General features: G+C 44.5%; 3 protein-coding genes across 3 annotated transcripts; all 3 read left to right on the forward strand.

Annotated features, from left to right (window-relative positions):
• Positions 1 to 4,348: 4,348 nt before the first annotated feature.
• Positions 4,349 to 8,909, forward strand: LOC308326263 (diacylglycerol kinase gamma-like; the record flags this gene model as incomplete). The annotated part of the gene is made up of 3 exons (XM_080779070.1): positions 4,349 to 4,472; positions 7,576 to 7,965; positions 8,830 to 8,909. Exons 1-3 carry the CDS (start codon positions 4,400 to 4,402, stop codon positions 8,907 to 8,909), a joined length of 543 nt encoding a protein of 180 aa, XP_080635196.1. The 5' UTR covers positions 4,349 to 4,399.
• Positions 8,830 to 30,250, forward strand: dgkab (diacylglycerol kinase, alpha b). Its single transcript, XM_080783819.1, has 20 exons — positions 8,830 to 8,904; positions 9,130 to 9,179; positions 10,142 to 10,216; positions 10,792 to 10,908; positions 11,232 to 11,349; positions 13,100 to 13,188; positions 14,507 to 14,617; positions 15,087 to 15,185; positions 17,231 to 17,302; positions 18,682 to 18,755; positions 19,347 to 19,421; positions 19,810 to 19,895; positions 21,619 to 21,708; positions 22,024 to 22,184; positions 23,337 to 23,401; positions 23,533 to 23,623; positions 24,475 to 24,676; positions 26,421 to 26,541; positions 29,219 to 29,279; positions 29,988 to 30,250. The coding sequence occupies exons 3-20, from the start codon at positions 10,166 to 10,168 to the stop codon at positions 30,075 to 30,077; spliced, it is 1,773 nt and encodes a 590-aa protein (XP_080639945.1). The 5' UTR covers positions 8,830 to 8,904; positions 9,130 to 9,179; positions 10,142 to 10,165; the 3' UTR covers positions 30,078 to 30,250.
• A 9,346-nt stretch (positions 30,251 to 39,596) lies between these two features.
• On the forward strand, positions 39,597 to 53,345 carry LOC308329294 (putative nuclear hormone receptor HR38). Its single transcript, XM_080783535.1, has 7 exons — positions 39,597 to 39,747; positions 43,057 to 43,970; positions 45,462 to 45,591; positions 48,263 to 48,435; positions 49,827 to 50,029; positions 52,205 to 52,383; positions 53,069 to 53,345. The coding sequence occupies exons 2-7, from the start codon at positions 43,059 to 43,061 to the stop codon at positions 53,335 to 53,337; spliced, it is 1,866 nt and encodes a 621-aa protein (XP_080639661.1). The 5' UTR covers positions 39,597 to 39,747; positions 43,057 to 43,058; the 3' UTR covers positions 53,338 to 53,345.
• The last annotated feature ends 18,744 nt before the right edge of the window (positions 53,346 to 72,089 follow it).

Below are 72,089 nucleotides of genomic sequence, written 5' to 3' on the forward strand. Positions count from 1 at the left end.
TTAAGGGAAGTTAAGTATAGTTAAGTAGTTGGTTAGACCAGGCAGAAACCGGAAACCCACCTCAAAGTTTGCACTTTGCTAGAATAATCGGCAATAAAAAATAACTTTGTTCCTAAGAATTAATGGTACGTTATATTAGTCTTCCTATAATGTAGCTATATTTCACGTTGCGTTACTAACACCATATTTCACAATGAAAGCTAAAGCAGGTGATATTTAGTTTGTTGTTTCACTTCCTTTTTCCGTAAGAACTAAAACAAATAATTAGTGTGTCGAAAGTTGAAACATGTTCCAACTATAACTGGTTATGTGTTTAATGAGTCTTTGAAGCTAAACTTCCTCTAAAATAGGATGTAAATATGCTGTGCATTATGTACAGTAGCCAGTTACTGATGACATCCTAATGATGGAACTACCTTTCCTTTGTGTGTGTAAAGTATAAAGTCTATATGGGTATTTTAGCTGATGTTTGTTTTAGCAACACTAGTCTCGACAAACCTGTTGATGATGACCTATATTACATCAGTATCATTGTATGATGACATTTGTTTTGGTGACACATTATGACATTATTGTTTGATGATGATTTATGACGTTTCTCATAACATATATAGGCCTGCCTACCAGGCCTATAGGGTCTGCCAAAATCTCCCGGAGGGGGCGTTAACATATGTGTCACGTGGTAGCGGCCGCCATTTTCGCTGGTTTGTTTACACTCGGCGACCATCCGTGTGCGTTCTAATTTTTAAACACCAGAGGGAGTTCAACAGCTCGTTCCTGGCGACAACACAGTGAAGCCAACACCAGGATGGGAAGAAAAAACATCGGCCTCGACATACCTTACAAGGACAAGCATTAAATGTAGTCGCATTAGTGGTGATAGAAGATCGAATCCTCTGTTCAGTCAGTGCGTCAATATCCTTGATTTTGTTCAGGTAACGCTCCTTTTCCTCAAAGTTAAGATTGTCCTTGTAAGCAAGGTATGTCGAGGCCGACGTTTTTTTCATTCCATCCTGGTGTTGGCTCACTGTGTTGTCGCCAGGAACTTCCTCTGGTGTTTAAAAATTAGAACGCACACGGATGGTCGCTGAGTGTAAACAAACCAGAAAAGCCTGCCATCATGGCGGCCGCTACCACGTGACACATATGTTAACGCCCCCTCCGGGAGATTTTGGCAGACCCTATAGTCACTATTAGTCAGTGCCCTGAGTTACCAGAAGTTTTATTATCCGCCACTAGGGCGGCGATAATGTGACACACCTTTTGATATTTCACAAGTTTCAAAAACGGAGCTGCCTATACAGTCTAGCTACTGTATTTTATCGCGACTGTAGGTCGTGTTTACAGTCTAGCTACTGTATTTTATTGCGACTGTAGGTCGTGTTTACAGTCTAGCTACTGTATTTTATCGCGACTGTAGGTCGTGTTTACAGTCTAGCTACGGTACTGTATTTCATTGCGACTGTAGGTCGTTTTTTACTATGACAACCAGCATTTCCCGTCAGTCTGTATGTAAGTCAGTGTGTCGGGTCACGCCTCCGTATATGGTCATGCCCCGCCGTGACATGTCACGCCACCATATATGGCATTCAAACGTCACCTCAAAACCCTTAGATCTCCATATATGGAGATCTGACATTCCATAATCCCCACCACCCATCCTTCCTCTTCCTTGACGTCTCTCTGTTGACTGATACCTCCTGTCCGTTCAAACTCTCTAGACGGGCCCGCCCCCCAAAGTTATTTATAGTGGAGTTCTCAGCAACAGGCCCGAGAATTAAGGTCCGCCCCTACTAGGGGCCAAAGCGCCAGCGCTCGCCCAGCGGTCTGCCGTCACCCAGACGGATGCTTGCATCTCCCCCTGGGGCCCTTTTTAGGGCAGCATATATGAGCATATATGAGTATAGCCTATAGGGGAGTGACACAAAGTTTAACCTTGTCAAAATGTGTGTGTGTGTGTGTGTGTGTGTGTGTGTGTGTGTGTGTGTGTGTGTGTGTGTGTGTGTGTGTGTGTGTGTGTGTGTGTGTGTGTGTGTGTGTGTGTGTGTGTGTGTGTGTGTGTGAGTGTGAGTGTGAGTGTGTGCGTGCGTGCGCGACTGTGCGCGTTACCACTAGCTGTAATTATATTGTAAAAGCTCCTCCTCCACCCATCCGTAATCCTCTGGGCTCTGGCGCTAATACTCAGACAGACAGGCATTAGTTCACAGCAGGCTCCTCCAGGCCTTCCGTCCTCCAATACCAGCTGGTAACTGACGAGGCGACGGCAACATTTTACAACAGATGCCGTACAGATCGCACTTTAGAGATCAGGCTCTGCTTCAAATAATTGAGCGACTGACTCCCTTCTCCCCAATCCAATCCAATCCAATCCCCACTCAAGGTAAGGTGTTTTAATTCAGCTCATGGACAGTAGATGGACTCAGTTTTTCTCCCTGCCTTGTGTTGTCTTCTGAGCGTCTGCTGTTCATTGTAAATTGTAACCAACCATGCATGGGTTTCCTCTTGCACGAGTTCTGTTAGAGTTCTGCTAGAGTTCTGCTGCTGTAGCATATGGTTCTGTAGCATATGGTTTTATGCTGTCTGGTGGATGTCACATTATGTTTTGAGGGCCTATGTCCAGCTTTGAGGGTTTGTGTAAAACACAAACATTGTCCTAACACAAACATTATATAATATGCCATTGACCATGAATGGCCAGTTTTGAGTGTTAAGATAATAGTGCACCCCTCACTTGAGTCACTTCACATTGTGTGAATGTGTGATTTATTAATGTGTGATTATTAATTTAAAAGGCAACTTAGTTAGGCAAGCTTTAATTAATTGTTGATTGTTTCTATTCCTCTGCTCATTGCTCAACCGTGTTAATTATAAGATTAGGCTACATAATGAATTAAACAACAGCTAGGTACGTACTCCCAACAAACATGCACGTCTTTGGCGTTATAGATTTTTGACAGAGGGCCAAATGCCAGGGAAAAAAATGTAAGGCCATCAAATAAAACAACCACTGAAACGATTAACATGCAGGGTCTCATTTGATTGATTGTTATTTAATATAATAATAATAATAATAATAATAATAATACATAAATATCTGTGAAATACATAGACAAGTGTATTTCACAAAAAAAATACTATTTATTTGTAGAAACATATATCTGAGCCAAAAGCTCACATGTCAGTGATGTCACACAGGGCTGTTTGAAGTGAGGGCGTGGTGTTAAGGTCAAACGTGACCTCGGGGCATGTGGTTTAGTTGAAGGCCTGCCATCCATCCATCCATCCATCCCTCCCTCCCTCCCTCCATCCATCCATCCATCCATCCATCCATCCATCCAGAGTCAATAGAGCCTACAGGGCTGTCATGATTATGTCATTTTGCTACACAATTGAATTGTGTTGCTTTTAGGCCTTGGAAACAAAAAGTTGCAACAACGCAGATATGACACAGATATGCTGTAACTTCAATACATATAAAGAAATGACTGACAAACAATGACCGATACCAATAACCAAAGTCAATAATGTACAAAAATATCAACAAAATGTCCTCGTATTATGGCCAAAATATTTAACATTTTATACACTCAAAATCTGTTATGCAAAACAGTGGCAATTATCACTATTTCTGAAAATATTTCACTCCTCAAATCAACACGGAAACGATTACTAATACTATGCAGCGATTAATTATGCGGTTGTGTAAATAATCCTGTCCTATTTGTGAAGCAACTAAACCGTGTGGGAATATAGGTCGGTGGTATAGGTAGGTATGTGCAACTCGGAATGGAGTCAGACCTGTTTTTACTTGACTCACAGACAGTCAATGGATGAAAATAGAGGTGACGTCATAGTCAGTTTGTGAAGCAACCTGTTATTGTTTACTTCCTCCTCCTTTCGAGTTATATCTTTAACTTAACTTTAAAAAAGACATATTATCATCATCTTCTTGGCCTGCTCTCTTTTTGCACCCCTGCCCTCAGGTAAGAGACTCCGGTCTCTAAAGTGCAACACCTCCCGCTTCAAGAACAGCACTTATCCCGAGGCTGTTCACCTCTTGAATGCTGACCCTCTTTTCACTCTCACTTTACAGCGTGAAGCTGCTTTGTAAAACGATGAACTGTGATGAATTTGCTATTTATTTATTCAACATGAATTGTAACGTTTTGCATTCTTCTTATTTATTGGTCCCCCTCATATGATGTCTGTACTTTTGTATCGTGTTCTGTCTGATTATGTGATGTGAATATGTGTATGTATCGTATGTATGTTTTTAGTGCACTGAAACAAATTCCAATCAACTCTGTTGACATGGCAATAAAGTCTTGAATCTTGAATCTTAGCGTCACACACCTCTCTGCCTTCCTCTCCTGACCGAGGGAGGAGGATCTCCACCACCATGTCGTCGTCTGGGGATGCCGATGGCTCTCTGACGCCCGTGGACTTCATCCAGCTGCAGCGCTACATGGACTGTAAGTCTTACTGTATCCTTGTTGTTGACGTTGCTGCTGCCGGGTGATATTCTTGTTTCCTATATGACTGTGTGATATATGTCCACGCCCCACCATCTGGTGATGTTGTCATCAATTAGTAATTAGCAATTCTCAGCGCCTGAGCTGTATTGTTTTGGAGCTCCCGTTCTGACCTGAGATCAGATTCTAAAAATGTTCTTCTACACATCCTGACAGTTTTTTGGAAAAAGCTATGTTTCCGTGTCAGACGTCGTTCTTCGATTCTTTTCAAAAATAGCAGCTCGTAGCGCGCCACTCGGTGGCGCGCTATGAGCTTGTAGATCTGCTATTTTTAAATAGCTAAAGCATTACATAATGCTAACACCGCCCAGAATGGGTTAAGAGCAAGTTCTTTGTCTGTGAAAATCATACAGCACTGACGAAGAAGGTCTTATAGGACCGAAACGTTTTGCCTTTTAATTGCACTTTGAGCACAGAGCACTTTATTATGAGCATGATAAAATAACAGAAAAAATATTTTCTTAAGTCTCAGTCTAAGGAGTTTTACTTCTATTTTCTATACGGTGAGCGAGTCTTCTTCTGTCAAAGTCTCCAATCGGTATAGCAATTATTGTGAACCGTTGCCTCTATTACGAATCATTGAAAAAAAATGGAAAATAGCAGATCTACAAGCTCACAATGCATTGCATCACAGATCGTCACATCATGTTGTGACGTTGTGTACATAAAAGCTATTTTTATGCGACACTAATGCACACCATACAGTGAAGTATAATACAATTTACAATTTAGGCATTTAGCAGACGCTCTTAATCCAGAGCGATTTACATTAAGCAAGAACAAAAAAGCATGGGGAATACATCACATAAAAAAGATTGGGAGTGATGCTGCAGTTCTGACTGCAATGGGAAGTGCACATTCCACAGTTTTGGAGCCAGAAGGGAGAAGAGTTTGGGACGTGTGGAGCGTTGTTGTCCCGGCGTTTTTAGTGAGGGTACTTCCAGCTTCCCTGCGTTGGCTGATCTGAGTGCGCGGGAGGGTTTGTATAGGGTTCAATCATACAGGGTTAACTTATAGTAATTTACTCAGATCAGCAGACCAGATGCTCCGAAAGATCGCCCTCACATAACAACTGAAACTAAAATGCGGCCGTGCTTTCATCCTGATTGAAGGCACATATGTTGGCCTATTAGAAAAGCAGACGCTGCACAGCTGCCTCCATATGGAGCAAGTGCCTGTTTTTTTTAAACGTTTTTAAAACCAATATGCGCTCCTTTCATTGTTCTGCTCATAAAATGTTTTTTCTGTAAATTCTACTATTTTGAAAAGTTTTCTATGTTTCATATATCATATACGTTTGGTTTGATGCAGCACTTTGGTCAACCCTGGTTGTTTTTAAAATGTGCTTTATAAATAAAATAGTACTTATAAATAAATATATAATAAACGTTATATACTTTTTCAGTGCTTTACAGAGGTATAGTCTGGAACAAACTCCCACTATACATCGACACCAAGCTAGACAGGAACGCCCACAAATGTCACATCCGGTTTTAGCCCGGTGGTAAGAATTTTCTATGGCTGCCAATGCAACTTGGTCCAATCCTTAATCACATACGGACAAACATCTATGCCGATAATATCTAACTTGCGGAGGTAGCGTGCCTTATTGTCCACGGGGCAACAGATCTTTCAACGTATGGCATTGCAAATACGTTTGATAATTATCGCTACTCTGCGCAATATTGTTTTGGAAATGCCGCAAATTGCATCGCAGTGAACGAGAGCAAATCACAACTTCCGGAGTCACAGCTTGACACTTTGAATACGCGCCGTGGTGTCAGTGTATGCTATAGTGTCCCATGCCGTCGGCCTGTGGAAGTAGAAAGCTGCTTCACCGTGTTTTTTAGTTGCCATTTATTTAGGCATATCGAGCAGGCCATCAGTGGAGGACCTGAGGGGGGACGGTTTGGGACATGTAGGAAGGTGCGAGACCAAGTAAAAAATATATATACCGGTATATATTTTTTAAATCAATCCAGTCTAATTCAGTTAAAACTCTGGCTGCCGCCTGTTGGACAAGTTGTAATCTGTCAGTTGTTTTCTTTGGCAGGCCAGAACAAAGTGCATTGCAGTAATATAATCAAGCCGAGAGAAAACAAAGGCGTGGAGTGGATCAGCCTACTTGACTCGACTATGCGGCTGGCCACTGAGCACTGAGCAGCACCTTGAGCATGAGTGCCTTGCTCAGGGGCACTTTACAATTTAGGCATTTAGCAGACACGCTCTTAATCCAGAGCCATTTACATTAAGCAAGAACAAAAGCTTGGTAATACAAAGTAGTTATGAAACATGCGTATAAACTAAGAACGTAACAGTGGAATATCTATATAATGAAACTAATTATGCATATAAATATTAAATGATATACTACTATACATTACATATACTGTATACTATAAAGCGCTATGACTACATAAAATGCAATTCTAGTGCTGCTATAAGTTTATATAAAATGCTATCTTAAGTCTATACAAAAAGTGCTATCTAAGGGTCAAGCGCTACGGGCCACGATGGAGTCTGAAAAGGTGGGGTTTTCAGACTATACGGCGATGTTATCACCATCATGACATCAACAGTGTGAGCCATGTAGCCTGGATGGGTCAGGCACGTTGACAGGATTCATCTCTGCACTCCATTTGCAACTTTTGCGTGGTCAATATTATTGAATCGTCATTGTGCTCATTGGATGTAATAACAACACAGTGAATGTTGTCGTCTGCAGACAGCAGCCTGAGAGTGAAGGACGTGATGAAGGAGTTTAACCCATTCTGATCGGGAACCCGTTTTGGTGTTAGCACTATGTTATGCTTTAGCTATTGAAAAATAGCAGATCTACAAGCTCATAGCGCGCCACCGAGTGGCGCGCTACGAGCTTGTAGGTCTGCTATTTTTGAAAAATCGAAGAACGACTGACATTTTTTTAAATCTGATCTCAGGTCAGAATGGGTTAATCAGACCAGTGTGTGTGTCCAGTGGAAACCTCGTATGAATCTGATCTCAGGTCAGAATGGGTTAACACAGTGAATGTTGTCGTCTGCAGACAGCAGCCTGAGAGTGAAAGACGTGATGAAGGAGTTCAACACAGGCGGTCGGCTCCAGCGCATCGACGCAGAGGGCTTCCGTCTCTTCCTGAAGACCTACCTCGGGGTGGACGACTTCCCCGACGATTTCTGTCAGCGTCTGTATCGCTACTTCCAGAGCATGGAGCAGGAGGGGCCTGCCCGCAGTGCCCGTGCCACCCAGGAGGGACCTACCCACGCCACCTGGGAGGGAACTGCCCGCGCCACCCAGGAGGGCCCTGCCCGCTCCACCCAGGAGGGACCTGCCCGCGCCACCCAGGAGGGCCCTACCCGCTCCACCCAGGAGGGCCCTGCTCGGCCCACCCAGGAGGGCCATGCCCGCACCACCCAGGAGAAAGGTGGACTAGATGGCAAGTCCACGTTCTTTTTGCAAAAAAGGAAAAAAAGCCTAGTCCTTCCATGCGCCAGAAGCGTACCTCCCAGCCCTGGCAGAGTAGTTCTGGAGTAGTTCCAACGGATTGTGTGGCCCTGGTCTTGCCCTAGTGGGACTGATTGAGGGTATAGCTACTGGGACGTAAGTCGGGACTTGATCACTCAGGCTGGGTCACCTGAGTGAGGGGTATGATGTTGAGAGAGCCGAAACCCCGTTGACCTCAGGATACATCACTGAGGATACGTCCCAGGTGCATCCATCCATGTGATGCATTTTTTTTAGTTGTAGTGGTAGTAAGTAACATCTTCAATTTCTTTATTTTCATCATGCTACATAGCCTAGTAGCCAAAAAATGAACCCGGACATGTTGAGTACACCAACGTTTTATGTTAGAAATGTTTAGTATGGGTCCCCAGCATGTAGAAACTGCCAGATTCTAACTTGCATAATTATGTTGAGCAATTTTCATAATTGGCATAATATGTGACCATACCATTAATAACAACCTATAGAAGGCAAAATATTCAAAATGTCATCAACCTGCTTTATCTAGCATGTGACGTGTCAAACTAGGGGGTTTTCATGATGCTTAAAACGGCCATGCCCACTTGCCCAAATGTGCTTACATCATTACATCATCATCAATTTGTGATGACGGCATTGGTCGTTTGTAGCCCAATAAGTGTTTTATTTTGGTGTACTGCTACTGCTTTAAGTCGAAAGGGTCCACACATAGCTGCAATTTAAAATTCCTGCAAACGGTAATATATACTGTATACTGTTGGTACTGTATGTGTATAGTTATGGTTTGGTAAGTAATCTAAATGTTTTCTTCTTTCAGGTGGGATTGTTCTCTGTGATGTGAGCTGTTACTTCTCTGTGCTGGAGGAAGGCCAGCCGCAGGACAAGCTAGAGTGTTAGTCTCATCTGTTATCTATACGTCAGTGTTGTTTTTGGCAGCAAAATTTGATTTTAGTTTTAGTCATAGTCTTAATGAATAGTTTTCATTTAGTTTTAGTCACATCTTAAGTCACCTGGAATGTTTTAGTGTTTAGTCTAGTTTTAGTCGACTAAAATGTCATGCGATGTCGACTGAAATGTATTTAATAATGTAAAAATAATGATTATTTTGTGATTTCAGTTACTTTCAAGCTTTACGACAAAGATGGCAATGGACTCCTCGACAGCACTGTAAGTGAATCGTGGCCATTGTGGCTAAATACATTTATGTTTCTGACTGGTGTGTACTGTACACGGACTGTACACGTACACAATGGTGTTCATACCCTACTTTTCAAAGCTGTTGTCAGGGACAATGTACAGAATGGAGCATGTATTATTATGATCACATAATGATAATCACAGTATGTACTGCTTATTACCAGTAAGACGCGCAAACGCGGGAAGCGAACGCTAAGTTTTTAACTTAGCCATAACCATATAAGGAGTCCCCAAAGCAGCTATACGTCCAAATATGGAGTGTGTTGCATCAGCTCCATATATGGGCACAAAGGGGGGGGACACGGACAGACACACACACACACACACACACACACACACACACACACAGACACACAGACAGACAGACATGATCTGCCTAGGTCTCATAGTAAGTGCTCACTGCTTTCGCAAATACTGGATTCAATATTTTTTTGTCCATGAACACAGAGACAGAACAGTGGTGTGTGTAGAACGCCTCAAATGGCCAATCCGAAATCAAAGTATTTGTCACGAGTCATGATACAAGTTATAAAACAAATCCCGACTTCCCGTTCACATCAGCTCATTAGCACCGGGAAGGCATCCGTGTCATTTTAGATTCAGACCCGACTGCGGATAAGTGGTTGAAGATGGATGGATGGATGGATGGATGGTAGAATCGGCCTCGATCTACAAGCTGAGCTTGTAGATCGTCTATTATCACCAGTTTGGGTCTTTTGGGTCTCGAGCTACACCGTTTGGGAACCGGTGCCAGTATGTAATATGTATATACTAGTAATTATACAGAGATGTTCATAAAGGCGATATGAAGATGGACTAATTATTGTGTATCCCAAATATGACCTTAAACTAGTTAATTATAACTGTTACGTGGAATGCTCTATGAACGTAAGGTCGTATCCATGTTCCTTGTCTTTGTCTTGGTCCTATAGGAGGTGGATCGCATCATCAACCAGATGATGCGCGCTGCAGACTATCTGGGTTGGGATGACACTGAACTCAGACCGGTATGAACCAGTCTTTTGTTACGCCTCGTTAAAACATTCTGACCTGAGATCAGATTCTAAAAATCAGATTCTTCAAACATAATCATTTTTGTCTCACGTCATTTTAAAAGAATCGTGAAAATGTGGCACAAATTTGGAATATATATTCTTTCAGAGCGAACGTTTTTAACTAAAATCTTGCTTCTGGGGGGTCCCTGGAACTACATGTTTTCAGATGGGGGTCGGTGGCCAAATACATATATATTTGGGGGTCCTTGACATGAACATGTTTGAGAACCACTGATTTTTTTAAAAGGTCTAAATGTGTTAATTAGTTTGTTGTTGTGTTTTAACTGGACCAGGTGCTGAAGGACATGATGTTTGTGTTTTAACTGGACCAGGTGCTGAAGGACATGATGTTTGTGTTTTAACTGGACCAGGTGCTGAAGGTCATGATGTTTGTGTTTTAACTGGACCAGGTGCTGAAGGTCATGATGTTTGTGTTTTAACTGGACCAGGTGCTGAAGGTCATGATGTTTGTGTTTTAACTGGACCAGGTGCTGAAGGACATGATGTTTGTGTTTTAACTGGACCAGGTGCTGAAGGACATGATGGCCCAGATCGACGTGGACGGCAGTGGGAACGTCACCCTGGAGGAGTGGCTGAAGGGAGGGATGACCAACGTCCCTCTGCTGGTGCTGCTCGGACTCAAGGTCAGAGAACTCCCCCTTTATTCTGCTGGTGCTGCTCGGACTCAAGGTCAGAGAACTCCCCCTTTAGACGACTAGTTTGTGAGGACGCACACACTACGCGACGGAGCCGCAGAGATTTTTGGCACATTTTGTTGCCCCCTCGCCCTCGGCGTGTTGCCCTACTCGCAGCGCGTACTGCGCGTATAGGTTTGCGACGGCACTGCTAAAACTAGATGGAATTCTTATAAGACTCACTCGGGCTAAAAACGACATCAAAATGTTGCTGTCCGTCCAAATCGACGCTGCATGTTTTCCTTTGCCGACCTCCTTCCTCCTTCATACAGATGACAGAGAGGCACCAGCAGCACATCTGGAGGATGAAGCATTTCAACAGGCCCACCTACTGCAGCGTCTGTCAGGGCATGCTGTTGGGCCTGGGCAAGCAAGGCCTCTGCTGCACCTGTAAGAGCCACTAGGGGGCGCCCATGCACTTCACACACACACACACACACACACAGTCCACGGTGGTCAACCTGTGCCCATGAATGAATATCTCTTTGATTGTGATTGATTGATTGATTGATTGAAATATTTATTAACAGTTTGCAGAATTACAGTACATTTCAAGCACAAACTCAATACAAAGACTGTTAGTGGACGACCCAATTAAGCATTACACTTGTTTACAACAGGGTCCACCATGTTCAATTCATCAAAACATTTAGAGACGTACAAATAGACACTTCAATATAGTCAAAGAACAGAACAGGAATTCATCTGTGTACAGTACAGTACAGTACAGTACAGTACAGTACAGTACAGTACAGTACAGTACAGTACAGTACAGTACAGTACAGTACAGTACAGTACATGCCCCAGCCCAGACTGATTGTCAAATTATGTGACCCAACTTGATTGAGGGACTTCTGTTTTGTCATTTTCGTTTTTTTCATGTCATAATTTATGAATAGAAAGCAGTGATGTTTTTGGCAGCACATTTCTATTTTAGTATTAGTCATTGTCTTTGGACTGAAACTTTTTGTCATATTTTAGTCACCTGGAATAAGATTTTAGTCGACTAAATCTACAGTTGATTTAGTCGACTAAAATGTATTTTGACGGGTCTTGATGCCGTCGTAATGAGTGTTTTTACACTTGCTGAAAATAGCCGATCTACTTGTAGCTACTTGTGAGCTTGTAGATCGGCTATTTTCAGCATGCAACCAAAGTGTAAAATGACTTATACTGGATCTCTTGTCCACTAGTCCCTTCCTAACATTTTAGTCTAGTTTTTATTTGTCGACGAAATTGTCAGTATATTTAGTCATTTAGTCATCGTAGCTTAGTTTTCATTTAGTTTCCACTCGTTTTTGTCAGTGAAAAAAGGTAGTCGACGAACATTTTTCGTCTTAGTTTTAGTCGACGAAAATAACACTGTATGGAAGCAGAGAATCATAGCTTCAAATTGACATATTGGTTGTTCAGTTTGAACCACCAGTTTTGGAGATATGGCTTATAGAGTAATGTCTTGCAGAGAAACAGCGAGTTAAGAAAAGGTTAACTTCTGTGGACATTAATACGCCTACATCTACATGTTAAGCAGTTATTTCATATTTACATGTCGATTTCAGCTCTGACCTTTATTTCAGACATGCTCTAGTATGTTAAGAGTCTGCCTGTGCTATTAACTCATTTTGGATAAAAAATTTAATTAAATGCAGTTTTTCTCCTCTGGAAAAAATCAGGAGGTTGCATGATATCTGCTGTTACTTCACAAACCATGAAAAAAGACAGACAGACAGACACCTGTATGTGTTGTTTTTATGGGTCTCGAGTAAATTATAGGAAAAGTAAAACGTGTGTTAAGCCCAAAACCACACCAAAGGGTGGAGACGGTTTTAGCGTTGTCCCAGCGGTGTGATATGTCTTGTTGTCCCTGCGGTGTGATATGTCTTGTTGTCCCAGCGGTGTGATATGTCTTGTTGTCCCTGGGGTGTGATATGTCTTGTTGTCCCTGGGGTGTGATATGTCTTGTTGTCCCTGGGGACGTCACATTGTAGTCTCTACAGAGCCGAACCGACTTTTATTCGGCTCTAAAATAGGAGTATGAATCGGCCCTTAGTGTAAGTGTGAATTAAATTTAAATTGCTGCTACACTGCATCCATACATAATATAATATAATATGATATGATATCATGGTTCTTTCTACAGGCTGTAAGTACACCGTCCACAGCCAGTGTGCCAACAAGAACCCTGAACCGTGCGCTCCTACCTTCGTCCAATCCAAGAAGGAGATCAGGGTGAGATGAATTCATAATCGATGCACTTTCATGAATATTGAATATCTCTCTGCTGTCGGGAGGAAACCTCACAACTCCAAAATGTTCATTTTTCAGGAAATGAAAAAATATACATTTTCTGGAAATAAGGAAAACCGTATATTTTTTAAAACAAAGCAATACATCCTAATGAAAGCTGGTGTTGTAACTTTATATTTTGTCAATTACTTCCATGAGACCCCTATCAGAGGTGGTGGAGTTAGTTGCTTTAGCAGACATTATTGAGGGTCCAATGAAGTTCAGAGGTTTTGTCCAAAGCACTTTTTACTACTTTATTTAATGAACGTTATGTTAACACCTTGAGGGCCCAGGCCTATTTAAACGAATAAAAATGTGCCCATCGTCAGCATTGAGCGCCTCTAGCCTGTAGAGCGACGCGATCAGTTTTCATAGCACTAATTTGACGGAGATTATCAATCTCCGTCTCGGGGCACATGACCGTGCACTTGAACTTGACGGTGATTTATGTCATGGGGCCCCCGATGGTCTTAATGACGTTTAGACTATTTAGAACCCTTTCCTGGGGGTCTTTATGTGTGCTTTAGATGTGGTTTTAGATATATAAAAAAAAGGCCCAAAAATATATAGATATATAAAATTAAAACGTACTCAGACTTTCAAGACTTTTTTTCCAAAATGTTCAAAAGTAGCACATATGTACAAGCCTGCAGCACGTCACCAGTAATCACGTCAAGTGATCTTGAAAGTGTCAGAACTTCTGATTTGGAAGGAAGGCATTTTGTACGATAACCAAATACGGTTTCCTTCTCTCTCTCTCTCTCTCATATGTCACGTCTATAGATCTCTATCACGGTGTTTCTTGCTAAGCCTATTCATCTGTTTCTGTGTCTCCTCTGCGTCACTCACAGGTAGCGGGTCACGGCTGTATTCATGTGTTTCTGTGTCTCCCTCCCTGCGTCACTCACAGGTCGCGGGTCACGGCTGGATGCATGCCGACTGTAACTGTAATGTTTCTGTGTCTCCCTGCGTCACCCACAGGTCGCGGGTCACGGCTGGATGCATGCAGACTGTAACGTAATGTCTCTGTGTCTCCCCTGTGTCACCCACAGGTCGCGGGTCACGGCTGGATGCATGCAGACTGTAATGTAATGTTTCTGTGTCACCCACAGGTCGCGGGTCATGGCTGGATGCATGCCGACTGTAATGTAATGTTTCTGTGTCTCCCTCCTCTGCGTCACCCACAGGTAGCGGTCACGGCTGAACGCATGCCGACTGTAACTGTAATGTTTCTGTGTCTCCCTCCCTGCGTCACCCACAGGTCGCGGGTCACGGCTGGATGCCTGCCGACTGTAACGGCAACAAGTGCAACGTGTGCGACAAGAAGATCAAGGCCTTGGCGGGGAAGCATTGTGTGTGGTGCCACCAGATGGTGAGGATTGCACTTGTTTTTACTTGGGTCTGTGCGTGCGTGAGTGGGTGCATGCGTGGGTGGGGTGCGTGAGTGTGTGAGTGAGTGGGTGAGTGGGTGAGTGAGTGAGTGAGTGAGTGAGTGAGTGAGTGAGTGAGTGAGTGAGTGGGTGAGTGAGTGGGTGAGTGGGTGGGTGGGTGGGTGGGTGGGTGGGTGAGTGGGTGAGTGGGTGGGTGGGTGGGTGATTGGGTGAGTGTAATTGCCAGTAACTAGGTATGCATTTTGATGGTTTGGTTCCACTTTTGTTTGGCCATGCATGTAAACAATTTTTTTATCATGCCAATGATGCCCCTTTGAAGTGAGTGAGCGAGTGAGTGAGTGAGTGAGTGAGTGGGTGAGTGAGTGAGCGAGCGATGGAGTATGAATGTAAATTCCCCTATACTGTGCACATAATAGGTGTTTCCTCACCAACGTTGTCTGTGTCCTCCAGCGTCACGAGGAGTGCATTTCCTCTGGTTTATCGCGGTGTGATTGTGGGTTGCTGAGAGATCACATTCTCCCTCCGTGGGCGATATACGCAGTCTCCAAGGTACAGTAAATATATAATCTATAATATACGCTGTCTCCAAGGTACAGTAAATATATAATCTATAATATACGCTGTCTCCAAGGTACAGTAAATATATAATATATATATACGCTGTCTCCAAGGTACAGTAAATATATAATATAATATACACTGTCTCCAAGGTACAGTAAATATATAATATAATATAATATACGCTGTCTCCAAGGTACAGTAAATATATAATATAATATACGCTGTCTCCAAGGTACAGTAAATATATAATATAATATATGCTGTCTCCAAGGTACAGTAAATATATAATCTTTAATATACGCTGTCTCCAAGGTACAGTAAATATATAATATAATATACGCTGTCTCCAAGGTACAGTAAATATATAATCTATAATATACGCTGTCTCCAAGGTACAGTAAATATATAATATAATATACGCTGTCTCCAAGGTACAGTAAATATATAATCTATAATATACGCTGTCTCCAAGGTACAGTAAATATATAATCTATAATATACGCTGTCTCCAAGGTACAGTAAATATATAATATAATATACGCTGTCTCCAAGGTACAGTAAATATATAATCTATAATATACGCTGTCTCCAAGGTACAGTAAACCGACCCTAAAGGCATGCTCCGCTGTCAGACAGTCACTGGTTAACCCCTAGCAGATATACAGTAGAAGCTCATAGTGATTTTTGTCTTGTTTTTTAAAAATCTGTGTGAATCTTTGAATATATATACATATATTTTTAAAGCGAACATTTTTTTCTTCTTTTTTTAAAGATATATATATATATATATATATATATATATTGTTTTTGCTTTTATAGACAGGAAAGAGCGAGAGAGAGAGAGACGGGGACAGTACAGTACAGTACAGTACAGTACAGTACAGTACAGTACAGTACAGTACAGTACAGTACATGCCCCAGCCCAGCTCTGTATTGATTGTCAAATATGTGAGCCAACTTGACTGAGGGGGCTGCCATTTTGTTTTTCATGTCATATGAAAGCAGGGAGATCTTGAATGAACAAGAAGGTGGAGCCGCACACACCAATAGCCAGAGTACCAATATTTATTCGGACACAGCAGGTAAGACAAATATCCAACGTCGCCGAAACGTTGGATATTTGTCTTACCTGCTGTCCGAATAAATACGGGTACTCTGGCTATTGGTGTGTGCGGACCACCTTCTTGTTCATTCAAGATCTCCTCTACAGTTTTCTCCCGTGCGTCGGCACCGCCACAAGGACTTTGGTGTGCGTAGAGCGTCTTTGTACACAATATGAAAGCAGGGAACCATAGCTTCGAATTGACATGTTGGTTGTTCAGTTTGAACAGTTTTTTAAGACTTACATTCTTGTGTTGCTTTCATAGACAGGAAAGAGGGACAGACAGAGACACAAGGAGAGACACGCAGAGAAAGGTCGTCCCGAACGGGACTCGAACACGCGGCGACACGCCGTCAGGCGACCGACAGCCTATAAGTGGCCTGTACCGCTAGGCCAGTGGGCTCCCTCCCAAAGGGAACCGTCTGAACTGGACCCATATATTTCTGTGGGTTCTGTTGAAAGTTTGAGCACCACTGAATCTGATATGTGTTTTGTTTTTTCTCCAGAAAACTGGATTTAGAAGATATTTTTGTAGAATCATCCTCAGGTCTTATTGGGTTAGTTAGAGAGGGGGGGGGGGGTGACATGCAGTAAAGGCCGTCGGGATGGGGAATCGAACCCGCGGCACACTGCCAGACTCGGGCTATACCGGCCAAGGTGCCTGGACCACTGAGCCACGGCCCAGGCACGCCGTGCTTTTATATATATATATATATTTATATATATATATATATATATACAGCTTTTGTCCCCACACGTCTCAATATTGTCCATTTGACAATGAAAGGAGAAATCAGGTCAAATAATGTCTGCCAAATAATATGACATGAATTTGTGGCAACACAAATGTACATCAAACACAGACGAGAGCGCCCCCTACTGTTGTGTTTTAAATCCCTGCTGTGTTCCACTGTGTGTGTTTTAAATCCAGGAGAACAGTCGTCCAGGTTCACCGGAGGATACAAGCCTGTTGGACGTCACCCCCGATGGACACATTCTGCAGGTGTGTGTGTGTGTGGTGCTCTCTCTCTCTCTCTCTCTCTCTCTCTCTCTCTCTCCGTGTGTGTGTGTGTGTGTGTGGTGCTCTCTCTCTCTCTCTCTCCCTCTCTCTCTCTCTCTCTCTCTCTCTCTCTCTCTCTCCGTGTGTGTGTGTGTGTGGTGCTCTCTCTCTCTCTCTCTCTCTCTCTCGCTCTCTCTCTCTCGCTGTGTGTGTGTGTGTGGTGCTCTCTCTCTCTCTCTCTCTCTCTCCGTGTGTGACGTGTGTGTGTGTGTGTGTGTGTGTGTGTGTGTGGTGCTCTCTCTCTCTCTCTCTCTCTCTCTCTCTCTCCATGTGTGTGTGTGTGTGTGTGTGTGTGTGTGTGTGTGTGTGTGTGTGTGTGTGTGTGTGTGTGCGACTGCATTTGTGTGTGCGTGGGTGTGTGTCTCTGAGAGTCATATTATCTTTTGAAGGAAACCAGCTCATTCAAATACTTGACCTTGCATACAGTAAGGTACATGTCCCTCATGCAAATCTATCAATGTATGCATCTCACTATAGGTGTGGTTACGCTCATCATGGAACAGTTGAACATTGCTCCATACATCATATCACATCATATCATAGCCCACAGTCTGGGTTACAGACCATTTCTTTATGGGTCGCGAGTAAATGTCCCCTATTTTTCGTTTCCTATACGTAATATTTTTTATATATATTTTTTAATGTATAGCTTAAATACATATTTATTATTTAAACAAATAATACATTAATCATTGACTTAAAAACAATTCCAATTTTTTTCTAAAGTCTTTCATCAATAAAATCAAAGAATATAAAAAAAAATCCATAAATACAGTATAGAGGGTATATGCGTGTGACATCTAACCTGACGCTGCCAGATCCAAGAAGCTTAATTGCTACACAAATTTGTTTCACAGCTTATTGGGATCTGGGATCTCGGAAGCAAATTCGATGACGGGGCTGTTCCTTTTTTTCAAGATACTTGGTAGATGATTGGATGGGACCGTCTGTCTATCACCGTGTGGGCGTGCAAACACAACCAATCATATTGATGTGTCTATATAGCTTCACATCCGGTTTCGCACATATCCCGCCCTTACGTAGCTCACGCTGATTGGTCCGAACCACGGAGCGGTTCGGTGTTAGCTCAACTCCCCGAGAGATCCCAGATGGTTGCTGTGTTGGGGAACATGGTTACCCAATACCGCCCCCAGCTGGCAGAGTCAGGTTATGTGACATCATCACCAAACACGGAAGTTAATGCAGGAAGGCCTACTGAGTGTCAAAAAACTACTTTCTGGCCTTGACAACCCATATACCCATATATGTCATCTTCAACCCTGTGTCTCTCTCTCTCTCTCTCTCTCTCTCTCTCTCTCCAGGTCGTTCCGTTACCAGACACACATCCGCTGCTGGTTTTTGTGAACCCAAAGAGTGGAGGAAATCAGGGTAAGAGGTAAGCGCCATGTGTACAGTAGATAACATCAGGATTATTCAGATATGATATTACCATGTCTACTACTTAAAGATGTATTTTGTTTTATTTTTGCCGTGTGCAGGCCAGGGTTAATTGAACTATAGTCGAAAATAATCGATAATTTATAATTTAATACGATCACGATCATCTTTTAATGATTGATTCCTGTTCCTAAGACGTTGCAGCACGTCGTGAGCTTGTAGATCTGCTATTTTCAGTATTTTTGCTCGACACTGTTGTATCAAATAATGCTTAAGTGGTTAAGCATTGTTTGCTATAAAAACATAAAGTACAAAATACACACGTTCGCAATTTGAAAATAGCAGATCTACAAGTACACACGCTTGTAGATCTGCTATTTTCAAATTTGTATACATTTTACGAATGGGACCTTCTGAATAATGGGCACTTTAAGTATATTTTGAGTGTGTGTGTGTGTGTGTGTGTGTGTGTGTGTGTGTGTGTGTGTGTGTGTGTGTGTGTGTGTGTGTGTGTGTGTGTGTGTGTGTGTGTGTGTGTGTGTGTGTGTGTGTGTGTGTGTGTGTGTGTGTGTGCGTGTGTCTCTCACAGAGTGCTGAGGAAGTTCCAGTTTCTACTGAATCCACGACAAGTCTACAATCTGTCCAATGGAGGGCCTGCTCAAGGGTACTTCATTCATTATTCTGTCCAATGGGGGGCCTGCTCCAGTCCAGGGTACTTCATTTAACTTTTTTTTTGAGTGTCGCTAGCCCCTCCTATATTCAGCTATTGGTGTAGAATGGTCCGTCCTACACAAAGATTAAATCACCAAATTCCCATTCCCAGAACGCACCTCATATGGCGCTCTCTGCTTGCGCACAAGTAGGCCATACATGGCCTACTCGTGTACAAAGTGCAACTGGCGATCTCCCACACTGATAAGCACTAACTGGAATGTAGGAATGGAACCACCGGTTGAGAACCAGTGGGTTTAAGACTTTTAAGTATAAACATGCTGTTGAATTTCTAGCTTCACCTCCTCGCTAAAATGTGTGTAATGTTGTTATAATTTCAGACTGCACTTTTTCCGCAACCTTCATGAATACAGGATCTTGGTGTGTGGAGGAGACGGGACTGTTGGGTGGATTCTGGACGCCATAGGTATCGTACACTATTTGACAAAGTCAGCCATGCAGCCATGACTCACTTCTATTGAAAATGTTCTCACCTTCTCTATGCTTGTCTGGTTTGGTCACACAACCTCTCAAGACAAATCAAAGCTGGAAAGAGTAGTACGTCGCGCATCAAAAAACATAGGATGCAGCCTCCCTACACTTTCCTCACTCTATTCCACCAGAATAATTAGGAAGGCAAATAAAATCATTGCAGACAACTCCCATCCTGCACATCACCTCTTCAATCTCCTCCCATCAGGCAGGAGATATAGAAGTATCCAGAGCTCAACATGTCGCTTCAGGGATAGCACTTACCCCGTAGCCATTAGACATCTGAACTCATAGTATATGCATATAGCACTTTAAAAAACTGAATGTAATTTCCTATGCTGCTGGTTTCTGTTTTTGTATTGTACTGTCCTTCTTGTTTGTGTATCTATGGTTGTCTGTATATGTCGAGTATGAACCAAGACAAATTCCTATCAACTTGTTGACATGGCAAATAAATTATTGAATTGAATTGAATTGAATTGACAGTAGTCGCATGAAAAATACTGAAATCAGCATAAATCTCTATGTATTTCCCAGACTCCCAGTGGTGGAAAAAGTACTTATTTTTTAAAACTTAAAAGGTAAATGGTGCATTTATATAGCGCCTTTATCCACGGCTCTTTACATAGAGGTGTGCATTACATACATTCACCCGTTCACATTCACACCGATGGCGGCAGAAACTATGCAAGGCACCACAACCAACAGTTAAATTATTGTTAAACATCTTCATTACTTAATTTTCAACGTCAGACACAATTTGAGACACAACGTTTGCCTGTTATCTCTCCTTTTTTTTTATATATATATTTTTTTTATCCCACGATTTTGTAACCCATTTTTCACCCCTGTGTCAATCATCTACTGTGATCCTGGGCTCTACACACCCTCCACCAACCTGGGGAGAGCAACGGACTTAACTCATGCTTCCTTCATGCCTGAGTGTCCAAGTTGCTCCTTTACACCTGACAGGGGGGAGTTTCCCTGGTTGGACGTAGCGCGTGGAAAGGAACACGTTATTCCAACCAGTTCCTTTCCCCTCCATCAGGCGCCCTGGCTGGCCAGGGGGAGGCAGTTTAGAGACCAGGATTACTGCATGTTTTTGTGAGGGTACCTACCCTAGGGGACACGGGGAGAACATGCAAACTCCACAATGGTACCACCAACATCAATGCAACATGGAAATGTGGACGACATCTTATTCAACAGTAACAAAATATTCTTTAGTTTTGGGTCTGAATGTCATAAGATTTTAGTCGACTAAATCTACAGTTGATTTAGTTGACTAAAATGCATTTTGGCTGGGCCTTGATGCCGTCGTAATGTTTACACTTGCTGAAAATAGCAGATCTACAAGCTCAGATCTACGAGCTTGTAGATCGGCTATTTTCATGCAATGCAACCAATTGTAAAATGACTTATACTGGATCTCTTGTCCACACTAGTCCCTTTTAGTCCAGTTTTTTATTTGTTGACGTAATTGTATTTAGTCTTAGTTTTAGTAATCATAGCTTAGTTTTCATAAGGTTTTCCATGTAGTTTTCGTCAGTGAAAAAAAGGTAGTCGACGAACATTTCTCGTCTTAGTTTTTAGTCGACGAAAACAACACGGGCCTTGATGTGGAAAAAAGGTTCTAAAAGTCACCGGTTTCTTTTCAGACGGAGCAGATCTGGCCGTGCGTCCTCCCGTGGCAGTTCTTCCACTCGGCACAGGGAACGACCTGGCCCGCTGTATGCGCTGGGGAGGAGGTAAAGTACTGTATACTCACAAGGTTTAAATATATAATTTTTTTATCCCACGATAAAAGCTCATAGAACGACTGACCATAGAAACATAGCTTTTTCAGAAAACTGTCAGGATGTATAGAAGACATTTTTAGAATCTGATCTCAGGTCAGAATGGGTTAAAATGTTGGTCCCATTGTTCTCTCTCCTGTCCAACCGTCGTCCCGCTGTGTGTGTGTAGGACACGAGGGCTCAGACCTGTCTTCTCTCTCGTCCCCCTGTGTGTGTAGGACACGAGGGCTCAGACGTGTCTTCTCTCTCGTCCCCCTGTGTGTGTAGGGTACGATGGCTCAGACTTGCGGGACGTCCTGAAGGAGGTGGAGGGCAGCGTGGCAGTGCCCATGGACCGCTGGAGCATCCGAGTGGTCCCCGTGAACCCCAAGGAGAAGGGAGACCCCGTGCCCCAAGAGATCATCAACAACTACTTCTCCATCGGAGTGGTGAGTGTGTATCAGTGGGCCCGGCGACTGTGGCTCAGGAGGTATAGAGCAGGTCGTCCAATGATCCATGGGTCGGCGGTTCGAATCCCAGCTCCTCCTCCTCCTGTCTACATGTCGAAGTGTCCTTGGGCAAAGACACTGAACCCCAAAATTTGCTCCCGATGTGCTGGTTGGTGCCTTGCATGGCTTCCGCCGCAATCGGTGTATGAATGTGTGTGTGAATGGGTGAATATTCACCCAATCTATGTAAAGCGCCTTGGATAAAGGCGCTATATAAATGCACCATTTACCATTTATCAGTACAGTGTTGTTTTTGGGCAGCAGATTTAGATTTTAGTTTTATATAATGTGTCTCCTTGAATAGTTTCCATTTAAGTTTTCGTCACATTTTTTTAGTCACCCGGAATGTTTTAGTGTTGGTCTAGTTTCTGTCGACTAAAATGTCATGATGCGATTTTAGTCGACTAAATCTACAGTACTAAAATGTATTCTGATGCCGTCGTAATGAATGATCCTAGATGACCTAGATGTCCATGCATTAAATGCATCACATTGACTTGTCCTAGCTTACTGTAAATCGCTCTTGGTTTAAGAGCGTCTGCTAATAAATGCCTAAATTGTAAATGTTAAAGAGTAGAAATACCTTAAATCTAACCCTTTTACTTGAAATGATCTGCTTTATGTTGTGAAAATGTCCTCTGGTTAAAGGGACACTTCACCCTTTTTGCAAAAAAATATATGTTAATGACGTTTAGAAGCTTTAGAACACTTTCCTGGGGGTATTTATGTGTGTAATATGTGGTTTTAGATATTTTAGATTGTAGCAGTGAGCCTGTTGTCTCTGATGTCATGGTCTCACTACCTTCCTGGACTACAATTCCCATAATTCTTTGGTGCACTGCTCCTCCTTGTGGATAGGGGGGAGAGCTGTCTTACTGAGACAACATGTAGTCCAGGAAGGTAGTGAGCCCAGTGTCCATGACATCAGAGACACCGGGCTCACTGCTACAATCTAAAATATCTAAAACCTCATATTACACACATAAATACCCCCAGGAAAGTGTTCTAAAGCTTCTAAACGTCATTAACATATATTATTTTGCAAAAAGGGTGAAGTTTCCCTTTAATGTGTGTTAATGTTCCCTTTGACAGGATGCATCGATCGCCCACTGCTTCCACACCATGAGAGAGAAGCACCCTGAGAGGTTCAATAGCAGGTGACAAAAAATAGCGAAAAATAGCAGATCTACAATCTCACAACGCGTCGCGTTGTGAGATTGTAGATCAGCTATTGTCTATACCAATAAAATGCAATAAAAACAACGTTTTCTCCTTTGTTTTGTTTTAGAATGAAGAACAAACTTTGGTATTTTGAGTTTGCCACTTCTGAGACCATCTCTTCCTCTTGCAAGAAGCTGAAGGAGTGTCTCAGCATTGAGGTGAACCCCGTACAATAAAACAATATAAAACATTTTATTGTGTTTCTCAGTCTGAAAATGGTAAATGGTAAATGGTGCATTTATATAGCGCCTTTATCCAAGGCGCTTTACAGAGATTGTGCATTACATTCACCCATTCATACACCGATGGTAGCGGAAACCATGCAAGGCACCAACTAGCACATCGGGAGCAATTAGGGGTTCAGTGTCTTGCTCAAGGACACTTCGACAGTAACTCTGGGGGAGCCCGGGTTCGAACTGGCAACCTTGCGGTTCCCATCCAGGCACTCTACCCCTGAGCCACCGCCGCCCCAGAAGAAAACTGGACACGTCATGAAAACTACAACATGGCGTCAGGCCGCGGTGGTCACTGCTCACACAACAACACATCTCTCTGTTTTTACTAACCACCGTTTCGGCAGTCCCGCCCCCTCGAGTGACCCGGAAACTAATTCCCCGTTCATTTTCCTCATAGACTTTTCAGAAAGTATTTATTTAAAGACGTTTACGCCGCGGACAAAGACAACTCTTGTCGTGACAAATCATGACAACAAACACCATTTTTCGGGCCAAACAAAGAGTTAGAAAGTAGAAAAAATATTGTGTGGGTTGTCATTTGTCACGACAAGAGTTGGCTTTGTACGATGCTTAAAAGGTCTTTAAATAAATACCTTTTGAAAAATGCATTGGGATTCATTTCCTGGGCCTGGCGTCGTCATGAAAGGGGGTGGGACTGCGACGCTCTATAGCCTGGGTTTGAGGGAAAAGGAAGTTCTGTTTGATTGTTCCTGCCTGATGACTACAAAACAATGACTACAATATCATCCGCAAATTTTGACCCCTCTCTCCAGTGCTGTGGTCAACCTCTGGACCTGAGCGCTGCGTCTCTGGAGGGCATAGCCGTCCTCAACATACCCAGCATGCACGGCGGCTCCAACCTCTGGGGCGAGTCCAAGAAGGCCGACAGCAGGTCGACCGCGTCCGAGGACACAACGTCCTCCGCCGCCGCCGAGGTCATAACCGACCCCGAGCTTCTCAAGACCGTCTCACAAGGTCAGCCTTTATAGTTCATTCATTTATAATTATTATGCTTCTCACCGTTATTTAGACTCAGAATACAGTTGAGGGCAAGCCCTCATTTTCAACGTATAGCCGAGGTTACAATACATAAAATACAGTCACAAGATAATACATCAAACTCAAACAACATTTATCTATTGTGATGCTTCCTTCATGCCTGAGTGTCCAAGTTGCTCCTTTACACCTGACAGGGGGGAGTTTCCCTGGTTGGACGTAGCGTAGCGCGTGGAAGGAACACGTTATTCCAACCAGTTCCTTTCCCCTCCGTCAGGCGCCCCGGCTGGCCAGGGGGAGGCAGTATAGAGACCAGTTCCTTTCCCCTTCATCAGGCGCCCCGGCTGGCCAGGGGGAGGCAGTATAGAGACCAGTTCCTTTCCCCTTCATCAGGCGCCCTGGCTGGCCAGGGGGAGGCAGTATAGAGACCAGTTCCTTTCCCCTCCATCAGGCGCCCCGGCTGGCCAGGGGGAGGCAGTATAGAGACCAGGATTGAGAACCACTGTTTTAAATAATGTAAATAAAACTAGAGTCCAGGAGACTCTAAAGCGCTCTAAAGGTTCCACCAAGAAGGAAAATGACGTTATTATCAGCAGATGAGTGGTGGTTTCCTGTTCCATTTCCATGTGAGACTTTATCTCAAGTACGATAAAGCAGTTGCTGCCGACTGTGTTTTCTACAGAAACACGAAGAGCCTTTTATTTTTATTTACCCCCTGGTGAATGCTGTATAGTGTATAGGGTTGACGCATGTCGGGAGATTATATTTGTATTATTCAGTGGTGGTAAAAGTACTCACGTTTTTCACTAGTATAAAACTATCAATACTGCAATGTAGTACATGTACGATATGATTGTCCACACGTCAGAACAATGGGATTTATAGGTTCAAAATCTCCCCTTAACCCATTTAGACTATGGGAACGATTCTACAAATGCTTTCTAAATCCTGACAGTCTTCTGAAAACACCACGTTCTCAAACATTTTCATGTCAAGGACGCCCAACATTATATGTAATTGGCCGCCGACCCCCATCAAGGGGTGCACGCACGCATGCACGCACGCACGCACAACCCTGTTCTTAAGTTGGGCGGCTGTGGCTCAGGAGGTAGAGCAGGTCGTCCAATGATCCCTGGGTCAGCGGTTCGAATCCCGGCTCCTCCTCCTCCTGTCCACATGTCGAAGTGTCCTTGGGCAAGACACTGAACCCTAACATTGCCTCCAATGAGTCGGTCGGTGTGAGCTCGCCACCGTCGGTGTGTGAATGTGGGGAAGTGAGGACGCTGGCGTCGACTGTTCGCCGCTTCACCTCCCAATGTATGAATGAATGAACCTTTGTAAAGCGCTTTGAGCAACTTGGAAAAGCGCTATAAAAATGCAATTCATTATTCATTATTATTATTATAATAAACATAGTACCTTTCAACTGTGCTTGACTTCAAAGGCACCGCCACTCGACTTCACATTTAACCCATTTTGATCGGGAACCCCTTTTGGTGTTAGCATTATGTTATGCTTTAGCCACCACTCGGTGGCGCGCTATGAGCTTGTAGATCTGCTATTTTTGAAAAATCCAAGAGAGACTGACATAGAAGATTTTTTTTAGAATCTGATCTCAGGTCAGAATGAAAACTGTCAGGATGTAGAAGACATTTTTTTAATCTGATCTCAGGTCAGAATGGGTTAAATGGTGTGATGTTTTTTTTCTATGTCTCTCCAACAGATACGAGCGACCGACGCCTGGAGGTGGTGGGGGTGGAGGGGGCCATAGAGCTGGGGCAGATATACTCTGGACTGAAGAGCGCTGGAAGGAGACTGGCCCAGACCTCTCAGATCACCATCAGGTCACACACACACACACACACACACACACACACACACAGTCACACGTACGACCTATTGACCCCTGCGGATGCCGGGGCACACTCAGTACTCTGTGTAACAGTAACAGCGTCTCCGCCATGTATGGTGGCTGCCAATTATAGCAGAGACACCACAACACTTTGCCAGCCTTTTGGGGCATCCCGAGTTGTTGAAGGAAAGCCCAGTCTGTGTGTACAGTATGTACTACGTCCTATAGCCCTCTAACAACCAGTACAGTCTGTGTGTACAGTATGTACTACGTCCTATAGGCCTCTAACAACCAGTACAGTCTGTGTGTACAGTATGTACTACGTCCTATAGCCCTCTAACAACCAGTACAGTACGTGTGTACAGTACGTCCTACAGGCTGCCAAATATAACAACAAATGTATCACCTAGTTCTGAGGTGGTGTGTATAAGTTTGTTGTTATTTAATGACCGTGGTTATAAAGGCTTCCTCTAGTCTAGGCTGTGGCGCTATCTCTAATATACAGACATTTCTCTGGACTCTTCTTCATCGCCCACAACAACATCTGGTGTATTAGCTGTCCAAAACATGAAACATCTGGAGTATTATAGCTGTCCAAAACATGAAACATCTGGTGTATTAGCTGTCCAAAACATGAAACATCTGGTGTATTAGCTGTCCAAAACATGAAACATCTGGTGTATTAGCTGTCCAAAACATCAAACATGGATGGATGTAATGACATGGGAATGTTTGTACATTCTCACTGTAGATGCAAACACGCGCACGCACACGGCATGCAAACATGTGCACACACACACACGTTTGTATTACTATACTTGTCAACAATGACAGCAATTTTATGAATGCATATTTTACAATTCTCTGCCATTTTTATCCCTAACCGTAAAGCGACCTAAGTATACCTCAACAATAAACCTAACCCTTAAACCTATAACGTCTAATACTTACCGTGATCGCAAGCTCAACCTTTTCCTAATTCTAATCTGGAATATCTACTGTAAAAGAAAAACGTTTCTCTTGTGAGGAGGACCAGGACAATTGCTCCTTAATGTCTATTTCTGAAATTCTACTATACTGACATTTTGGCCCTCGCAAGTGTAGTAAAAGTGCACGCACACACGCACACGCACACAGTACAGTACAGTACAGTACAGTACAGTACAGTACAGTACAGTACAGTACAGTACAGTACAGTACAGTACAGTACAGTACAGTACCACTCACTCCAGACTGGTCTGATCTTTTTTTAGAACCACGGCTATCTTTGAGAAACACCGGTAAGACCTAAGAATAAAAACCTTGACAGATGCTCTCCCTGTTTTATTGGGTTAAGTTAAGTTTACACTTTGGGTCATCTGCTCAGTGGGGAATTTGAACTGCCCGTAACCCCATACTAACTATACTGGACCCTGGCTGCTCTGAGGCCTTGAGTACCACTGGTCACTGCCAAGGTCAGATAGAATGAACTGGACCCTGGCTGCTCTGAGGCCTTGAGTACCACTGGTCACTGCCAAGGTCAGATAGAATGAACTGGACCCTGGCTGCTCTGAGGCCTTGAGTACCACTGGTCACTGCCAAGGTCAGATAGAATAAAGGGTGTCACACACGCCATCATCATCATCATGGCTTTGCTTCGCGAACGAAGATCTAGGGAGGTGGATGTCCACGTCTGCCTCCGGCACGTTGGTGTATGATGATGAGGCCCGCTTTGGACCGGCAAGCTCTGCCACAACAACCGCTGCAAAGTAAAAGCAAAGTTACCATGTTTACCCTGCAGGGTAACTGGACTAAGATGATGTGCATACTGTCTGCATGTTGGTAAAGGAAAGGAAAGGTACTATGTGTTTACCCAGGGTAACTGGACTAAGGAAAGGAAAGGTACTATGTTTACCCAGGGTAACTGGACTAAGGAAAGGAAAGGTACTATGTTTACCCAGGGTAACTGGACTAAGGAAAGGAAAGGTACTATCGCTCTGGATTAAGAGCGTCTGCTAAATGCCTAAATTGTAAATTGTAAATTGTAAATTGTACTATGTTTACCCAGGGTAACTGGACTAAGGAAAGGAAAGGTACTATGTTTACCCAGGGTAACTGGACTAAGGAAAGGAAAGGTACTATGTTTACCCAGGGTAACTGGACTAAGGAAAGGAAAGGTACTATGTTTACCCAGGGTAACTGGACTAAGGAAAGGAAAGGTACTATGTTTACCCAGGGTAACTGGACTAAGGAAAGGAAAGGTACTATGTTTACCCTGCAGGGTAACTGGACTAAGGAAAGGAAAGGTACCATGTTTACCCAGGGTAACTGGACCAAGCTCAAGAACTTGTTTACAGCCAGGCCCTGCTCATAGAACATTTCATGGTAGGGGGTTCAATGCCTTGTCCAAGGGCACGTCTTCAACGGTGGTAATATTAACGTTCCGGTCCGGGGGATACGAACTAACTAGCGACCTTCCGATATCAAGACCGCTCCGCAAACCGTTCGTTCGGCCACCGCTGCCCCGCAGGGAAACGAGTGTTCTGATGTTTCTGCTCTCCAGCTGCATTCCAGTTTCTTCTTTCACACACACACACACACACACACACACACACACACACACACACACACACACACACGTACAGTACGTAAGGTGGTATAACCCTGTGACTGTGTGTGTCCATGTGCAGGACCCTGAAGACGCTGCCCATGCAGATTGACGGGGAACCCTGGATGCAGCCCGCCTGCACTGTGAGTTATTTACAGTTTACAAGTTATTTACAGTTGCTGTAGCAAAAAGTAGGACACTGCGGGAGCAGGGTGTCCCAGTGTGGCAACTGTGGCATGCACACACGCCTCATCTCTCTCCAGAATACAACTTGTTCAAAATACCACAGCTAGACTCTTGACCGGAACAGAACACATCATCCCTTCACTGGCTGCACCCAGACGTTTGGAACGTCCTGCCACTATAGTTGTGAAAGCTGCACCTTCTATGGACATTTTTAAATCTGGTGTTTTTAAAATCTCAAACACACACGTATGTTCTCCCTGGCCTTTTAACACCATAATTATGCCCCCCATATCCCCCCTGTGCTCTCACATTCTATAGTTTTGTTCTGTACTTCTTCTATTTTATTTATTTTCTCTCGTGAGAAATATTTCTACTGTATCTTCTTGTGCATTTTCTCTCTACTGTATATGTTTGTTTATATGCTTGTCCAGCACTTTGATCAACCTTGGTTGTTTTAAATGTGCTTTGGAAACGCGGAGAAGTAGTTGAAATTGGTTTGTTTTTGGAAGGTCTGAAACTGTCTTTAGTGACATTGGGATGAAAATCTGCCTAAATAACAAAAAAAACATCAATCTTTGTAAAAATTTTGGTTGTTTGTTTGTATGTTTTGTTGCAACACTTTTATTGGACATTTATAGTTTTGGTTTGATTATTGTTTTCCATAGATCCACATAACCCACAAGAATCAAGCCAACATGCTCATGGCACCACCAACCAAGACCTCGTCTGGCTTCTTTAACCTGACCCTCAGGTAGAGCTACTGGGACCCAGCAGACAGTGAGGAACACACTGATATGATATGATATACACTACCATTCATAGAGCTACTGGGACCCAGCAGACAGTGAGGAGATATGATATGATTATGATATACACTACCATTCATAGAGCTACTGGGACCCAGCAGACAGTGAGGAACACAATGTTATCATATACATTAACGTCCATTCATATCCTGTTATGCGATTTTTGAGTGGTGCAACGTACCAATGTCCCCATGTTTAGGGTGCCAACAGCCAGGGGGGGCGCTGTTGCACCACTCACTTCAGACAGGTCTGATTTTAAATTACAAGAGACGTCAAGTCGCTCTGTCTTGAGAATATTGTTGTATTGCTCAGTGTGTGTACTCAGTAATAGTCCTACTGTATATGTTGTATGTTATTCTTATATCTCATTCGTACTATTTCATAACGTCGTAGCACGTGACCACCCTGACGATTATTGCGAATGCAATGAGCACTTACTATGAGACCTAGCAGATCATGTCTGTCTGTCCGTGTGTCCGTGTGTCTGTCCCGCTATCCAAATATGGAGTGTGTTGCATCAGCAATCACTCAGCTCCATATATGGGCACAAAAGGGGCCAGGTCCACATATACAGTAACAGCGGGACAGACAGACAGACAGACAGACATGATCTGCAGGGTCTCTGCTGCGTTCGCTTCCCGCGTTTGCGCGTCTTACTGGTATGTCAACAATATCACCCCACACAGGCCACAACGGTTATGAATATTGTGGTGTACTGTTCAAATGAAAAACATTTCCTTGTGCAATGCACCTGGCTTTAGCCGGGTCCTTTTGTATTATAGGAGCATAGGAACAACTCCTAAACACTCGTTCTGAACTCCTGAACCAAGAAGCCATCGAGGTGACATAATATTGTTTGCCAACTAAACAGGTAGCCTGTATACTGTTGTATCTATTGTTTGTCTCCTTTTGTATCTGAGTTTAACCCATTCTGACCCGAGATCAGATTCACACGAGGTTTCCACTGGACACACACTGGGTCTGATTAACCCATTCTGACCCGAGATCAGATTCACACGAGGTTTCCACTGGACACGTACACACTGGGTCTGATTAACCCCATTCTGACCTGAGATCAGATTCTATAAAAATGTCAGTCGTTCTTCGATTTCTCAAAAATAGCAGACCTACAAGCTCGTAGCGCGCCACTCGGTGGTGCGCTATGAGCTTGTAGATCTGCTATTTTTTCAATAGCTAAAGCACAACATGATGCTAAACACCAAAATGGGTTCCCGTTCAGAATGGGTTAAATGTAGCAAATGCTTTGGTTGCCAATTATTGTTATTTTTTTTGGGGCCATATTAATGAGAATTAGATACAGAATATTAATATTCAATGGTTTTTCTCTTAACATTTATTGTATTTGTATTATGGATGTTTTATCTGACGACAGACTAACTATGACAACTTGACTAACAGTTTATGGCATAATGTTGCTCTATCTGTATTTCTTTGCTGATGCTGCTATTTGTTTTGCACTAAACAAAATGTTGTCCTATGTTCCATACAGTGACAATAAACACCTTCTCTTATATCTATATCGTAGATCTACATTCTGTATTGGTGGCAGCTGTCAGGTAATACATTTAAGTGCATTCCACTTTCTCATTGCTAGGTCAATCGGTTTGATATTTCACGGGTGTAGCCACTGCATTTGGGCTGGAAGTTAACCAGTGTTGTTTTTGGCAGCACACTTTGATTTTAGTTTTAGTCAATAGTCTCTTCAATAGTTTTCAATTAGTTTCAGTCACATTTTTGTCAGACGGAATGTTTTACAGTGTTAGTCTAGTTTTAGTCTAAATCTATGCCGGGAGGGAATAGTGGAGAAGGGATCCAGGACGGTGTGTAGAACGAAGAGACAAGTCATTTTTATTTTTGGTTCGTTGTGAAAATAGCCGATCTACAAGCTCACAACGTGGGCAACACTAGCTGTGACGCGTTGTGAGCTTGTGTGGGATTGGCTATTTTCAGCATGCAACCAAGGGTTAAAAAATCAGTCATTATACGACACCATCAAGGCCTGCCAAATTATATCCTTTTTTTTGGGTCGACAAAATCAGATGACTAACACGTGACATTTTATTCATAAGACTATGACTAAAACTAAATCAAAATTCGCTGTCAAATTTAACACCGGAGTGAGTTTACAGATTATACAGGCCACCGCTATTAATTACATATTATCACAGACCTGTCTGTGACACACTGTACGTCCCGTGACTCAGTGATGAGTCACTTACTGTAAGTGTTTGCCTAAAACCTGCTCCTGTTGAACTGGCTCAACTGTCGCCTCACCTTGACACGCAACGACGGTACAGATTCATGTTTTGTGTTGTTTACTGAAAAGTGATTTATTTCACCCCCTGTTGCCTGATGAAGGTCTGACGACCGAAACGTTGCTCAATGAAATCTAAACTCAGTGTGCGGGATATTCTCTTTCTCTACTTATCACCCCCTGACCCTAAACCTTAACCCTTTCTTTTACTATCCCATAAAAAAGTTATAGAAACTATATTTTTTAAGTATCATCTGACTGTACTATGAAGACTGTACATAACATGCGTTGACACCAGGGACGTGCAGAGAGTGTTATACAGGGGCAGGGGCTGAAAGCCCGTAAGAGGCCACTTTTGGACAAAAAATAGCGCGTTGATAGCTTGTAGATCAGCTATTTTCGAGCATCTCCAGGGAGGTCCTCGATGCACGTCCCACTGGAAGGAGACCCCCGGGGGGGGGGGCAGGCCAAAGGATGAGATGGAGGGATTATTATGTCCAAAATGGTCTTGGAACGCCTCGGGATCTGTGCATTCCACAGTTTTGGAGCCAGAAGGGAGAAGAGTTTGGGACGTGTGGAGCGTTGTCCCGGCGTTTTTAGTGAGGGTACTTCCAGCTTCCCTGCGTTGGCTGATCTGAGTGAGCGGGAGGGTTTGTATAGGGTTCGATCATACTTGCAAGATATGGGGGAGCCATCATACCTTTGGTTGCTTTGAATGCCAGCATCAGAGTTTTGTATTCTGTTGCGGGCAGCGACCGGGAGCCAGTGGAGGGAGCGGAGCAGGGGGGAGACTTGTGAGAATTTTGGCTGGTTGAAGACCAAGCGAGCTGCGGCATTTTGGATCAGCTGGATTCCTTTACTATACTGTAACTGTACATACTGTATATGTCCCCCCACTTGGCCAAGTTATTTTTAGCATATAGCATCGTCTTTCACCGCCATGTGATGACTATCCAGCTATAGGGTGTCCAGACGACTGGCACATTCACATGACTTTTCAGGTGTCCCACAAATTGAGACGCTGTCCCTCATTCTGTCCTATACTCTTTGTCCCACTCTTTGGAACGCCCTGCCCCTCATGTTAAAGTAAGCGAAGTAAATAAGCGAATTAGCACAACACCCCATACATCCCATTCAATTCAATGCAATTCATTTAGGGCTTATGGTATAGGGGAAATAGCCAATAAGGAGCTTTTGCACAAAATAACACCTGGACCTCTTTGATGGGGACGTAACAACTACAAAGAAAGGTAAGAAAGCCTTTTAGTATGTAATTCTCCTTTAAAGGAGTAGTTCACCCAAAAAAGGATCAATTACACACATGAAGCCTTGAATTCATGGAAATTCGTTTTTAATGGGGGTTTTTTTGTGTGGCTTTCGCCTTTATTTTATACATTTCTTTGTATAGAGGGACAGACAGTAGGCTGGCAGGAAATGGGGAGAGAGATGGGGGGGGGGGGGGTGGTGACATGCAGTAAAGGCCGTCGGGATCGGGAGTCGAACCCGCGGCACGTACACTGCCAGACTGGCAGACTGGCAGAGATGGGTTTCACTCACATGACTATAGATTTGCCCGGCCAGCTGGACACCGTGGTGGCTGTCGCTGCCATGCGTGATATGATGTCCATGTGGTAAATCCATATTTATCACCCCCCCGCCCCCCAGAAGCAAAGATTTTGTTAAAAAAAAATGTTCCCTCTGAAAGAATACGTAATCAAAGATTTTGCTCCACATTTTCACACATTTTCAAAAGATAGCATAGATCTACAAGCTCAGGCCATGGAAATTAGTTTTTGATGCATTCCCGAGTAAATCATTTGTCAATTTGATGCATGTAATAGGAGACTCTCAACAAGGCCTCAGACTGTATGCGTCTCCTAACACCAGAAGTATCTGCTACAGCGACTGTGGCTCAGGAGGTATAGAGCAGGTCGTCCAATGATCCATGGGTCGGCGGTTCGAATCCCGGCTCCTCCTCCTCCTGTCTACATGTCGAAGTGTCCTTGGGCAAAGACACTGAACCCCAAATTTGCTCGCGATGTGCTGGTTGGTATACCTTGCATGGCTTCTGCCGCAATCGGTGTATGAATGTGTGTGTGAATGGGTGAATGTAATGCACTATCTATGTAAAGCGTCTTGGATAAAGGCGCTATATATAAATGCACCATTTACCATTTACAGCAGGTTAATAACAAAAAGATGAAAAATAATGTTATTGTTTTACTCTTTTTTACCATGATTTACAAACCTCATGGAATCAACCATTCTGACGATAAGACTCTGACACAGCTTGTGAAAGTAATAAATAAGTGCAAATGCTCAGTCTCCTGATCGAGTAGCCTATACTATTAAGCAATTAAAACTATTTGTAATTTGATATAAAGATGTTTTGGTAGTCAGTAGGCCTACTACAGGAGTAATAATATCCAGACTGGGGAGTACAGTGCGTCTGGCAGCAGACAAGCTGTGATTTGTTCAGGCGCGACTGTGAAACATGACAGTGATTAAAACAGGGTGTGACAGAGGTGTGAATAGTTCTCTTTCTCTTGAGGGACAGGATCTATGGTGCCATCATGTCCTTGCAGAGACCCTGAGAGTTTATTGGCCGGGGATGAAAGAAGCATGACTGTGTATACATACATATAATTATATGTATACCAGTTTTGTTATGCTGATTGGAACGCAAACAGAATAGAAATCAAAAGAAAATCTGTCGTGGAAACATTTATTTTATGCCCTCTCCTTCTCCTCTGTTCATTTTTTGAGTGCTCAGAATGTTCAGGCTCTGACCACCGTAAATATATAGTAAAACTCCACTCTCTCTCTCTCTCTCTCTCTCCCTCTCTCAAGCACTGCACACACACACACACACACACACACACACACACACACACGCACACTTCACTCTCCTCATCTGGTGTCCCTGTCCATCTCCTGCTGGTTACCTGGTTCAACCCCCTTTATACAAAGCAGTCCATTTCCCATCAGATTGTGATCTACGTTTCCTTTGTGTCTCGTGTGTTGACTTTCTAGCCTTTGCGCACGTACAGTAAATCAGTATCAGTGTATGACTGTATATGTTAGGAACCAAATGGACCCTTATGTGTAATCTGTAACTCTGATGGACCCGGCCGGCCGCTAGGGTCCAGTTGTGCATTCTCAGTATTAAATGAACACTTGATCATAATTATACTACATTGTATAGATTGGGGTTCCAGAGATCAAAATGGTATCAAATGCGGGTTCGAGGCCTCATGCATATCAAACCGGGGGTCCTTGAAATTAAGATGGTTGAGATTCACTGACTTATCTCTCAGGTGGGGGTCCTTGACATGAAGAAGTTTGAGAAGCACAGCACTAGCTGGCTGTGTATAAGGAGCTGTCTTATGGTTATGGGAGCCTGGCTGTAGGTCTGCTATTTTCACAATGATTTGCCCCAGAATAGGTAGCCTATACGTTAGGGTACAAGTGGGGTAAGAGTGGCTGAATCACACTAGAATGTTTACTGTATAATAGTTTGGAACACGTTTTGATTTGAATTGTGTCGACCAGAATTGTGTATACCATTCTAACGGACTGTCAAAGTTATTTCCACAGAGTCGGCACACATTGGTCTTTTTCTTAGACGGTGTGGTGGGTTCTTCAGCCATTCTCCTCATTTTCCTCGCATAGCCTCGTTTGAAGTTCCACTGGTAATGATTTCCTCACGGTGTTATTTTGAGGGGTGCACAGTGCACACCGCTCAGAGCCCTGACGTCACGTCATTTGGAGCGATCCCACTTTTAGGCCAGCCAGTGCAGCCCATGCGAAAATCCAGGCTTTCATTTTCCGCGCAGACGAAATGAAAGCCTGGGTATCAAGGCTATGAACAGCATAATCACTGCAAAATCGCTCACCTGTTTATTTACAATCTTAGCACAATTTGACATCTTGCGAGCAGCGAGCACAGCAGGGCTTTTTTTAGAAAACCGTTTCAATCAATTGCTCCACAATTTGTTGTGGCCAACCTCCTTTTGTGGCAGTAAATCATGTTTTCTTGAAATGTGAAATGTTGTTTTTGGCTTTTGAAGAGACGGGGAGAGACACGCAGCAGAAAGGTCGTCATGAACGGGACTCGAACATGCGATGCGCTGTCAGGCCAGAGCCTATTATGTGGCATCATGCGCCTGGACCACTAGGCCAGCGCTCGCCCAAATGTGATATGTTCTTAATTGTTATTTAATCAAACTTATAATGCAAATCAAGATCGCCTCTCACTCTCGATGCGTCATGTGTACCGATCTACAAGCTTGCAACGCGTCCAAAGGCGACGCTTGTAGATCTGCTATTTTCAAAGCATTTCTAGACATTTGGAAACAATTGTGAAATGGGACATTTCTGCATAACGAGTACCTTTTGCTTTCAGTAATTATAGCTATATTTTAATACGAATACTTTCGTACTTTTACTCAAGTACATTTTGCATACCCAACCTTTCCCTTGCAACTGACTATTTCTACATTGTGGTATTGAAACTTAACCCATTCTTGGCGGGAACCCCTTTTGGTGTTAGCATTACGTTATGCTTTAGCTATTGAAAAATAGCAGATCTACAAGCTCATAGCGCGCCACCACTACGAGCTTGTAGGTCTGCTATTTTTTTTTAAATCGTGAAAATGTGCCTCAAATTTGCAATATATTTTTTCAGAACAAATGTTTTTTACTCAAAATTTAATTTGCTTCTGCAGGGGAGGTCCCTGGAACAACATATTTTCAGATGGGGGGTCTCGGAGGCCAATTACAGATCATTTTTTGGGGGTCCTTGACATGAAATATTGAGTGATATATAGGCCTAGAAACATAGGTATTTCAGAAAAGCATAAAAATAAATGTGAGTGCTTCTTCTCCTCGTAGAGACCGCAGGCGCTTGTTTTATCCACCAGACGGTCCAGGCCCGCCACTGATCAGTGCCAGTGAGGCAGCAGCTGCGTCTCGTCATCCGGCTCTCAGCCTTGGCCAAATGCAATCTTAGAAATGCAGACCTCTCCCTCCTGGTGGAGGGCAGGCAGGCAGGCTGATATAAATATGGATTCACCACATGAACATCATCATGCATGTGGCAGCGACAGCGTAAAGCATACCGTACCACCACAACGGTGTCCAGCTGGCCGCTCAACTCTAGTCACATTGAGTCCAGTCACCGGTTCAACTAACGAACGAACTCCTCGGCCCGGGCCGTCATGTGAGTGAAACCCATCTCTCCTTGAGAGCCAAGAAGAAATTAGAAGCCACTTAGCACATAGTACGTCCAGTCCCCGAGAGAGAATGCATGCGACCGAGACGTGTCTCTTCTTGTTGTTAGTAGTGAGGAGGAGGAAGTAATTACATAAGGGGGGGGTATTAACCAGTGTCTTTTTCTTTTGCTGACAAATGGAAGACTGCAGCAGCAGCAGCTGTGACTGAGTGACATTGACAGAGTGCTGCTGGACTGGTGACAGTGCAACGTGACATACTGTAGTGTAGGGAGAGAGGGAGAGAAATGTGAGTGTGTGTGTTTTACAGGCGCTGTACATACTGTGGATTGTGCATTATACATTCACACACACACATTCATACACACCGATGGCGGAGGAAACCATGCAATGCAAGGCACCACCGACCTGTCAGAGTCTTGCTCAAGGACACTTCGACAGACACTAACTCTGGGGACCTTGCGGTTCCCTTCCAGCTGCTCTGTCTGTACCAGCCACTCTCTCTCACCCCGAGTCACTGCCACCTGTGTGCGCACGCGTGTGGCATGTGTGGGCATGTGTGTGCGGCTGTGCGCGCATGTGTGTGTGTGCGTGTGCATGTGTGTTTAAGGGAGAGAGAGAGAAGGCCTACTGCTTCATGAGGAAAAGTCTGACGTTTCTTTTCTGTTGATGCATCAGACTGCATTCATCCATTGCATCCACTCAAAATACTGAAACGAACAGATGGTATGATAATGGCGTGTCATGTTATAGCATGGATTCTGAGTGGTTTTGTAGACATTCTGTATTTCACACAAGCCAACAATGTGTGGTGCTCATGAGTCATGACATTGGAACAGTGGAGGAGGTCTGACAGAGACAGAGACCCAGCAGAGCGTTCCTATCTGGAGAAAAGCTTTGTTTAACACTCGCGGTTCCATTTATACTGACTCTTGTATGCATTAAAATCTGACAATCTAAACTAAAAACAGAGCTGCTATCCCTGCAGCTCATAGCATGATTGGCTAGCCTGTAGGTTTATGTGTGTACCAAACACACACATGATTGGGTAGTTCTGTCCACCCTCTGCGAGTCTGCATGTAAACAGCAGTGTTGGGCTTTTTATACAAGCAGTCATTTAGTAGCCTATATGCTTATGTTTATTATCGTAATAACCCGTCACTTCTCGAAGGCAACAGTAGCCTACTACAGACAATAACAAACCCGCCTCTATAGCTACACTTCCGTCCCCCATTTCAATCTCTGGGACCACCAGACCCATATATGGGTCCATAATAACTATCATTTAGCTGGGGACCCCCTGGAGCCTCCAAGGACCCCTGGGGGTCCCTGGACCCCACTTTGGGAACCACTGATGTGTAGGCTATATGGAGTAACAAATAACAATCTAGGCTATAGCCTACTCCAGTAATAGACAGTATACTCAAGTAAGTACATACTGTACTATTTACTCAATACTGCACTGTACAGTATTGAGTAAATGTACTTTACACAACATCACTGCACGTAACCAACTCATAATCATATTTCCAGTCATACAATGCCATGCGCAGATTAGGCAGTCTATTTATAGAGTAATTCAGTCTGCAATAGCCCCACGTGTCCAACGTTTTCATTGTGAGTCTAAATATAGACGACACACACACACGCACGCACACACTCACACGCTGTACACGCGACACGCCCCCCCCGCTGCCTGCGTCAATGGAATCCCGTGCGCCGCGTGCGTCAAACGGAAGAAAGACGTCCGTGCGTATACCTACGCGGCGCCCATTGGCTCGCGCTCCGGAAAGTTAGTTTCCACCGCCGGGTTCCTCCACCGGGTGTCCGCCGCCCACATCACCATATATGGCGCTCAGACGCGCCCATTCGACGCGGGGATCACCATAATAAAGCGGAGCGCATGGCGGTGGGTGTGTTACTTAACCGTTAGAATTCTCTCTGCCGTGTGTGTGACAGTGACAGTGTGACAGTGTGAGTGAGTTGGAGACAGCCTCTGGCCAGAGGTTATACTCAGCCGTATACGTTCATGTACGTGTTCCTCTCGCGTGGAATACTAACTAAAGACACATTTTTACCTGCGAAGTCCGGATATTTTAAAGTTATCAATCAGGTTGGTGGAAATGAGGTTATTTTTGTTATTGAATGACTTGACAATGATTGTGATGTGTTTAAAAACTGCTGCTAGTGGGTGCTATACTGTTAAAGATGCAGGCTTTGTTTTATTTCCATTATAATAATCCATGAGACATGTATACAAATGCAACATCTATGTTGTAAGATTGGACAGGACAGCTATGGTGTTTCTGTTTTGTTTATATGTGATATTAATTGCATCATTGTTCTTTAGCACATTCAACTGTCTGTAGCTATAGATACTTCTTTGTATTGTCTAATAATGTGTGCAGTGCATTAAACTAAAGCAAAGGTGTTTTTATAACCTATACAACATTATGCAATATCTATGAAGGTTGCATGGCAGGTATAGCTATATTATCTGGGTTATATTTTATAGGCTGTACTAGTATTATATTTGTGTAGCCAGCATAATAACCCCTCAAATGACAGGGCAGGTGTTTGCAAATGTCCTCTATTGTCTTCATCAGACAGGCATATATAATATTAATAATAATAATAATAAAACTTTATTTGTATAGCACCTTTCATGACATGAAATGCAGCTCAAAGTGCTTTACAGAGCAATGGAGGGGGGAAAAAATCAAGGCATAAACATTAAAAAACAAGAGCAGTAGGCTAATGCAGTACAGTGAGGACATGAATAACAACAAATATATACAAATATAGCCTATAAACAGTACCTTATCCTGGTATAGGTGGTTGCCCATGAAGTTCAGAGCTTAAAACTATAATATTTGTGCATGAACAAATTCAACTACAGCAGAAAAAAATAAATAACAACAGGGTTTATTTCATTGAATATTTTTATAACTTATCAATGAACTTGATATGGACCAATTCATAGTTGTTCTATATGACGGTATATATTATCAGATAAAGAAAAGGATACAGTCTCAATCATATACAGTAAGCATTGGCATACTGTACATTCATGCATTGGCTTCCCAGCACACATTATATACAGTACCACAATATCCCCCTGCTTTAGCAGCTAAGCTAGGCCAGTGGTTCCACCAACCCTTTTCATGTCAAGGACCCCCAAATTGACACTGATTAGCCCGCGGACCCTCCATTTGAAAAAATATCCCAGTGACCCCCATAAGAGAAGATTTAAATTTCAAGGACCCCCAGTTTGACATGCATATTATAGTCTACAGTCTACCCCCATGTAATGGCATTTCTATCTCTGTCTGCAGGGACCCCAATTTATATTGTAAAATCAATGTTAATTTAACTCTGAGGGCTGTATTTTGCGTGTCTTAAGTACCAGGTCTTATTCCCTATAACTTGAGTAAACTAAAGACCTGGAGGCGTGATCAATGCTCTTTGGCCACTCAACTTTACTCAAGTTAGGGAATAAAACCTGGTACTTAAGACACGCAAAACACAGCCCTCAGTGAGTGTGTACAAATGGAACCAAATGGACCCGTTATTGTACACTCTCAGAGTTACACAGACCAATAAGGTCTGTATAACTCTCTCCCATAAGGTGTTCCAAACTATATCATTTAGCTGCACACGAGGACCCCCTGGCTGGAACCCGGCCCGGAGCCCCTCTTTGGGAACCCACCGGGCTACTATACCTGAAACCCAATACAGTGTGCCCTCTGGACGGTGCGGCCCGTCCTCCATGTGACTGACAGAGGGTTGCCCTGTTCTGAAGCCAAGGGGCTTTTTACAGACATTCAATAACAGTAATGGTGGCTCGCTGACTGCATGCAGGCATGCAGGACAGACAGCTCCCCATGAAGGTCTTCTGACAGACAGTGCATGCTAGTAAGAATACTATACATTTCTTTACTCCAGTTAAACCCATTCTGACCTGAGATCAGATTCATAATGAGGTTTCCACTGGACACACACTGGTCTGATTATAACCCATTCTGACCTGAGATCAGATTCTAAAAATGTCAGTCGTTCTTCGATTTTTCAAAAATAGCAGACCTACAAGCTCATAGCGCGCCACTCGGTGGCGCGCTATGAGCTTGTAGATCTGCTATTTTTCAATAGCTATAAAGCATAACATGATGCTAACACCAAAAGGCGTACCCGCCCAAAATGGGATAAAGTATATCAAGTAGAAGTATAGAACCAAAAGTAAAAGTACTCATTGTGTAGAAGAAGCAAGTTTAAAATGTAGGAAAAAAAGAAAATAGCTGATCTACAAGCTCGCATTGTGAGCTTGTACATCGCAACGTGATGCGGCGTGAGCTTTTATATCGCTTTTCCACCCCTCACAATTTACTGTAGCCCTACAACACAACTAAGTACTGTATATAGCCTAGAGGGTACGTATGTGCGTGGTGACATCATCTCCACACACGGAAGTTATGCTGAGTGGCAATAAACTACTTTCTGCAGGCCTCGACAGCCCCATACATCCAAAGAGAAGAGTCAGATTCTACAGTATCTGATTGCATTAAATAACGTTAAACTCACTTTGACACTCGATTTCCCACTCACGTTATGAATACAGGCAGGCATACCCTCTATACAGCAGGGCTGCAAAGATTCATCGATTCATCGTAATGGAATCGATTATTCAATTAGTTGTCAACTAATTTCGGCAACTAATCACTTTTTTTTTGTTGCAATTCATCAGACACCATGAGTTGCTATAATTAAATTAAATTTAGTTTGTCTTTTATTTGAATAGCAGCCTAAATCAGCAGCTAATCAAATTATTTTTTGAATGAATTATATATTTGTCTAAAAATAACCTAAAATATATTTTTAAGGTGATAGCTAAATAAGTGTCATAATCTGATTCATCGATTCATCGTTGAAATAATCGGCAGATGAATCGATAATGAAAATAATCGTTAGTTGCAGCCCTACTATACAGTTTAAGTGTGTGTACATGTGTGTGTTGCATAACAATATACTGACATGAATAAGTCCATAAACTATAATCACACCCGGGCCGTCAAATCTAGTTTCAGTTGTTTAACCCATTCTGACCGGGAACCCATTTTGGTGCTAGCATCATGTTATGCTTTAGCTATTGAAAAATAGCAGATCTACAAGCTCATAGCGCGCCACCGAGTGGCGCGCTACGAGCTTGTAGGTCTGCTATTTTTGAAAAATCGAAGAACGACTGACATTTTTAGAATCTGATCTCGGGTCAGAATGGGTTCATCAGACCAGTGTGTGTCCAGTGGAAACCTCGTATGAATCTGATCTCAGGTCAGAATGGGTTAAACTATAATCACCCCCCGTCCGTCAAATCTAGTTTCAGTTGTTTAATTAATTCTCACTGTCCTTCTTCTTCTCTTTTCCACAGAAATGCCCTGCATTCAAACCCAATACGGAATGTTGTCCCATGACAGCTACTTAAGCTCGGACTTCTCCAACCCTGACCTGAATGTGAAGCTGGTAATGGACCTGGGAGGAGTCGGGGGCCAGAAGGACCTGCAGCTGTCCTCCTCTCCGCTGCCAAGCATCAATACCTTGGTGGACGGAGGCTACGTGGGCGACTTCGACGCCTACTCCTGTAAGATCGGCCCCCCTGTGGGCGCGGGCATGGGGGGCGCGGGCGCCCCGTCCAGCCAGCAGTGCGCCGGAGGGCCCGGTTCCTGCAGTCCGCAGCACCAACAGCCCTTCAAGCTGGACGACCTGCAGGTATACGGGTGCTACCCGGGCTCCTTCGCCCTCAGCTACCTGGACGAGACGCTCTCCTCCTGCGGCTCCGACTACTACGGCAGCCCGGTGGGAGCCGCCTCCTCGCCCACCGCCGCCGCCGTGTCGGGGGGCTTCCAGTCGCAGCAGCCCGCGGCCGGGCCCCCCGGGCCCGGCTCCTGGGACTCCCCGTTCGGCCCGTACTCCCCGGCTCCCCCGCCCTGGGGGGTCTCCGACAAGGCCGCCTTGGCCCAGCAGCTCTCCTTCTTCACCTTCAGCCCCCCGACGACAGACCAGCACTCCCCCCTACAGGGGGGTCTGCCCGGCCACGACCCTCAGCAGCAGCAGGGACCAGGGGGGGTTGAGGAGGACCCCTTCTTTGCGTCTCCTCAGCACCTCTCGCCTCTCCACTGCCCGCCGCTCTGCCTCTCGGACCAGGGGGGCTCTCTGGAGCTGGAGGGGAGCCCCAAGGCCTGTGGCCCTGTGGCCCCCGAGGGCCGCTGCGCCGTCTGCGGGGACAACGCCTCCTGTCAGCACTACGGCGTCCGCACCTGTGAGGGCTGCAAAGGCTTCTTTAAGGTACACAATAACACCTGTGAGGGCTGCAAAGGCTTCTTTAAGGTACACAATAACACCTGTGAGGGCTGCAAAGGCTTCTTTAAGGTATTATTAACACCTGTGAGGGCTGCAAAGGCTTCTTTAAGGTACACAATAACACCTGTGAGGGCTGCAAAGGCTTCTTTAAGGTACATAAAACACCTGTGAGGGCTGCAAAGGCTTCTTTAAGGTATATATAAAACACCTGTGAGGGCTGCAAAGGCTTCTTTAAGGTATATATAAAACACCTGTGAGGGCTGCAAAGGCTTCTTTAAGGTATATATAAAACACCTGTGAGGTCTGCAAAGGCTTCTTTAAGGTACACAATAACACCTGTGAGGGCTGCAAAGGCTTCTTTAAGGTACACAATCACACCTGTGAGGGCTGCAAAGGCTTCTTTAAGGTATTATTAACACCTGTGAGGGCTGCAAAGGCTTCTTTAGGGTACACAATCACACCTGTGAGGGCTGCAAAGGCTTCTTTAAGGTATTATTAACACCTGTGAGGGCTGCAAAGGCTTCTTTAAGGTACACAATAACACCTGTGAGGGCTGCAAAGGCTTCTTTAAGGTACACAATAACACCTGTGAGGGCTGCAAAGGCTTCTTTAAGGTATATATAAAACACCTGTGAGGGCTGCAAAGGCTTCTTTAAGGTACACTCAACCATAGACCGGCTCTAAGGCGTGTGTGTCTTGAGAGGAAACAACATGGAGGCAAGCTTTTGCATAAGCATAGAAGGGGAAGCTTGCTGATTGTAACGTGTCACTAAAGAGCTGTATTTTTTTTAAATTTGGGCCTTTTGACTCAAAGGCTTTCAGCTTCCAGGAAGAAACCAAAAATATGCAGAGAGAAGACATATTTGCACATTATAATATAACCACACCTGGGGGTCTATTCGAGTAATGTTAAGTTGTTAACTCCATAGACACATATACAAAACATAAAAGGTATGGTTAAAAAGAACTATGGCACCCCCTCTTTAAGGTACAAAAGCAGCACAGAAGCCACGTCATTTTAGAGGCCACTAAGTCAGAGGTTTCCAGACCTTCCCATGCCTAGGACCCCCAAATAGCCGTTGTCTCTCCATTGCTCAACATTACCATCTGAGCAGCCATCATCGGGGTGAAGCTGAAACAGAATTTCAGAAAATACACAACATAATGTCCTCATTGGGGTGGCGGTGGCTCAGGGGTAGAGTGGCACCGCAAGGTCGCCAGTTCGAACCCTGTGGGCTCCCCCAGAGTTAGTGTCCAAGTGTCCTTGAGCAAGACTCTGAACCCCTGATTGCTCCTGATGTGCTGGTTGGTTGGTGCCTTGCATGGTTTCCGCCGCCATCGGGTGAATTGATGCACAATCTATATGTAAAGCACCTTGGATAAAGGCCCTGTATATAATAAATGCACCATTTACCATATTGTTATTCACACATTAAGCTTATACCCTCTATAACGGAGTCCCTTCTGTCCCGACAGCGAACGGTGCAGAAAAACGCCAAATACGTGTGCCTCGCCAGCAAAGACTGTCCCGTGGACAAGAGGAGGAGGAACCGCTGCCAGTTCTGCCGCTTCCAGAAGTGCCTCGTAGTGGGCATGGTTAAAGAAGGTAACCATTCTGACCTGAGATCAGATCGTAGTGGGCATGGTTAAAGAAGGTAATTATACCATTCTGACCTGAGATCAGATCGTAGTGGGCATGGTTAAAGAAGGTAATTATAGCATTCTGACCTGAGATCAGATCGTAGGGCATGGTTAAAGAAGGTAATTATACCATTCTGACCTGAGATCAGATCGTAGGGCATGGTTAAAGAAGGTAATTATCCCATTCTGACCTGAGATCAGATCGTAGTGGGCATGGTTAAAGAAGGTAATTATACCATTCTGACCTGAGATCAGATCGTAGTGGGCATGGTTAAAGAAGGTAATTATACCCATTCTGACCTGAGATCAGATCGTAGTGGGCATGGTTAAAGAAGGTAATTATACCATTCTGACCTGAGATCAGATCGTAGTGGGCATGGTTAAAGAAGGTAATTATACCATTCTGACCTGAGATCAGATCGTAGTGGGCATGGTTAAAGAAGGTAATTATACCATTCTGACCTGAGATCAGATCGTAGTGGGCATGGTTAAAGAAGGTAATTATACCATTCTGACCTGAGATCAGATCGTAGTGGGCATGGTTAAAGAAGGTAATTATACCATTCTGACCTGAGATCAGATCGTAGTGGGCATGGTTAAAGAAGGTAATTATCCCATTCTGACCTGAGATCAGATCGTAGTGGGCATGGTTAAAGAAGGTAATTATACCATTCTGACCTGAGATCAGATCGTAGTGGGCATGGTTAAAGAAGGTAATTATACCATTCTGACCTGAGATCAGATCGTATTGGGCATGGTTAAAGAAGGTAATTATACCATTCTGACCTGAGATCAGATCGTAGTGGGCATGGTTAAAGAAGGTAACTATACCATTCTGACCTGAGATCAGATCGTAGTGTGGGCATGGTTAAAGAAGGTAATTATACCATTCTGACCTGAGATCAGATCGTAGTGGGCATGGTTAAAGAAGGTAATTATACCATTCTGACCTGAGATCAGATCGTAGTGGGCATGGTTAAAGAAGGTAACTATACCATTCTGACCTGAGATCAGATCGTAGTGGGCATGGTTAAAGAAGGTAATTATACCATTCTGACCTGAGATCAGATCGTAGTGGGCATGGTTAAAGAAGGTAACTATACCATTCTGACCTGAGATCAGATCGTAGTGGGCATGGTTAAAGAAGAAAATTATACCATTCTGACCTGAGATCAGATCGTAGTGGGCATGGTTAAAGAAGGTAATTATACCATTCTGACCTGAGATCAGATCGTAGTGGGCATGGTTAAAGAAGGTAATTATCCCATTCTGACCTGAGATCAGATCGTATAGTGGGCATGGTTAAAGAAGGTAATTATACCATTCTGACCTGAGATCAGATCGTAGTGGGCATGGTTAAAGAAGGTAATTATCCCATTCTGACCTGAGATCAGATCGCAGTGGGCATGGTTAAAGAAGGTAACTATACCATTCTGACCTGAGATCAGATCGTAGTGGGCATGGTTAAAGAAGGTAATTAATTATACCATTCTGACCTGAGATCAGATCGTAGTGGGCATGGTTAAAGAAGGTAATTATCCCATTCTGACCTGAGATCAGATCGCAGTGGGCATGGTTAAAGAAGGTAACTATACCATTCTGACCTGAGATCAGATCGTAGTGGGCATGGTTAAAGAAGGTAATTAATTATACCATTCTGACCTGAGATCAGATCGTAGTGGGCATGGTTAAAGAAGGTAATTATACCATTCTGACCTGAGATCAGATCGTATAGTGGGCATGGTTAAAGAAGGTAATTATACCATTCTGACCTGAGATCAGATCGTAGTGGGCATGGTTAAAGAAGGTAATTATACCATTCTGACCTGAGATCAGATCGTAGTGGGCATGGTTAAAGAAGGTAATTATACCATTCTGACCTGAGATCAGATCGTAGTGGGCATGGTTAAAGAAGGTAACTATACCATTCTGACCTGAGATCAGATCGTAGTGGGCATGGTTAAAGAAGGTAATTATCCCATTCTGACCTGAGATCAGATCGCAGTGGGCATGGTTAAAGAAGGTAATTATACCCACGCCACAGACAGTCACGCCGAACACAGTCACACCTCCTCCTATACCCTCGTAGTGGGCATGGTTAAAGAAGGTAATTATCCCATTCTGACCTGAGATCAGATTCTAAAAAATGTCTTCTACATCCTGACAGTTTTCTGAAAAAGCTATGTTTCTGTGTCAGTCGTTCTTCGGTTTTTCAAAGAAATAGCAGACCTACAAGCTCGTAGCGCGCCACTCGGTGGCGCGCTACGAGCTTGTAAATCTGCTAGTTTTCAATAGCTAAAGCGTAACATAATGCTTACACCAAAAGGGGTTCCCACCCAAAATGGGTTACTTATACCCACACCACAGACAGTCACACCTCCCTTCACGGAACAAATTATGCAAGTCACGGAACTTGTGTAGGTTTTGTCACGTTGAAAACCAAGCACCATGAGGGATGACAGACACGTGAAACCGCGCCAGCTGTATAGAGAGAGAGAAAGCGGAGGAATTGAAATGGACACGAGTCAACGAGGGGCTGTTTTTAAAGTCCGTGAGGGGGTACAGTAAGTACCCCCTCACTCACAGGGAGCCACGTGAGTTGAGTGTTGAGTTCACCATCTCTCTCTTTTTTTCAGTCGTACGTACCGACAGCCTGAAAGGCCGGCGCGGCCGCCTGCCGTCTAAACCCAAGACGGGAGGGACGGCCGCCGAGGCACCCTCCATCACACCTCCGGTCAACATCATCACCTCCCTAGTCCGAGGGCATCTGGAGTCAAACCCCTCCATAGGCAAACTGGACTACTCCAAGGTACTGTCTAAGGCTGACGGTCGCACTGGTTGATAAAAAATAATGAATGAATTGCATTTTTAAGTGCTCAAAGCGCTTTACAACGGTTCATTCATTCATACGTTGGGAGGTGTTGAGTGGTGCCGTGCTAGCCACTCCTATAGACAGCTATGTGTGTGTGTGTGTGTGTGTGTGTGTGTGTGTGTGTGTGTGTGTGTGTGTGTGTGTGTGTCTCTACGGAAATAGTGTTTTGTTGACCATCAAGTGTCCCTTTTGCACAGCCTAACACACACACACACACACACACACGCACAGAGGCCAGGGAGGAAGGCTTCTACAGTACAGTACAGTACAGTACAGTACAGTACAGTACAGTGCAGTGCAGTACAGTACAGTACAGTACAGTGCAGTGCAGTGCAGTACAGTACAGTACAGTGCAGTGCAGTGCAGTGCAGTGCAGTGCAGTGCAGTTCAGACAGGTCTGATTTGTATTATTATAATCTGGATCTTGTGACCAGTGACCATGTGTCTATGTCTATATGTTCTTTGTTTATGTATGTTTACTGTATTTTAGACTAGAGTTCCTAATATCTGCTGTAGCATACAGCAGATATTTGCGACACAGTATATGACCTTGACCGTGGCTCAAGACTTTGTCTGATGACTGCTAGCCTCGGAAACCCAGACGTATGTCCAGGGAGAGAAAAAAAAAAGTCTGGGTCCGAGTCCACTTCAATTCGGCATAGAGTAGCGCAAACATTGCTCACTCTCTGCTGATTTCTGATCGTCTGCACCTTTGTTAAATTGACACACACACTCCTCTCTCTCTCTCTCTCTCTGTCGCTCTAAGTAATTAGTCTCATGTCGCACAGCTGCGCATAGTTTCTCCGAGCTGCCTATGCCATAAAAAGCATAGGTGAGTTCAAGGCTATAGATGACTGCTGGTGGCAGTCTGTGTTAAGATTAGTTGAGCAGCCAATTGAATATAGTATATTATATTAATACATTATTCTCAGTGCACTACAGTGCACAGTAACATCCTTTTGTGTTAACCCATTCTGACCGGGAACCCATATTGGTGTTAGCATCATGTTATGCTTTAGCTATTGAAAAATAGCAGATCTACAAGCTCATAGCGCGCCACCGAGTGGCGCGCTATGAGCTTGTAGGTCTGCTATTTTTGAAAAATCGAAAGAAGGACTGACATTTTTAGAATCTGATCTCAGGTCAGAATGGGTTTCATCAGACCAGTGTGTGTCCAGTGGAAACCTGGTATGAATCTGATCTCAGGTCAGAATGGGTTAATAAAGCGTAGCAGTGGCGGCCATGTTTTGGTGCCACAGAACGAAAGCCCGTTCCTTTTGCGTTGGAGAATATAACGGTTCCACGTCCGCTCGCTTTGCTCCTTACAGTACAAGGAGATAGACGTGGACCTGTCGGAGAAAGAGGACGCCAGTGACATCCAGCAGTTCTACGACCTCCTGTCAGGAACCATGGAGGTGGTGAAGAAATGGGCCGAGACCGTCCCGGGGTTCACAGACTTCTGCCCCGAGGACCAGGAGCTGCTGCTGGAATCCTCCTTTGTGGAGCTCTTCATCCTTCGCCTAGCATACAGGTTAAAAAACACTATATACTCATCCTCCTTAGCCTAGCATACAGGTTAAAAAACACTATATACTCATCCTCCTTAGCCTAGCATACAGGTTGGCCCCGTTAAAAAACACTATATAATATACTGCTACATTCATGTGGAGCTCATGCTTTTGTCCTCAAAGTAACTTCATCCTTTATGCCAGGCTAAGGATGAAAGGATGAAGTTACTTTGAGGACGAAACCATGAAAAGCACTAAGACTTCATGTCTACATCACCGCTCCTCCATTTTCAATTCATGAGAACATTTAAAGATCGACGTACAAATATACACTTCTATGAATAACAGGAAATTAGGAATTGCACATGTTTTGTTGAACTCCCGCTGGTGTTGTGAGTGTGGACATTTAGGAATTATTTAGATTTAGGGTATCTACCGTATCTCGAGACATGGCCATGGCATTTCAGGGGGTCCCCAGCCCCAAAACCCCTTGAGAACCCCTGCTGTGTAGACTACAGCACTGGTCATCACGGGGCCAGTCGATACTAACCCCATGCGACCGTGTCTGTTCTGCATCACAGGTCCAGTCGATACTAACGCCATGCGACTGTGTCTGTTCTGCATCACAGGTCCAGTCGATACTAACCCCATGCGACTGTGTCTGTCCTGCATCACAGGTCCAGTCGATACTAACGCCATGCGACCGTGTCTGTCCTGCATCACAGGTCCAGTCCGGAGAAGAACAAGCTGATCTTCTGTGTCTGTTCTGTGTCTGTTCTGCATCACAGGTCCAGTCCAGAGAAGAACAAGCTGATCGATACTAACCCCATGTGTCTGTCCTGCATCACAGGTCCAGTCGATACTAACCCCATGCGACTGTGTCTGTCCTGCATCACAGGTCCAGTCGATACTAACCCCATGCGACTGTGTCTGTCCTGCATCACAGGTCCAGTCGATACTAACCCCATGCGACTGTGTCTGTTCTGCATCACAGGTCCAGTCGATACTAACCCCATGCGACTGTGTCTGTCCTGCATCACAGGTCCAGTCGATACTAACCCCATGCGACTGTGTCTGTTCTGCATCACAGGTCCAGTCGATACTAACCCCATGCGACTGTGTCTGTTCTGCATCACAGGTCCAGTCGATACTAACCCCATGCGACTGTGTCTGTCCTGCATCACAGGTCCAGTCGATACTAACCCCATGCGACTGTGTCTGTTCTGCATCACAGGTCCAGTCCATACTAACCCCATGCCACTGTGTCTGTTCTGCATACTAGGTCCAGTCCGGAGAAGAACAAGCTGATCTTCTGTTCTGTGTCTGTTCTGCATCACAGGTCCAGTCCAGAGAAGAACAAGCTGATCTTCTGTTCTGTGTCTGTTCTGCATCACAGGTCCAGTCCAGAGAAGAACAAGCTGATCTTCTGTTCTGATCTTCTGTTCTGCATCACAGGTCCAGTCCAGAGAAGAACAAGCTGATCTTCTGTTCTGTGTCTGTTCTGCATCACAGGTCCAGTCCAGAGAAGAACAAGCTGATCTTCTGTTCTGTGTCTGTCCTGCATCACAGGTCCAGTCCAGAGAAGAACAAGCTGATCTTCTGTTCTGTGTCTGTTCTGCATCACAGGTCCAGTCCAGAGAAGAACAAGCTGATCTTCTGTTCTGTGTCTGTCCTGCATCACAGGTCCAGTCCAGAGAAGAACAAGCTGATCTTCTGTTCTGTGTCTGTCCTGCATCACAGGTCCAGTCCAGAGAAGAACAAGCTGATCTTCTGTTCTGTGTCTGTTCTGCATCACAGGTCCAGTCCAGAGAAGAACAAGCTGATCTTCTGTTCCGTGTCTGTTCTGCATCACAGGTCCAGTCCAGAGAAGAACAAGCTGATCTTCTGTTCCGTGTCTGTTCTGCATCACAGGTCCAGTCCAGAGAAGAACAAGCTGATCTTCTGTTCCGTGTCTGTTCTGCATCACAGGTCCAGTCCAGAGAAGAACAAGCTGATCTTCTGTTCCGTGTCTGTCCTGCATCACAGGTCCAGTCCAGAGAAGAACAAGCTGATCTTCTGTTCCGTGTCTGTCCTGCATCACAGGTCCAGTCCAGAGAAGAACAAGCTGATCTTCTGTTCCGTGTCTGTCCTGCATCACAGGTCCAGTCCAGAGAAGAACAATACTAACCCCATGCGTCCGTGTCTGTCCTGCATCACAGGTCCAGTCCGGAGAAGAACAAGCTGATCTTCTGCAACGGCCTGGTGCTCCACCGCATGCAGTGCATCCGTGGCTTCGGCGACTGGATCGACTCCATCATGGACTTTGCTCAGAGTCTCCATCGCATGAACCTCGACGTCTCCTCCTTCGCCTGCCTCGCAGCGCTCGTCATCATCACTGGTGAGAGACGCGCGCGCGCACGCACATACATACGCAACAAGCTCAGTTTCATTGTGACTGTTCCATTATTAAAGACCTGCAGGCCGATTCTACAAATCCTTTCTAAACCAGGGGTTAAAAAATACCCCACACCCCATGAAGTCGTGAATTTGTTTTACGCATTCCTATAAAGCCAATATTTGGATGACCGGGTCATCAGTCAATAGTTAGTTAGTTTGTTAGTTAGTTGCTGAGACAGTGAGGTCTAGCCAACACCAACTCGGGATTCCTGGATCTCTGCCCTCCGCGATTTCCTTTCCAACATCAGGTTCTTAATTGAGCTCCTCAGTGTTGTCAGCCAAGCTGTCGCGCCGCAGCACGTCTACATATATAGGTGGTACGCCTCTTTCCCCTCCTGGCTTTGCCCTGGGGGTTGGCTCCCATATAGGGTCAATTTACTTCCCTCAAGTTCTGCCAGCCTCTTTGTCCGTGACCCGTGGTACGGTAGGTCCCCATAGAGGTCCACATTTCTGATGCATCAGTCAATAGGAGACTCTTTGAGTCCTACCTACCAAGACTCCGCCGGTCATCAAAAACGATCATCTTTTGTGTGTGCGAACTACTCCTTTTAAAGGCATTTCCATGGATATTAAACGAAGCACGCGTTCCGTTCTCACTGTATATGAATCCCTTTGCTTCCCCTCAGATCGCCACGGCCTGAAGGAGCCTCGGCGGGTGGAGGACTTCCAGAGCCACCTGATCACCTGCCTGAGGGAACACGTGGCGAGCGGAGGCGGCTCGGAGGCCGGCGTGCGCCCCCAGCCCAACTACCTGTCCCGTCTCCTGGGCAAGCTCCCCGAGCTACGGACCCTCTGCACCCAGGGCCTCCAGCGGATCTTTTACCTGAAGCTGGAGGACCTGGTGCCCCCGCCGCCCATCGTGGACAAAATCTTCATGGATACCCTACCGTTCTGAAAGGACAGACACAATTCCCCCTTAAATAAGGGGAATCATTTTAAAGGGGAGGAATCCCAACTTTTGCAACGATAAACTCACAAAGGGAACATTTTGTGTGTGTTGTCAGGTCTTCTGAACTCTGTTTTGTGAGATGATCTGCTTCGTCGGTGGTGTCACCACGTTTTATCCCTTCGGTTGTGTGCACTTAACCCGACTCTCCGCCAGATTGCGGCAGTACTGAGTTCACCCGTTCACCTCCTCCTCCCTGCATCTGGGATCTCTCAGGCTAGAAACGATGAACCCGGAAGCAGCGAGACAAAAATATCTGATATCTCCATAAGTCTCGCGTTGATCCCACCTCTAGCGGCCGCATACAGCCTCATATCGCTCCTCTAGCGGCCTCATACAGCCGCATATCGCTCTTCTAGCGGCCGCATACAGCCTCATATCACTCCTCTAGCGGCCTCATACAGCTGCATATCGCTCCGGCCAAAAATTGGTCCGGAGTACATCGTCTCTGCCCGAGAGATCCCAGACTCTCCCTTCTACTCTAGCTGGCAGAATGCAAATGTTGTCCAGCAGGGGGAGTGGTTCTACCAGGCTAGTGTGCAACTGGCAAAGGTCCGACTCCAGTGAAATTAGCCCCTCCCCAAGCCGCCCGACAGGACAGTACGGTGATTAGTATTATTGCCGTCACCTGGGGTGGCTCAGTCGTGTAACTTTGCCGATGTTAAGCTGTTGTGTTCAACGAAACAGCCATGCAAAGAACACTGACATTTTGGATTGGCATTGTTTGGACAATCAGCTTTTTGAGGTACAGGGTTTAGCGAAGGGCTAATTCACTGTAATCACACAGCGGCCATTTCTTCTCTTACGTCATGTCGTGTCCCCTCCCCCCCCCACTCCACTGATTATGACCTGCTATAGTACAGTATAAGAGAAAATTACAGATGTGTGAATTATGGTCGGTGGGTGTTTTTAAAACAGAACAGAATCAGCATATAGCCTATAGTGTACGAAGACAGTTTCAATTTGCCAGAGACAACATAATGCATTTATTTGTATAGAGCATTTTGTATAGGCTTTATTGCTTTGAAAGATACATTTTGGTCATTGCCACTACAACGCCACATGGGTGTGGCTAATAGGGGATATGACCCGCCATAATGAATATGTTCAGTTCTAACAAAACAAAGAGTTAAATAAGTTCATACGATGAAACATTTCGAAGTGTTATCCTCGACATGGATCTTTGACGCATCACAAGTTGAAGGTTGTAACTTATTTTGTACACAAAAGACAGTCAGACACATCTCTAATTCCTGAATTGTACAGTCCTATATTTCATTTTACTAAAAGATAGACCTGATGCTGACACTCCTTCAGGTCGTTGTATATATATAATCACGATAGAATGTTTTACACCTGTGTGGAAGGTCTCGGACCAAAGATGATTTTATTTTTAAAACGAACCTAAAAGCCTTAAAAATCCAAAGTATAGTGCCATAATTCTAATTGACCATGCACAGTCACACACACCATTTTACATCATACCCACCCCCCCCACCCCAGTGTAGTTTCCTCCAATATCCAAGCAGCAAATTCTTGTGAAATAGAATATATACCAGCAGAATTCAAATGTGCCTTTGAAACCTTTCATCGTTGAAACACACGTGGTTTGTAAATTTACAAACCACGTGTGTTTCAACGATGAAAATGTATTTATACATTTTTGTGCATTTCATTCCAAATGTCACAGACCATTTCCTTTCCCATTTTGGAAATGAGGCACCCTAGTATACTGTTATGGTTAAACCGTTATGTGAAAGCCTATATTGAAGACCCTATGGCAGACCTTGACATTCAGGGTGCGCACCGGGAAATGCGCACCGGGAATGGGGTCAGTTTGTTGAGTGTGGCGTCACAGAAGTGTGTTCAGTGTGCCTTATTTACGAACGACCACAGCTGTGACGCATTCACACCGATTCACACCGGACAACCCCATGGGGTAGGGTCGCTCAGTGGACGACCCGGCCCAGCTTCAGGGTAGGGTCGCTCAGTGGACAACCCCAGCTTCAGGGTTAGGGTCGCTCAGTGGACGACCCCAGCTTCAGGGTTAGGGTCGCTCAGTGGACGACCCCAGCTTCAGGGTAGGGTCTCTCTAAGTGGACGACCCCAGCTTCAGGGTAGGGTCGCTCAGTGGACGACCCCAGCTTCAGGGTTAGGGTCTCTCAGTGGACGACCCCAGCTTCAGGGTAGGGTCTCTCTAAGTGGACGACCCCAGCTTCAGGGTAGGGTCGCTCAGTGCGGGCACTCGGCACACCCGGTGCGCAGCCCACTGGATTTTCTGAACGACAACGCACCGAGTGCACTGAATAAACGAACGACAAGAAAGCACACCAGTGCGTTCAGGGCGCATTTCCGAACGCACCCTAAGAATATGGGTATTGTAGACAGTGCCCAAATCCGGGTGCTACTGGATGCTCACGTCTCCATTCAGTTGGTATTAAATCATATTTATTTGCTGCCAAAGTCCTATAACTTCACAAGATAAATACAATCAAATAATAAACAGCCAAAACGTATAGACCAGCAGCCTGACAAACACAGTCGGAAACTGTGTGCCACACATCAGCAACACCTGCACTCAATCAGTGACAGGTTTAAATACCTTGATATTGACCAAGCCCCTATACTGTGATGTCATCAATTAGTTGCCTATTAATAACATATAAGTGATAATGGCTCTTACAGGTAGTATATTCATGTGACATTCATTGACAGGCCTATGTTGTGGTTTACTTATTACCAAGATATTTGAATGCATAAGCTTGCAAATTTTAAATGGCATAAGTTGATAACGTTCAGAACATGTAAACTGAAAGCCATTTGTTGTCCTCATATTTTTTGAGGCAAAGTAAAGCGAAAATTATTTCCTGAAGTTTGCAATCAGACAAATAATTTTCCTCCCTCTGCAGTGTGTGTGTGAGTCAGCTTTTAGAACATGGAAAAATAATTGGAAATATGAAAATCTTTACCCTTTAAAACGTAGTTTAACTAGAGTTTGTAAAGTACTGTTTTACACTTTTATTCTGAACAGGAGGTATGCATCGTTATTTTTGTTATATGTTTGTTTTGTCTGTTTTTTATTTCTTCGAAATCTAAATCACAATGAAATGTGAATTATTTTTGCGCAGCTAAGATAATTTGTTTGGATATTTTTAAATACTTTGTGAGTTTCTGTGATGTAGTTTCCAATACGTGGAAAGAAAAGAAGTATTGGATAATTATGAGAAAATAAAAAAAATATATATATTTGAAACATAAAACTGTCTGCAATATTTCCTAGATAACCATCAGATTATGTCTTCTTTCATAATCTTATCCTACCATGTTTCTTAAGCAAAAAACAACTTTAAGCTAAAATATGCAATACATTAAAATATCAAATTCGAACCCCATAGTGTCCTTGAGCAAGACACTGAACCCATGGTGTGCTGATTGGTGCATTGCATGGTTTCCGCCGCCATCGGTGTGTGAATGTGTGTGTGAATGGGTGAATGTAATGCAAAATCTATGTATAAATATATATATATATATAAATGCACCATTTATCAATGTAAAATTCATACTGTACACACATTCTGATATACAATACAATTCATATTTGCGGTATATTATATGTGTTCCCCACATAGAAAAGAGTTTGAGGACGCGCAGCCACGTTCACGGCACACTTTTATTCTACTTATGAGGGCGGATGATTCTGCCAACGCAACAGGAGGGAGACCCTGGACACTGAGGGGCCAGGGACAGACAGGAGGGAGACCCTGGACACCGAGGGGCCAGGGACAGACAGGAGGGAGACCCTGGACACCGAGGGGCCAGGGACAGACAGGAGGGAGACCCTAGTGGACACCGAGGGGCCAGGGACAGACAGGAGGGAGACCCTGGACACCGAGGGACCAGGGACAGACAGGAGGGAGACCCTGGACACCGAGGGACCAGGGACAGACAGGAGGGAGACCCTGGACACCGAGGGGCCAGGGACAGACAGGAGGGAGACCCTAGACACCGAGGGGCCAGGGACAGACAGGAGGGAGACCCTGGACACCGAGGGACCAGGGACAGACAGGAGGGAGACCCTGGACACCGAGGGGCCAGGGACAGACAGGAGGGAGACCCTAGACACCGAGGGGCCAGGGACAGACAGGAGGGAGACCCTGGACACCGAGGGACCAGGGACAGACAGGAGGGAGACCCTGGACACCGAGGGGCCAGGGACAGACAGACAGGAGGGAGACCCTGGACACCGAGGGGCCATGAGGGACAGACAGGAGGGAGACCCTGGACACCGAGGGGCCAGGGACAGACAGGAGGGAGACCCTGGACACCGAGGGGCCAGGGACAGACAGGAGGGAGACCCTGGACACCGAGGGGCCAGGGACAGACAGGAGGGAGACCCTGGACACCGAGGGGCCAGGGACAGACAGGAGGGAGACCCTGGACACAGAGGGGCCATAGGGACAGACAGGAGGGAGACCCTGGACACAGAGGGGCCAGGGACAGACAGGAGGGAGACCCTGGACACCGAGGGGCCAGGGACAGACAGGAGGGAGACCCTGGACACCGAGGGGCCAGGGACAGACAGGAGGGAGACCCTGGACACCGAGGGGCCAGGGACAGACAGGAGGGAGACCCACACTTCAAGAGCTTTTATTCAGATGAAAAAGTGCAGCGTCTCTGTCTCGTGACATTGCGATTTAATCGGTCGCAAGACCGAATAAATAGAAACGTTGCACTTCTAGTGTACGTCGTCTACTGCTTTGTCACCAACGCACACTGTCTGCAACAAACTGAACCGGGTGTGTGGAGGTCTTCTCTTCCGCACACACACACGGCTCCGTTCCCATTTAAATGCATTGGCAGCAGAATCCGCCCTCATAAGCAAGCCTCATGCCGAGCCATTCTGTAACGTGAGGTGTTCTGAAAACGGGGTCGAGTCGACCCCATCCTTGTATATACTGGAGCCTACTGGCTGTGATCAGGAAACACGGAGACGTCCGACGTCATTGGGGTTGGTCGCTTTGTCCGACTAAATCTAACTCCAAACCCTAACCTCAGTTTTAACCGGCCACATACAGTAAGTCCCCTAACCTCATATCAGTCTTAACCGACCACATACTGTAAGTCCCCTAACCTCATATCAGTCTAAACCAGCTACATACTGTAAGTCCCCTAACCTCATACCAGTCTTAACCGGCCACACATAAGTCCCCTAACCTCATATCAGTCTTAACCGGCCACATAAGTCCCCTAACCTCATATCAGTCTTAACCAGCCACATACTGTAAGAAGTCCCCTAACCTCATATCAGTCTTAACCGGCCACACATAAGTCCCCTAACCTCATATCAGTCTTAACCGGCCACACATAAGTCCCCTAACCTCATATCAGTCTTAACCGGCCACATAAGTCCCCTAACCTCATATCAGTCTAAACCGGCCATACTGTAATTCCCCTAACCTCTGTGGCAGGGGGCGGAGATCAAGGTGTCTGTGAGTGACAGGTGACAGGGCTGGCTTTGCCTGCAGCTCAACAGGCGCACCTGCAGCAGATTGTGTCAATTAAATGAAGGACAGCTGCTGTGTATATCAGGAAGCTTAATGTGCTTGTGTTCTCTGTTGCAGTGAGAGGCTAGCTGGGTCCAGACAGGGAGACACACAATACTCCACATTCCTGCCTGCTAGAATTGGATGTTTAATAATGTCACACGGTGACTGTTTTAGTTGAAGTTATAGGATTGCACATACATTTTACATTTTAGTTTTGGCTCCTGTTAATGACGGAGACAGTTTGTTTGATGACCAATTCCCTGGCTTAGGAGGAATAAACAGCCTACTTGAGAACAACTGCCTGTGTCGTGCCCTGGGTTGTGAGTTGTGACCCGCTTGGTCACAACCTCATATCAGTCTTAACCGGCCACGTAAGTCCCCTAACCTTTGATTGATTGATTGAAATATTTATTAACAGTTTGTAGAATTACAGTACATTTCAAGCACAAACTCAATACAGAGACTGTTAACTGTGAGTGGACGACCCAATTAAGCATTACACTTGTTTACAACAGGGTCCACATTGTTCAATTCATCAAAAAACCTCATATCAGTCTTAACCGCAGGTTTGACTCCCGAATCCCGACGGCCTCTACTGCATGTCACTCCCCCATAATGCATTATGGAGGACTCTTGAAATTAAAAAGCAAAATATACAGTATATATACTTTTAAAGAGAATCAAGCGAAAAGTGTCCAGAATCTCTTTTGTTCTTCTTTATATCAGCGAGGTGGTGTTAATATAACCGGGTGGCACCACTGAGACCATATGATCATATAAGCTATGCCACCATGTGTGCCACTTGCAGCCACAGCAGGCCTCATGCAATCAGCCACTTGACACCCGATCCTCTACCCGCACAGAACAGAACACTAAGTTCTGGTCACAGGGTTTTGGCTTATTGGCAGACACGGTGGAAAAAAGGAGGAGAAGAGGAGGGGAAGATGAGCAGGCGGTATGTGAACGGCCGCTAACAGAGATCGCTCATTACATTATAAAATACCAAGAAGCACATGTGTGTCCCACTATCTCTCTCTCTCTCTCTCTCTCTCTCTCTCTCTCTGTAAAATGCAGCACTAATTATATGCTCAGTAGCGATGTGTATATATATATATAAGCAGGGCTGGACACACCATGCGTGTTCTGGTTTCTATAGAAACCAGAACCTTGTGCCAGGAAGCTGCATATTAACAGTGCAACATATTTGATGGTGTATATTAAAAATGGGACCATCTCTGAGTTATAAAACGAATACTGTTAAACAGGTTTTCTCTGGGTTATTTAGATCAGACACAAAAAACAATTTGCAGCATTCATTTTATTTTATTGTTGTGATGCTCTTTTGACCCACAGCTGCGAGGGATTTGTTTTAATGGACAGAACGATGAGCAGAAGTCAAAGATAGAGGCAGTAGGCCTACACTTAACCTCTGTATGCATGGAGCCCCCACAGTCGGGTTTCTATACCGGCTGTATAGAAGCCAATTCACTGTGTTTAGTATTTTTTTTATTATTATTTATGTTATTATTTAGCCTTATTAGTTTGGAGAATATTATTCTGTAGATAATTGGCTAATTGGGTTATTGTTTTGGGCACAGACGGGCACGCCTCCCAGGCCTAGGGTTTAATTATGGACAGGTGTGACACGCCTCCCAGGCCTAGGGTTTAATTATGGACAGGTGTGACACGCCTCCCAGGCCTAGGGTTTAATTATGGACAGGTGTGACAAGCCTCCCAGGCCTAGGGTTTAATTATGGACAGGTGTGACACGCCTCCCAGGCCTATAGGGTTTAATTATGGACAGGTGTGGGGAGGAGAATTCATGCACATACGTGTCATGGAGACATGGTTTTTACCAGTAGCACAGGAGAACGAGTAAATGTTTGTATTATGCACTTTATATTTCCAGTAAAAGCAAAACAAAATGAATGCAACAGAACATTCTCCAAACTAATAAGGCTATAAATAATAACAGAAATACGAAACACAGTGAAATGGCGCCTGATGGAGGGGAAAGGATCTGGTTGGAATAACGTGTTCCTTCCACGCGCTACGTCCAACCAGGGAAACTCCCCCCTGTCAGGTGTAAAGGAGCAACTTGGACACTCAGGCATGAAGGAAGCATGAGTTCAAGTCCGTTGCTCTCCCCTTGTCCCCCATATATGGGGACTAGGTTGGTGGAGGGTGTGTAGAGCCCAGGATCACATTAGATGATTGACACAGGGGTAAAAAATGGGTTACAAAATCGTGGGATAAAAAAATTATTGTCTCTCGAATGGTTTTCATTTAGTTTTAGTCACATTTTAGTCACCCGGAATGTTTTAGTGTTTAGTCTAGTTTTAGTCGACTAAATGTCATAAGATTGTCAAAATCAACAGTTGATTTAGTAGACTACAATGTATTTTGGCGGGCCAATTGATGCCGTCGTAATGGCTGATTTTGCACTTGCTGAAAATAGCCGATCTTGAGCTTGTAGATCAGCTATTTCCAGCATGCGACCAAGTGTAAAATGCAAGTTATACTGGATCTCTCGTCCACTAGTCCCTTCCTAACATTTTAGTCTAGTTTTTATTTGTGGACATATATTGTCAATATATTTAGTCTTAGTTTTCATTTAGTTTCCATTTAGTTTACGTCAGTGAAAAAAGGTATAGTTGACGAACATTTTTCGTCTTAGTTTTAGTTAGTCGACGAAAACAACACTGCCCGACACCATGCGCGGGTTTCACCCAAATGTGTAAATGTGTGCCATCTTGTCGACGTGCTCTTGGCCTGCATGTCCCCTAGCTGGTTTCAGGAACATGTCCCCTAGCTGGTTTCAGGAACATGTCCCCTAGCTGGTTTCAGGAACATGTCCCCTAGCTGGTTTCAGGAACATGTCCCCTAGCTGGTTTCAGGAACATGTCCCCTAGCTGGTTTCAGGAACATGTCCCCTAGCTGGTTTCAGGAACATGTCCCCTAGCTGGTTTCAGGAACATGTCCCCTAGCTGGTTTCAGGAACATGTCCCCTAGCTGGTTTCAGGAACATGTCCCCTAGCTGGTTTCAGGAACATGTCCCCTAGCTGGTTTCAGGAACATGTCCCCTAGCTGGTTTCAGGAACATGTCCCCTAGCTGGCTCTTGGCCACCATGTCCCCTAGCGGCATGTCCCCTAGCTGGATGTCCCCTAGCTGGACCTGCATGTCCCCTAGCTGGATCGCCATGGGGGTTGCGTCATTGCGTGTACCCTGTGGATTCAGGAACATGGTATAACCTTACAGTCTGGAGACACTGTGTGCTGCTGAAGTGTGATTTGTGGCACACATGTCATGGTATGATTTGCTGCTCTGAACATACCAAGGCCTCTTTCTGCCCTCTCTGCCACGGGAGAGGACTAGAAAAACAACATACACTGCAGAATTTATATAGAAACATACTGTAATGCACTCCTGGAATAGTAAGAGGCCTGTAAATATGCCTACTGTAGTGTAATTATTATTAAGACTAATTCATGCTTTTTTAAATGATCTTGTATGTGTGGGACCGCCAGGGATGGTCTTTATGAGAGAATGAGAGAGTGAGGATTGAATTAATTAAATTAAATGAAAACAAAGCTATGATGTGTGTGTGTGTGTGTGTGTGTGTGTGTGTGTGTGTGTGTGTGTGTGTGTGTGTGTGTGTGTGTGTGTGTGTGTGTGTGTGTGTGTGTGTGTGTGTGTGTGTGTGTGTGTGTGTGTGTGTGTGTGTGTGTGTGTGTGTGTGTGTGTGTGTGTGTGTGTGTGTGTGTGTGTGTGTGTGTGTGTGTGTGTGTGTGTGTGTGTGTGTGTGTGTGTGCATAGCTGTTCATTGGAGCTGTTATGGAACAGCACAAAAAAAAACAACAACATTTTCTGTTTGGTCTGGCTCTGGACGAGGTAATAATATTGTTTTCCGAGGGGAGGAAAGCCAATAGGCCTGTTATACCGAGGATACCGCACCTGTCGTTTATTGATGGACTGAGCTGTAAATATAAATAACTACTGTATGCAGAGGGTTGTTACGAGACCGTCTGGGTCTCCCCGACCGACTCCTCTCCTTTCTCTCATCTCTTGTCAGGCAGAATACGTTGTACAGTATTTATTTTGTATTTTGTATTTATTTTATTTATTATGTGGGTTTTTTGTCCATGGAGCTTATACATTATTAAGTAAAGACAAATGTCTATACAGTTTTCTTTTGTTTTCTGAAAAACCTGTTGCTATATATATCAGTGGTGCTCAAACGTTTTCATGCCAAGGAAGGACCCCCAATATTGTATGCACAGTATCTGGCCGCGGACACTGTATTATAGTATACCATATTATATTTAGTTCCAGGGATGCCCAGAAGCACAAGTATCTGGCCGGGGAAAGATTTGAGTCAGAAATGTCCGCTTGAAAGATTTGCATGTGCCGTGTGAGCCCGTCTAACTGCTATTTTTGCATAATGCAAAGTATAACATGCTTTTTAGCTAATGGACAGACACAGATGCTGAGTGAGTTTTAAAGTAAGCAATGTGGAGATTGTGATTTGTTTTTGTGCCATGAAAATGTACCTCTGCATCCACATAAATGCGTAGCTCGATCTCGACAGCCCCCGATTAATCGGAATAGTCCTGTTGTTGTCTAGGTAGCCTGATTGGTCTGCTTGGTGCTTGATTTATTCATGGTTAATTAGCCTACATAATAGATGAAGAACGTTGACTTATGAAGCCAGACTGACTGCAGTGTTGTTGACGTAGCGACAATATGAGGTAATCCAACCGGCCTATATTAGACTATGAGAGCAGTTGATGTGTGCAAAGGTGACATTATAGCCCTGAATTAATGGGGCCAAAAATGGTAAAGAAAGGTAGCCTGGCTAATAGAAAGGGCCTGTCATATGACCACCAATCCAAACTGATTTTGTATGACCACCATTTTGTTTTCAATGGACACACCGATATAAAGACACGACGAAACATCCGGTGGATATTGCTCTTGTCTTCATGTCTTTATGTATGTAAAATTGTCAAATGTGTTTAGGCCTATATGTGTTCTGCATACTTGGCTGCTGGGTCGCAAGACACATTTCAGTGTGAACTGTCACTCTGTCAGTAAAGTACTATATCATATCATATCATATCATATCATATCTATATTTCATATCCAACGTTTGGAACTGCTACAAAAGCTACAACCGTTGAAAAAAAAGCTAACAAATAAGTTGAGCTGGTTTCAACTTACAAAAAGACACCAATAAGCTACACTATTATGCCGTGTTAAAGCTTTTGTATCTGCCACAGTGAACCCAGCCGTCAGTAGCTTATGTCTGCATATCGTTTACAGTGTACGACGTGCTTGGTGTTCGCTCGGAAACCCCTTTGAGAATGTATTTTTAGCAGTAGCCCATTGTTGAGCCCATGGAAACCTCTGTAATTGGACCCCGGCCTCTCTCTCTCTCACTGAAGGAGAGTCTTGTGATAAATGAGTTGGCACTGCTTGGCAGATCTTCAATGGCAATGCCATCCCCCTGCGATAAAGTCTGACCATGCGCCGGGGCCCCATATCACTTTCTCAAGCTCGTGGTGCCCATGGGGATTACATTCCTAAGTGAATGGTAAGCCTGCCTCTGTTATCACACAACAGAGTGTCTCGCGAAGCCGAAAATAGGCTGATCACAAGGCGCACGCATGGCGTTGGGCGAGCAGCTTGTAGATCGGCTATTTACTGCACGTGACAACAGCGTGATTAGAGGAAGTATGAATCGGGCCACAGTACAAATCATCGTCTAAGTGAAGATTACAGTATGTCAGTTCTGTTCTCTTCTCTCTTTCATATACGGCCAAAGTTTTATCAGATGATTTGCAGCTCATACAATGTGACGGCATTGAGTCTGCTTTGATATTGTTATTATTGAGATGTTAGGCCTACTGTGCCTACATTTATACACTGGGCGGCTTTGGTACTGATCGCGGTGTTGACAATCTGTATCACGGCAGTATGTGAGGCTGGGTGATCTCTGGGCCCGGCGGGCCCGGCCCGCACATTTTGATCCAGACACCCCCCTGCCATAGGTTTAACATACCTGTGACCCCCTGGAGTAATAAAAAGGTGCTTAACCCATTCTGACCGGGCACCCATTTTGGTGTTGGCATCATGTTATGCTTTAGCTATTGAAAAATAGCAGATCTACAAGCTCATATCGCGCCACCGAGTGGCGCGATACGAGCTTGTAGGTCTGCTATTTTTTGAAAAATTCGAAGAACGACTGACATTTTTAGAATCTGATCTCAGGTCAGAATGGGTTAATCAGACCAGTGTGTGTCCAGTGGAAACCTCGTATGAATCTGATCTCAGGTCAGAATGGGTTAATAAATGAAGATGTCAGTGTCACTGGATATTGGTTATAGAGCTAAACGGTTCCACATTATTGCACGCAGACAGACAGGCAGGCAGACAGACAGACAGACAGACAGACAGACAGACAGACAGACAGACAGACAGGCAGGCAGGCAGACAGACAGGCAGGCAGGCAGACATGTACAGACATGTACAGACAGACAGACAGACAGACAGACAGACAGACAGACAGACAGACAGGTCAAAGGTCATGGGTGTTCGGAGACATTGGAGAAAAGGACCATGCACATGCAGTGGTGGGGAGTATAACTTTGAAAAGTACATATACTTAACCCATTCTGACCTGAGATCAGATTCATACGAGGTTTCCACTGGACACACACTGGTCTGATGAACCCATTCTGACCTGAGATCAGATTCTAAAAAATGTCAGTCGTTCTTTGATTTTTCAAAAATAGCAGACCTACAAGCTCATAGCGCGCCACTCGGTGGCGCGCTATGAGCTTGTAGATCTGCTATTTTTCAATAGCTAAAGCATAACATGATGCTATCACCAAAATGGGTTCCCGGTCAGAATGGGTTAAGTACTGTACGTATAAGTATAACTTTTGAGCTATTTATACTTTACTTATTCGTATTTCCAATAATTTCCAATATGTTTACTTCTACTCCACAATGCATCTCTGATACAACCAGTAAGACGCGCAAACGCGGGAAGCGAACGCAGCTCGTACATATTTTGGGTTTTGGACGTATAGCTGCTTTGGGGACTCCTTATATGGTTATGGCTGAGTCATGGTGACGTAATCACTCAGCTCCATATATGGGCACAAAAGCGGGACAGACAGACAGACAGACAGACAGACAGACATGATCTGCTAGGTCTCATAGTAAGTGCTCACTGCGTTCGCAAATATTGTACGTATTGTTCTTTTTTTTTTAATAATATTTGTTTTATTTGGAAAGTGCAGTATAGCATTTCTACATATGACACAAGAGCAGTTCCCAAGATTTTCTTCATTTTTTTTCTTCCCACCCCTCTTCCCTCCCTCATCCCCCCTCCATGTGGCACCATCTCCAATGTCTCTGTATAGTATAGTCCTTTTTCTACATAAGACATCGAGTCCACACTCAAACAGGGACAGACAAGGCAATATCACTTCAGGTGGTACATTTCAGGAGGACAAAAAATGAAAGAGTGGGCGGAAAAAGACAAAAGAAACAAAAAACAACAACAACGAAAGTATATGTACGTGTTGTTCTATATACATTACAGACAGACAGACAGACACACTCTCACTCTCTCTCTCTCTCTCTCTCTCTCTCTCTCTCTCTCTCTCTCTCTCTCTCTCTCTCTCTATCTCTCTCTCTCTTCACCCTGCTCACGAGGAGAATTTGAGAACGTTACGATTATGAAACAACTTAAAGAGTGACTGACGGGCAGGCAGAGGCAGCACCCAGCTAGTGTTGCACTGGCAGATGACAGACCCATGGCTGGCTGGCTGGCTGGCAGTTATTCACAGCTCCTGTACTCACACACACACACACGCACACACACACACACACACACACACACACACACACACACACACACACACACACGCACACACACACACACACACGCACACAGTCACACACACACACACACACACACACACACGCACACACACGCGCGCACACACACACACACACACGCACACGCACACGCACAGTCACACACTCAAACTCAACATGGGGGATTAGGTGCTAAAGGATGTTGGGTATGGGGGTGCAGAGGGGGGGTGTGGAGGGTGCGGAGGGGGGGGGGGGGGGTGCGGAGGGTGCAGCCAGGGGGCGGTGGGTGGGGGGGGGGCTCAAGGTCAGACGAAACACATGCTCTAACTTCCAAGACAGAGAACACCCCCCCATGGTGTCCTAGCTGCATTTGGGACACAGGATAGCCCAGATATATTAATAAAGCTAGCATAAATCAACCGTCAACTCAACGCTGGGACCCGTGTGGGAGAGTGGATACTCCCGTGATTTGGGATACTTATACATTAAGTATAGAAGTATAGCAATACCACAAAAAATATATATACTCTTGTAATTGTTACCAGTAATAGTATATTATGAAAATGTTGTATAAGTAGAAGGGAAAATCGAGATTTAGGATAGGATAGGAATCAGATAGGACTTTTCTGTTTGGATGTATGGGGCTGTCAATCAGATAGGACTTTTCTGATTGGATGTATGGGGCTGTCAATCAGATAGGACTTTTCTGATTGGATGTGTGGGGCTGTCAATCAGATAGGACTCTTCTGATTGGATGTATGGGCTGTGAACTTAAGGCCAGGCAGTAGTTTTTGTCCACTCAGAAAGGGTTCCTTGGCCTGCATAACGTCCGGGTATAATATGATGATGTCAGGCATGTGCATACCTTTGAAATGATCAGATCTACAAGCAGGAGACGCATGTTGACTTCACTAGCGGGGACTCTACAGCTCTGGTGCTGGTGGAGAGGGTGCAGGTCAAAGGTCATGGGTGCTCCGGAGACCACATGCAGTGGTGGGAAGTAACTTTAAAAAGTACATATACTTAAGTACTGTACGTATAAGTATAACTTTGAGCTATTTATACTTTACTTTACTACTTCTACTCCACAATACATCTCTGATAGAAATATTGTACGTATTGTTCTATATACATTTCGTCCATTTGAAAATAGACTGATCAGCAATTTTCAAAAGATGTGTACATTTTAACTAAGACTAAGACTGGTACATTCTGCATAATGTAGTACATTTTGTACATTTTGAGTACATTTTGTAGCCAATACATTTGTACTTAATTCACTCAAGTACATTTTGAATTCCAGACTTTTACTTGTAAGAGAGTATTTCTAGTATTGATACTCTTACTTAAGTAAAAACATTTGAGTACTTTTTCCAACATTGGAAACATGTTGGCATTTTTTTGTATTTTAATTCATCCAGCCACGCTCCAATAAAGGCTTTCTCCCTGACGTAACCATGAGTGCCTTGGGCTTAACTTTACTTAGATCACCCAATGAGAACCGTGCCTTAGGCTTAACTTTACTTATAATGTGATTTATAATCCTGCTGCAATGCGGTCATTAATTAACAGTGATTATAATGCATTATAACAATTATAATGATGTATTCCAGCTATGGGAATTATAATCGAGTGACCAGCAATTATGAAGTATTATGATTCTTGACCTTTCTTGACGATTATAAAATGCTTTATTTATACAAGGGATTACCCACTAATTGTCACCCAGCCGGTCATTGTTGAGTTAATTCTCAACAATGACCAGCTCTGTGACAATTGTCCCACTTCGCGGCTACGTAATAAATACCAGTAAGACGCGCAAACGCGGGAAGCGAACGCAGCTGAGACCCTGCAGATCATGTCTGTCTGTCTGTCTGTCTGTCTGTTTGTGTGTCTGTCCCGCTGTTACTGTATATGTGGACCTGGCCCCTTTTGTGCCCATATATGGAGCTGAGTGATTGCTGATGCAACACACTCCATATTTGGATAGCGGGACAGACGGACAGACACACAGACACACAGACACACAGACAGACATGATCTGCTAGGTCTCATAGTAAGTGCTCACTGCGTTCGCAATGAATGAATAAATTGACCCAAAACGTGTTTTCGCTGAGCCATGGGTGGTCACGGTTGTCTCGGAAAACAAGGAAAGGTTATACTGTTGATAGAATACATTTTCAGGTTACTGCATTTTGTATTTCTCATTTCAAATGTTTTTCAGAAAAAGATTCTTGAGAGCAATTGTATATATATATATCTGTACAGTAAATGAACATTGTGTGTTTGTTTTAATTATGGCTGTAATGTTGGATAAGGCATAAAAACTTCTGACATCATTCTGATGTCCATATTTGGGCATGCCTGACAAAGAACTCCATACATGGTCATAAAAGGGGATACCGCTGACATAACTTCTGACATCACGACATCACCGACTCGTCCGGTGTCGAGTCGGTCATACCCCACGTTTGTCCAGAACCGCCACAAAAGTCCTCTGCCCGGGCCCCTAGGGGCCCCTGCCCAGAGCCTGGACAGGGCCCCTGTCAAGGCTCTGGGTAGGGGCCCCTAGGGGCCCATGAGGCTCCCACGGGCACTGGCCCCCCTGGGCACTGCCCTTCCCCCGGGCACCACTCTAGTTTGAATCAATTTACGAGAAATTGTTACGTGCCTAACATTGCCGTATTTAATTTGATACTTTAACTTAAGTTACTTTTTCCACCATCCCTTGTCCAACATAGCGGTATCAGTTCTGCTTGGCAGGCCCCACTGTAGCGTATTACTTTATTATACCAGTATAAATTAAGCTCTTTCAGGCAGCGGATCACACGCGTGTCATCCATCCATCCATCCATCTATCCCGGGGCCGGGGGGAACATGATCCCGTCATGTGGCCGCCTGGCCGCGGGCCTCCAAGCAGGTATTATTCCATTCTGACCTGAGATCAGATTCATACGAGGTTTCCACTGGACACACACTGGTCTGATGAACCCATTCTGACCTGAGATCAGATTCTAAAAATATCAGTCGTTCTTCAATTTTTCAAAAATAGCAGACCTACAAGCTCGTAGCGCGCCACTCGGTGGCGCGCTATGAGCTTGTAGATCTGCTATTTTTCAATAGCTAAAGCATGACATGATGCTAAACATCAAAATGGGTTCCCGGTTAGAATGGGTTATGCAGGAATTAGCACGCTAAAACGCTTGTGCGACGCGGCGAAGAAAGGCGAGCGCAGCGACAAAGATGGGGATCTTTCATCGCTCTGAGGGTGTCGGGGAGGATTAGGGCTGCCCTTCACACACTGGGATCCATTACACACTGCAGCCGGCCCGCGCGGTTACATAACCCCTTCTGACCTGAGATCAGATTCTAAGAATGTCTTCTAATCTACATCCTGACAGTTTTCTGGAAAAAGCTATGTTTCTATATGTCAGTTGTGCTCAAACCCTTTCTGACCTGAGATCAGATTCTAAAAATGTCTTCTCTTATACATCCTGACAGTTTTCTGGAAAAAGCTATGTTTCTATATTATGTCAGTTGTGCTCAACCTTTTTCATGTCAAGGACCCCCAGAATTATCTCTATTGGGCCACGGTGGACCCCCACCTGAAAATATGTATAGTTCCAGGGACCCCCCCCCCCCACCCAGAAGCCAATATTTTAGTTAAAAATGTTCGCTCTTGAAATATTATATTCAAAGATTTGCGCCACATTTTCACGACTTTTTCAAAAAAAATAGCAGACCTACAAGCTCGTAGCGCGCCACTCGGTGGCGCGCTATGAGCTTGTAGATCTGCTATTTTTCAATAGCTATAAAGCATAGCATAATGCTAACACCAAAAAGGGGGTTCCCGTCCAGAATAGGATAAGCAAGGGGAGATAGGGTTATAAGATGTGATTACGGAACCTCGACATGGACAGCTGAGAGGACAGAATCACATGCGTGACCTCCGGGTATGACCACGTACGGTGTCTGTTGACTTTGGGACGGCGGTATATGGTCCTCAAAGAGGAGGGGGCCGGCCTGCGGGGACGTACGTCCCCCGGGGGGGTCCTTGAGGGGGTTCTTCCAGCAACATTGAGAAATAGTTTTATTTATTTATTTGGGCTTTTCAAAATTATAGCCCATCTAAAGAGTTGACGAAGCGCCACATCGGGTGGAACCGCATCAGGCAAACTCAGAGACTTTGTTTCTCTCGAGTTTTAACTTTCTTGCCTTTCGCAAAACTCTTGTAGACTAATCTCCACTTTATTGTTCAAAAGTCCACACAACGAGCAGGATATTTTCCTCGTCGCCAAATGTAGTGTTGTAGATTCACATTTACGTATTTAAACACACCGGACACATAGGGCTGCCTTGTAGTCTTTACTTGTTCGGTATACACTGAACCAAATCACAGTCACATTGCATGTAATCACCACCACTTAATCACATATGACCCACCTGCCTCTAACATACGTACTCTATGCAATACAAGTGGCTGGACACTACAGTGAGCTTGTATAGACGGGCTGTTTTCTAAAGATTTAGACAAATCTGGACAAATTGTCACTTATTATAACGTCCACTTGGACTCAAGGATATGCCACATTTTTATGGGTCAGCCGCCGGAAAATAAGTATTCACACATTTAATACGTTTTTATTAACTTTCCTACAAATGAGTCTGGAATTTACATATCTGTAAATTGCAACTGATTCGCAGAGTGAGTGAGGTACCATGCAGAATTGTATAGATTTTTATTTTTTAATTTCTTTTCAATAGAATGCTATATTAATTAAGTACGTTCATAATGGATTCCCGCACAAATCACGGGAATCTACATCATGGAGTTGGTTCCCGATTTGATTCTCCATTATTCTGGGATATCTTTTCACTAGTTGGAGCAATGGGATCATTGACAGGCTCATTGACAGGGCAGTACTGGCCACAGGTCGTACCGGACATATTCCCGGTGGGCCGCGACCGTATGGGGCCGCCATGATTTATTTTTAAATTAGCTTTTTTTTCCTTTTTTTTGCCAGGCAGGCAGGCCAATAGGCGGCAGGCCACCAGGAAAGGTCCGGGCGTGCTGCCATTCTGCCATCATGATAATGTCACTGTACCTGTATATCAGTGAGTGACAAATAAACCCTCTACAAAGGGTTGTGTAGTTTAGTCTGTTGGTTTGTATCATTTATGTTGTTCTGTAAAAGTGGTGGTATTATTAGGGGCTTGTTTGTTTGTGTGTGCCTCGACGGAGCGGGGCGGTAGAGTTTCTGCTA

The sequence above is a fragment of the Protomyctophum bolini genome (genome assembly GCF_963924005.1).
Source record: "Protomyctophum bolini genome assembly, chromosome: 2".
NCBI classification, from domain to species: Eukaryota; Metazoa; Chordata; class Actinopteri; order Myctophiformes; family Myctophidae; genus Protomyctophum; species Protomyctophum bolini.

Coding starts and splice junctions, on each gene's coding strand:
- dgkab (XM_080783819.1), top strand. CDS start 10,166: ATGATGCGCGCTGCAGACTATCTGGGTTGGGATGACACTGAACTCAGA. Junction 22,185..23,336: donor ACTACTTCTCCATCGGAGTG/GTGAGTGTGTAT, acceptor TCCCTTTGACAG/GATGCATCGATCGCCCACTG. Junction 23,402..23,532: donor CCTGAGAGGTTCAATAGCAG/GTGACAAAAAAT, acceptor GTTTTGTTTTAG/AATGAAGAACAAACTTTGGT.
- LOC308329294 (XM_080783535.1), top strand. CDS start 43,059: ATGCCCTGCATTCAAACCCAATACGGAATGTTGTCCCATGACAGCTAC. Junction 45,592..48,262: donor AGTGGGCATGGTTAAAGAAG/GTAACCATTCTG, acceptor TCTTTTTTTCAG/TCGTACGTACCGACAGCCTG. Junction 50,030..52,204: donor ATCCTTCGCCTAGCATACAG/GTTAAAAAACAC, acceptor CCTGCATCACAG/GTCCAGTCCGGAGAAGAACA.